We start from the raw sequence: 72,089 nt of genomic DNA on the forward strand, positions 1-72,089 counted from the left end.
TGTCAGAACCCTGCAAGGGAAGAGATGGATTTTATAGGGATTCGATAATAGTATTTGAAGGGAACCTGAGCCGGTTTGAGATCAGAGGATGCATTGTGGGAGTATCACCCGGAATTGTGTACTGCAGCAGGCTTCGAGGACAAAGCCTAATTTAAGTAGAGGATAAATGTAACATTCCAAGTTCAGAAGCAAGAGTTCAAGGGTGTAATGTGTATTTAAGGGGTGGACTCAGCGATTGGGTGAATTTACTCGCCGAGTCGGAGCGGGATTCTGGTCGCGAGTTAAGTGACCAACTCGCCGAGTTGGAAGCTGGACTCGATGAGTTGGTGCTGAGTAGAGTAAAACCCAATCTTCGGGTTTGCACCCTATTTAAAGGACCTTATGTCCTCCCCTCATCCTCCTTAGCACCCTTTGAGATCCAAAAAACCCTAAACTAGTGTGTGTGACGCCTTGGAGGGAGATTGAAGCTTTGGAAGTTAATTCTAGTGGAAGAAACATGAAGATCAAAAGGCTTGCCTCAAGAGATTGGTGTGGATCTAGAATCTACTTCAGTTTGGGCACATTTTGGAGGTAATAAGCTATTACCTTCACTCTTTTGCATATAGATCTATTCATGGATAAGATTTCAGGCCATTTTGGTATGTTTAAGATCTATTTCAGGTTTGGAGATTAGATCTGAGGTTGCTACTCCAGATCTAGACTTGTGTTGGTCAAGAATGTCATAAAGCATCAGTCAATGTATTGTTGGTAAAACCTCTTGTCTTAAACCTTATCCCTAGAGTGATTTGGACCTTTAACTCCTTGGTTTCACGTAAAGTTTGCAACTATATCTAAGGGTTAGACAGTAGAAGAGTGGATCTATGGATTGGAGCCCCTACATGGCTCGAAAAGCCATTGTATGGATTAAGAACTGGAGAGACTCGACGAGTCACATGGGTGTACTCGACGAGTTGTATGAACATGTGCATGGACTCGACGAGTTGGAAGAACAAATCGATGACTTTGTTAAAGATTGCCTTGGACTCGGTGAGTCTATTCTTGGACTCCACGAGTCTGGTCATGGAACCATAGGCTCTTCTTGTTAAGCCTCGAATCGGCGATTCAAGGGACGACTCTGTGAGTTGAGCAGGATGAGACTCGGAGATCTTTGGACTTTACGAGTCTTGGGGTGACTCGGTGAGTTGAGTCGTGTTATCGGATTTTCTGAGTATGGGAACTCGACGACTCGACGGGTTGACTCGACGAGTAGAATCAACCAGGAAGGTTGACTTTGACTGAGGACTTTGAATTTGACCAAGAGTTGCCTAGTTGACTTCCAAGGTTATTTTGGTAATTTTGGAATTGGTTCTTTGGTAGTGTTCTGTGGTGAAGTTCGTGTCAGTGGTCGGAGCAGCTTGGTCTTATCTCTTTAGTCAGCAATTTCAGGTGAGTTCTCCTCACTATATCAACAGGGTCTACGGCACCAAGGCCGACCCTTTATGATTTACGTCCTGGCTTAGGATGGTTGCTATGTTAAATTACATCCTGACTTAGGATGGTTGCTATGTTAGTGCTATGTTAGATTACATCCTGGCTTAGGATGGTTGCTATGTTATTGCTATGTTAGATTACATCCTGGCTTAGAATGGGTGCTATGTTATTGCTATGTTAGATTACATCATGGCTTAGGATGGTTGCTATGTTCTTGCTATGTTAGATTACATCCTGGCTTAGGATGGTTGTTATGTTATTGATTGGTTAGATCGGTATCCTGGTTATAGGATGGTTGCCATGTTAGTGATCTGTTTGATCTGCATGTTTACTTGTTATATGTATGTTCACATGCTTATTGGTTTGGGGAAGGGTTGAGGCAGGTCCTGCTGTGTGCTGTAGTGCCAAGACACCCCGACCAGACTGGGTAGACTGTAGGCTCGGGCCGGGAAAATCTAGTCAGGCCTAAGGCCCAACGAGCGGTTCGGATAGGCTGAAGGCCCCGAGTAGGGCGGTCCAGACGTGCCGATGGCTCGGAGAGCGGTCCAGATAGGCGGAGGACCGAGAGTCGGTCCAGTCAGACTGATGGCTCATTATACATGCTATTTGTTGTTTTCTTATATGTTTATATGATATGGTTATATCTGTATGGCGTTGGTATTTTGGGGGTAACTCACTAAGCCTACGAGCTTACATTTATTGATTATTGTTTCAGGTATTCTGATGATCGCGGGAAGGCAAAGGCGTGATCGTGCACCTCCTTACATTTTCATGATTGATTCTGGGATGCTCTGATGTTTAAATTATTTTGAAAGTAAACTGTAATAACTTAATGAGTTTAATTGTTTTAAAAAGTTTTAAATTGGCTTGAATTCTATGGATGTTACAAGTTTAACCAAAACAAAAAGCATCACATGACATAAGAGTTTAACCAAAATAAAAGCATCACATGACATAAGAGTTTATAGCAAAGCCTTCTCTTTTCCTTTCTTCTTCTCTTTTTCCTTTCTCCTTTTCTTTTCCTTTCTCCTTACTCTTTTTTTCCCAGATGCACCACTAATAGTTGGTAACTGCCATTTGCAAGTCCTGGCATTGTGTCATTTGTTATTACATTTGGCACATGTAATAGTTTTTTGTGCTCTAGAAACTGTATTCCCTTTGATCATATCCTCTATTTTTGAAGCTGACTTCCTTCTTTTCTTTTTGGCCTCCGAATTGGGACACGGTGTTTTGGAGGCAACAAAGTAGTTGGACAAGGTGACTTCATCCACATTCTCCTACCATTTATTGGATCCACTTTGAATGAGTACATATTCCTCCAGGTTGATAGCAATAACATTCATGAACAAAGGTTTATGGAATACCAATTGCAACATTATTTCTCCTCATGTCCCAACTTGTAGATACAACATGTTTGCATGGCATTCCAGTTATTTCCCACTTCTTGCATGAACAAGTTTGCTGATTCACATTCACTACACACTGGTCTTGCCAAGGTCCATTTACTTGGTACTTCCGATTTCCACAAAATGATGTTATATACTCATCTGCCTCATCTTTGATCTTTTGCAATATCTTTATAGCTATTGGAGTCAAAGTGCATGTTGCTTTGTCAATTTATTTGTCAACATTCACAATCCTCTTCATGATGTACTCCCTGATGAACTCTAAAGCAATTGATAATCGGTGCATCACATCCTTCTAGTATTTTGCTATTAAAGCACTAGCATATGTTGTTTATCACAACATTAGAATGTGCTCTCCCTATTAATGAATAGAATATATGTAAAAATGGTTAGCAAACATTAGAATATATAGTAGTGGTTATCAAACATTAGAATATATAACATGCTCAAACCTGTAAAGTGAAAACGTGCCTAATGATGTGGTGATATTTGTTTAAGCCACTCATAACATTCTTGGTTAAGTTTTCCGACTTCTACCAAGGCACACGTACACACGTCTGAAGGTGGAAGCACCAATTGAGAAAAAGAAGGAAGGAGAAATAGTTTTAAGTCTGTTAAATTATGAAAGGACAAAAATGCCCCCAACATGCCACCCATGTGAGGTGTTCCTAACCCCAAAATCAGACGAAAAGTTAAGTAAAGGACAAGGCGGATAACAAATTAAGGTTATGGGGATGGTCCAAGTTAAAAATTCTTTCCAGTATCGAGTTATCAATTATTAAATAATATTTATTAATCACTTTGTGAAAACAACTAAAATGATTGGTCCACAATCAACATTAAATTCACATAATAGATACTTAGAATACAATAACCTAGCATATATATATATATATATATATATATATATATATATATATATATATATATACACTTTAACAATAAATAAAAAGTTTTTTTTCTTGTTGCATCACATATCAAGAGAAGAAAAAAGATTATTTTTCTTTACTAAGAAAATATGAAGGGACATTTTGATTTTTTATATGGATAATGACTTAAAATGGTAATATATTTGTTGATTTGTACACATTGAGTCACTGAGTTTTTTTTCGTCCACATTTACCCTTTGAACTTGTTAAACTGTACAAACTCAGTCCTTATGACCGGTTAGTCTAGGTTAGCCGGAAAAAAATTACTTAATAGGGTAATATATTTATCATTTTGTACACATTTAGTCCTTATTATTTTGTACACATTTAGTCACTGATATTTTTTGTTTCAAAATAAGTCCCCTTTTGTTTTTGTATTCATTCAGTACTTATGAATATTTTTTTTAGGTTTTTCTCATGACATCTTATGTGAGACAATCATTGATGAAGTGTTTCGAGTTGTTGATATCCATCGCGATGTGGATGTTTATATCCATCGCGATGTGGATTGATTTGTTGCGTAGATATTGTGTCTTAGGTCTTGCGTTCTGAACGTCAGAACTTCCTTACACGATATCATATTTTGGTGAGACTGAAAGGCATGACTACGAATTTGAAGTGTCCATAACGGGTTCAGAAAGAAGTCTTTGGGATATCCTCCTCTCAGAGTCTTAGTTGGTGGTATTCAGATCTCAGATCTATCTTGGAAAAGTAGCTGGCTCCTTGGAGTTGGTCAAATAGATCATCGATTCAGGGAAGTGGGTATCGATTCTTGATGGTGAGTTTATTTAATTCTCGATAATCTATGCACATTCTGAAAGATATGTCTTTCTTCTTGACAAATAGAACCGGAGTTCCCCAAGGTGAAAAGCTTGGCTTGATGAATCCTTTGTGAAGAAGTTCACTTAGTTGACTGGATAACTCTTGCATTTCGGCAGGAGCTAACCTGTAAGGTGATTTGATGAGAAGGGTGGCTCCAGGTACAAGATTGATTTGGAAATCGACCTGGTGCTTTGGAGGTATTCCAGGCAAATCCTCAGGAAATACGTCGGGAAAGTCACGTACTTCAGGAATTCCGTTGATGTCTTTCTCCTCTTTCGTCTTATCCACGACATGAGCAAGAAAGGTGTGGTTCTTTTTATGCAGGCACTTCTGTGCTTGGATGCAAGAAATGAGTCGGAGGTTTGAGCCAAGTTTATCGCCATAAACTATTAAGGTTTAATTATTGGTTAGGTGAAGGTGAACGGCCTTCTCGTGACACATAATTTCGGCATGGTGGGGGCTTAACCAATCCATGCCAACAATCACATAAAAGCTCCTAATATTAACAGGCATCAAACTGATTGGGAAAGAGTGATTATTTAACATTAGTGTGCACCCTATGTAGACGTCGTTGGTTGATTCTGTTTTATCATTGGCCATCTCGACCGTATAAGTTTCGTTCAATTTGTGAGGGTTTTGATTTCATAAGTGCTTGAATTTATCACTTATGAAGCTTCGTTCGACACCACTATCAAATAAAATGCACACATAAGAGTTGTTGAGGGGAAACGTACCAGTCACCACTGTTGGATCTTGGACCGCTTCTCCTTGCCCCATGGTTAAGACCCTTCTTGCATTCTGATTGTTGTTCTTAGGGCAATTGCGTTTAAAATGGACGGTTTCCCCGCATCCATAGCATGCTCGGCTTGCTCCGACGTTGTTGTCGTTGGATTGTTTGTTTTGTTGCGGGGGCATCTTGCAATACCGGTCAGTGTGTCATTATGACAACTCTAAATTTATTCCGTCACTGTATCCCCATTTTCGTTAATAAAATTTATTTTTATTAAAATTTTCCGTTAAATTTTGGATTAAGTTAACTATATTGGGACTTTTATTTTGATTTCATAAGTGTCGGAACACATTAGAAACACGTTGAAACACCCTCAATATTCATTTGGAAAAGTTTTAGTTACAACTAAGTCGGGTTACGACAATTTAATCGGGTAAAATTGTAGACCCCCGTTTAACGTTGGTATTGGGTGGATTCCCACTTGGCTACAAACTCAAGCCTTATATAAAGGATGAGTGACTTCATTTGAGCTTTTTCCCACCTCCTCATAACTTTCTCTCTCTACTCTCTCTCTAAAACTCGAGTTTTGATCCAAAAACGCCCCTTTCAAGCTCCAAAATCGTTAGTGATATATCCTAACTGGTTGTTTAACTTGTAAAACAGGCAAATCTATGTTTTAATCATTCAAAACACTCAAAAAGTCGTGTTTATGGTTTGGGAACACCTCCTAAATCCGTAAACTCCCATAAAAGGGTTTTGAAGCCCCAAAACCCTTCCAAATCCCTTCTAGTGTTTAGCAAAGACTTAAGGACTTGCATGTATGAGCTTACAACATCAAAATCATTTCATTTGGGTGGTAAACATGATTTTACGGCCCAAGAACATTCTTGGACCGTAAACACACCTTTATAGACCATAAACACCTTTTAAGGTGTTAAATTGCCCCTTAAACACCTCCAAAAGCATCCATAAGTGCCTAGAACCTTATATTCCTTCCTGTGATGCACCAAACCATACACAAATGAGCCACACTTGTGTTTACGGTTTGGGAAGGTCTCCCAAAACCATAAACTCCTCCAAAGGGTGTTTAAGTGCCCTTAACACCTTGTATGACTTAGATTTGGGTCTAGAACTTTGTATGCTTAACCTACAACCACCAAAACACATGAATCATGGAAAAACATGAGTTTACGGCTATAAACTCATGTGTTTACGACTGTAAACTCCCCAAGGGTCCTTCAAGAACCGTAAACCCCTTTTCCAAGGTCAATTCAAGTCCCGATCACTTCCTAAGCCTTAAATCAACCTTAAAACCTTCCCTTGTGCATTGTAAGACCTTTAAACATCCAAGAACACACCACCCATGAGTTTACGGCCGTAAACTCATGGGTATATGGTCTTTTGGCCGTAAACACCCCTAAGGGTTTACTCATGAAGAGTAAACTCCTTATCTAGGCCCTACACACCCTTAGATGCAACCCAGATCATTCCTAACACTTGAGATAAAGTGTTTTCGCACCTTGGAGTGTATTTTATTACTTAATTAGTATTCCAAAGTCTAATTAGATGCAATTATGTATCTCTTTATGTTACATAGGAACCTCACGCGTGTTCAAGCCTTAAAATGATACTTAACATCCTACCCGACAGATTTCTTGTTTGGTGAGGTCATACCCCTACACCATTTTCCGTGTTTTTCATGTTTTCAGGGGGAGAATACAAGAAAAAGTACAAGGAAACTTGTACCCAAAACTTATTATTTCGTATGAAATGTTACACGTTTAGTATGCTTTTTACACTGAAATCCGTATTAACCAACCGTTTAACTTGCAGAGCTAGTTTTCAAACTAATTGTGAAACTTATTATAAAATGATATATTTTATATTTCACGAAGGATTTCATGCCATTCATAAAACTGGATTTTTCCGTATTATTACTTGTAGATTCGTTATTCTTAAGATTGGAGACACGTCCTCTGAAACACTCCACAGAGATATGCGAGTGAAGGACCGCCCCTATAACCAGAATCTCTTAGAAGGAGAGCGTGAATTGAGTGTATAGATCTATACGGGGCTGACTACCTCGTACCTTGCTGCTAGCTATAGTGGGACCGACAAGTCTACGTGCGAAAAAAGTCATAAATGATACTGGCCCCGTTACACGCCATATCTAGTTTATCGTATGGTTATGGAACTCGCAACTTAGATAATGGAGATTTACTCTTAAGTAATAATAAACCTAGTGAACTAACCTCAAAGTAATAACTGTTTTGATTACTAGAGGGTATTAGTAATACCCTTAGGTATTAGTTCATAACCTACTTGTTAGTTTTATATACATGTTAAAACTAATGCACTTTCGAAGGATAACCAAACTTTCAGGGAAAATTTACTTAACATTGCAAGTATGGTAGATACTTGTACCTTTCATTCCGAATCGATAACCAACCACCTACTTTTAAGGAAACTAATGGTTTTTCCTGGGATAACTTAACTTTTCATAAACAGGTTGTTTAACAAATGGATAACCAAACTTCTTTTATAAGAAAATATGGGATTTTCTTGGGATACAGCTTTTCGTAAACTTAAAGGAACATTTTCTTTCATAGAAACAAACTGCTTATGAACTCACCAGCTTTATGCTTGTATTTCTAAAACTGCTTGTATTCTCAGGTTCACATTAGACAGGTAACCCGCTTTCTTTTGGAGAAGATGGACCGTATATAAGTCTCGTCTTTACTTTTTATATACTGATGTATATATAACACATGTATTACTTTTCTTTCAAACAAATGTAAATATTCCTATGTAATGTAATGGTTGTGTTTACTATGCTTACTATGTACATTGGTTGTGATACTTTACATGATGTCCTCCGCCCTAGAACGTTTCCGCTATCGGTTTCAGGGTGTGACAGATTGGTATCAGAGCCCTTGTTTATAGTGAACTAAGTATACCGAACCTTACATGGTTTATAACTATAAACACTAAGGGGCCAAAGTGCTCTGAACTAAAAGTATACTTTAAAAATATAAGTATTTTTACTCCAAGTATACAAGAATATCTAAATGGCAGAAACTGTAACCTCGAGTAGAACAAAACATAAGTAATTGGGGGTTGTGCACCGTGGTTAAACGTGGGCAGTTATGTAGTCATGTCTAGGGTCAATATAGCCTGATCAACTAAGGGGCCGAAGTGCTCTGAACTAAAATTTATGGTCTAACTCCCTAGAACCATCTAAGTCCAAAAATCTCCTCAAGAAGTTGCTAGGGCCGAAAACAACATCAAATTTCTTCCATTCTCCTCCAAAACCGAAACTACAACTCAAGGTGAGCTTCATACCCCTTATTTTTCGGTTTTTATAAGTTTTGTGGGGGGCGGGGGGTGGGGGGGAATACAAGCAAAATGTATACATCTATGAGTATATGTATGCTTTGTATGATTTCTATGTTTATTTACATGTTCTGATGTGATTGTGGTGTTGAAAGTAGTCAAAAAGTCCTCAAAATCGAGATTTGCATTAGATGTATGAATCAAGTATTAAACATATTATTACACACAAATCATTTCTAGAAAAATAACCAAGTTGGTTAAAATGAACTCCTTGGGCTAAAAATCCCATTTTTGGACTTAAAATGTTGAAAATATAAGGTTAAAGGGCCCAAAATGACAAAATACAAATTCTGATGGATGAAATGAGTCAAAACAGTTTCAATAATGTATTTTTCTGGAAATATTCTCTTTGAAGGATTAAATGTGAAAATTTTAAGCATAATGGGCCAAAAAATGAATTTTTCGGCCCAATAAAGCCCAATATGCGAGATTTTCAAATTAGAGGGGCTGGAACTGTATTTTTATGTAAAACAGGGGACTACTAGTGCTCTAAGTCCATTTCAAGGGTTAAAAATGCTTTTCATATTTAAAAGGGACCAAAGATGCAAAAATTTTCTACATTGGGCCAAAAGTGTAAAAATTGCGAAAACAAGGGTTTCAGCCGAGAAAAATTTCATTTGATGGACTAAAACTGTTTTTCAAATAACTTTGAGCTGGAAAATAAGTTTTCTACAAGTTTTGATACTAAAGTGTCAAGAAAAATGGTTTGAGGACTAAAATAGAAATTTTTTTTATACAAAGGGTTAAAAGTGTAAATTATCCAAAAGAAAGGGGCTGCAATAATGAAATATCCTAATGTTTTAAACAATAAATCCGACATGATGAAATACTAGCACCTCGACTATCGGCGAATTATAATACACCTTCAACACCAAAAATCGTTATCAAACGAATTGATTCGGTCTCGAATCAACAATGAATCCGAAATAACTAACACGACGAAACTTCAATACGCACGCGGAAATTTCGGGAAGTCAATACACACGTGGGAATACACCAGATGTAAATACACCGTCTTTGGGCCCGAAAGTTTCAAATCGTGTTTGTTGGGCCTAGCTAGCCCAATGACATGATCTTTAGGCCCGAAGGAAACTCGCTTACATGTAGTTGGGTCTTATATGACCCAATTTCGTGTAAAAGGACTTTTACAGGCTTTGTGCTGTTGGACCCCTAGGGCCCTCTGGTGCTGCTAGTAAAGTCGAGAATTCACCAAATGCGAGTCGGGCTAAGGGCCCTTCGCATTCACGATAGCCTTGAACGACTTACGGAAAATATCGGGGCTTCGCACCCTCTTTTCCTCCTCGGTTGTGGGGCTACAAGAAGTCCGGGTGTTTGGATTAAGTGAATAGTGCGAGCGACGCCTAAGGGATTGTTTGTATGGTTGTAAACTAGTCATTTTCATTAATGTGTGTTTATAACAATTCACAATCCATAATTAATCCAACGTCACCGGGACTCAACGAATACACCCGTCGTAATGAAATAACAAGACATAAATCATTTGATGCAAAGTATTAGGAAAACATTGGGTTTTCCTAGGGTTTTCAATAAATACACCTACGAGATTACATACCGAGTTTTACAAATCATACTTCTACATTTATAGAAACAAACAAGCATACTTACGGATCTTCATACTTTTTATACTATGCTCTTTTCAGTAAATATCGGATTTTCTGGCGATTTTCAAAACAATACAAACCACTATATTTCAAACATTAGTTATGAACTCACCAATGTACTGAATGTAAACGCTACCAGTTGTAACATTTCAATGCTTGGTAATGTATGATGTTATGGTTCACGTATATTCATTGTGATGGTATTCAATTGAGTCACAATAGCCCTCGGACGTTTCAGCCGTCTGGTTCGGGGGTGTGACAGGTTGGTATCAGAGCTCTGTTTATAGTGAACTAGCATATCTAACCATACATTGATATGAAACTATAAACCAAAAGAGGGACTAACATAACTCTGAACAAAACAAGTAAAATACAACAATAAAACACCTTTGCTTGCATTAGGAATAAGGAACATAACGCCGAACCTAACAAAATAATGCTAGTATGTCGGTTAATTCAGGACTGTTCTTAGTGGTACCAAGGAGTGGATGTAGCCTGATCAACTACATTCTCTCCAAAGTATAACTAACACACGTTCTGATGAGATCGTGATAGCTAGGGAACCTAAAAACTATACCCCTTTATCACCAAAAAGAGAACGTCTGTTTACTATATATCATAGTCGTGGGAGTGACGATAGTTTATACTTTCCCACAGTCGTCATGGAGGGAGATCAGCTGGGTATCCAGTTCCATCAAGTCCTAGTGGCTCACGGGATGCTTGAAGATGAACCGGAAGGGAATCCAGAGGAAGCACACGACGTCCGACCTGACGAATACATAGACACCAACTACGAATTTGTAGAGACCGACGATGACGCCGAGGAAGGGCAAGACCGGGACAAGGATCACATCTCGTCGTGTGAGAACGAGGCGCAACCAGACCACGCCTCCCCACCAATAAACCCCCCAAGGGAGAACCGTTCCCCCGAAGCTGAGATCGCCGCACTGCGACAACAGTTGTATGCTATGGAGGCTCGGGCAGTGCGAGCTGAGCATGAGAGGGATGAGGTTATTGGAGACATGACGGAGATGGCTCAGTTACTGGCGCAACATTTCGGCATATGACCCCGCCACTACGTAGGACGCAGATCATCACGATTAGGGATAGACTTATCTTAGTAGGTCATTAGGAACTATGCTATGTACCCCGACTCCATGTTTAAGTGACCACTAGTCATAGAGCCGTTATGCTGTCAAACTAGTGTCACTCATGTATGCTCTTACGAGCAAAATTTTCATGTATCAAATGCGGATAATATTAGAAAACATTTACGTGCTTTGTTATGATATTACAAATTGCTATGTGTTGCGAATCTATGATTGTATGCTAAATGGTAGGAGTGTTTAAGTTCGTACCATGCACCTAGTCAGTAGGGTCACAACCTCCCAGAAACCTCAAACACTCAACATGTTTCCGTTTCATGACAAAAAGATGCCTCGCCGACCTACTCGCGGAAACCCTAGACCAACCCCACCCGAAGTTGACTCCACTGCATTCCAGGCGACCGTGTTTGTTGCGGTCACCGCATCTATGGCACAACTTCACCAAGGGAATAACGGAGGAGGCAACGGGCAAGGGGCTGGGAGTTCGAACAACGGGATGAATTAAGGACCCACCAAAACATGTACTTACAAGGACTTCACAAACGCCAAACCACGAACTTTTAACGGCACTGGAGGGGTGATCACTCTGAAGTGATGGATCGAGAAGGTGGAATCGGTATTCGAGATATGCGATTGTCCTGAGGAGAGGAAAGTGAAGTTCGCAGCCTGCACTTTTGTCGATCAAGCGCTCACTTGGTGGAACGGACATGTGGAAGCCATGACACTCCCTGTAGCCAACTCCATGCCATGGTCGGAAATGAAAGAAATGTTGATGGCTGAATACTGCCCACGAGGTGAGATTCAGAAAATGGAGCAAGAACTGTGGAACCTCACTGTGCAGAATGCGAATATCGATGCCTACATATCTAGATTTAGTGAACTATCTCTGTTGTGCCTGGGTATGATCACCTCGGAAGGAAAGGAGATTGAGCGATTCATCTGGGGACTAACATCACCAGTCCAAGGAAACGTGATAGCTGCAAACCCCGAAACCTTTGACAGTGCAAAAAGATTGGCGAAGAAGCTGTATGACCATAAAAACAAAAAGGGTGAGAAGCCAGCGGAGGCTGAAAGCAAGAAGGAAGGTGATGGCAAGAAAGGGAAGAACAACAAGAAGAAGGGGCGTCAGGGCCCCGAGACCTCTAAAAAGCAGCATATAGTGGCAGTTAATGCTGTCATCGCACCGGTTCCAGCCACACCACATGCTCCAGCCTCAGCTGCTTCAAATGCCCCCATACCTTATTCCGGTAATCTTCCCAAGTGCAACAAGTGCGGTTTCCATCACAATGGAGAATGAAAGGAGTTGCAGTGCACCGGTTCTATGAAGGGGACACACGGCGAGGTACTGCAGGACTTACCATCCCCAGAACCAACAACAGGGAGACAGCAACAACAACAACAATCGCAACAACAACAACATCACCACCGGAGGCCACAATATAGGGCCTAGCCACACCTGCTATGGGTGTGGGAGGACTGGGCATTTCCGCCGAGATTGCCCTAACAACAACAATCCTGGAAACAGAGGAACAAGAAGGATGTTGACCATGGGTCAGGGAGAGGCGATTCAGGACCTCATTGTTGTTACCGGTACATTTCCCCTAAACCACACTTATGCATGCATCCTATTTGACACCGGAGCGAAGCGAAGTTTCGTAAGCAATAAGTTTAAGCATTTATTAAAACAACAGGCCCAGAAGCTAAATGAAACCTTTACGGTGGAAATGGCCAATGGGAAAACCGAATCCACCGGGGAAATCTACATCGGATGTACCCTAACCCTAAATGAACACGTCTTTCGAATAGACTTAATGTCTGTATCAGTTAGGAGTTTCGATATAATTATCGGCATGGACTGGTTAAGCCCTCACCATGCTGAAATTATATGTCACGAGAAGGCCGTTCGCCTTCGCCTTCCTAATCACGAAACCCTAGTAATTTACGGAGACAAACCTAGCATGAACCTTCGCCTCATCTCGTGCATCAAGGCACAAAAACATCTACGAAAGAACAATTTGGCGTTCCTGGCTCACATAGTGGATAAAATCAAGGAAGAGGTTAACGTTCAAGACATTCCCATAGCATGTGAGTTCCCAGATGTGTTTCCTGAAGATCTTCCAGGAGTACCCCCAGAGAGACAAGTGGAGTTCCGAATTGACCTCGTTCCAGGAGCAACTCCTCTCGCTAAATCACCCTATCGGCTAGCTCCTGCTGAAATGCAGGAATTGTCCAGCCAACTCAGTGAACTCTTGGATAAGGGATTCATCTGCCATAGTTACTCGCCATGGGGAGCTCCAGTCCTCTTTGTCAAAAAGAAGGACTGATCTTTTAGAATGTGCATCGATTACAGAGAGTTAAATAAACTCACTGTTAAAAATCGCTACCCGCTCCCACGAATCGACGATCTATTTGACCAGCTCCAAGGAGCCAGTTATTTTTCTAAGATAGATCTACGATCCGGGTACCACCAACTTAAAGTCCGGGAAGAGGATGTTCCAAAAACCGCTTTCCGAACTCGTTACGGACATTATGAATTTGTCGTAATGCCCTTCGGTCTAACAAATGCCCCTGCCGCATTTATGGATCTGATGAACCGGATCTGTCGACGATTCCTCGACAACTTTGTTATTGTCTTCATCGACGACATTCTCGTCTAATCCCGAAGTAAAGAAGAGCATGGCCAACATCTCCGACAAATCCTAGAAAATCTGCGATCAGAAAAGCTATACGCGAAACTCTCCAAGTGTGAGTTCTGGCTCCGGAGTGTGAACTTCCTAGGTCATGTAGCTAGCCAAGATGGAATTCATGTGGATCCCTCTAAGGTCAAAGCTGTTGAAGGATGGGCAATCCCGACAACACCCGCGGAAATCCATCAATTCTTGGGCCTAGCAGGCTACTATAGGAGATTCATTCAAAACTTCTCTAAGATCACCAAGCCACTTACCTCACTTACACAAAAGGGCGTACCATTCAAATGGACGGACAAACAAGAAGTCGCATTTCTAACCCTAAAACAAGCTCTCTGTAGTGCCCTGATACTATCACTACCGGAAGGAACGGAAGATTTCGTGGTCTACTGTGACGCGTCAAATCAGGGCTTAGGTTGCGTTCTCATGCAGCGTGGAAGGGTGATAGCTTACGCATCCCGCCAACTAAAGATGCACGAAGTAAATTATACGACCCATGACTTAGAATTGGGAGCCGTGGTCTTGGCCCTAAAAATTTGGAGGCATTACCTTTACGGTACGAAGTGCACCATATTCACGGACCACAAGAGTCTCAATCACATCTTGAACCAGAAAGAGTTGAACATGAGGCAACGAAGATGGGTGGAATTATTAAACGATTACGAGTGTGAGATCAAGTACCACCTAGGCAAGGCCAACGTGGTAGCCGACGCATTAAGTCGGAAGGAGTACTCTAATCGTCGTACGGAAACTCTCTCAATAACCATTCAATCTCACCTAGCCACTCAAATTGCAGTAGCCTAGTCAGAGGCCATGAAGACAGAAAATAGAGCAAGCGAAGCATTGCGCGGAATGGAGAAGAACTTAGAGGCAAAGGAGAATGGAGTATACTATTTCACGAACCGTATTTGGGTCCCTAAACTCGGAGGATTTAGGGAGGTAGTCGTGAAGGAAGCCCACAAGATGCGATACTCCATTCATCCCGGCTCAGACAAGATGTATTTGGATATTAAACAACACTATTGGTGGCCTAACATGAAGGCGGAAATCGCCACCTATGTTAGTAAGTGCCTTACGTGTGCCAAGGTAAAGGTGGAATACCATAAGCCCTCAGGATTATTGCAGCAACCGGTAATCCCTGAGTGGAAATGGGAGGGGATTTCTATGGATTTCGTGACCAAACTACCTAAAACGCCGGATGGACTAGACACCATATGGGTAATAGTCAACCGACTGACGAAATCTGCCCATTTCCTGCCAATAAAGGAATCCTACAAGATGGAAAGATTGATATGTTTATACATTCGAGAAATCGTGAGACTCTACGGAGTACCAGTGTCTGTTATCTCAGATAGGGACAGTAGGTTCACTTCATGTTTTTGGCAATCTCTCCAGAAGGCACTGGGAACTCATCTCGACATGAGCACCGCTTATCATCCATAAACGGACGGTCAAAGTGAACAAACCATTCAAACACTCGAAGACATGCTTCGCGCATGTGTGATAGACTTTGGGAAGCCTTGGGATACCCACTTACCCTTAGTCGAATTCTCATATAACAACAGTTACCATTCGAGCATCAAGATCGCTCCTTTCGAACCACTATACGGGCGTAAGTGTAGATCACCGTTATGTTGGGTTGAGGTGGGTGATACCCAACTAGCAAAAACACACACATCGGACAAGGCACTAACGGGACCGAAGATCATTCATGAAACCACAGAAAAGATTGTTCAAATCAGAGCTCGATTACAAGCATCGTGCGACCGACAAAAGAGCTACGCCGATAAACGGCGAAAGCCCTTAGAATTTCAGGTCGGGGATCGAGTACTGTTGAAAGTCTCACCCTGGAAAGGAGTTATTAGTTTCGGAAAACGGGGAAAACTAAACCCACGATACATTGGACCTTTCGAGATCGTCGCCCGAATAGGTCCAGTGGCGTATAAACTGCAGCTACCCGCAGAGCTAAACAGTGTACACCCCGTGTTCCATGTCTCTAATCTAAAGAAGTGTCTATCGGATGAAACACTCGTCATTCCCCTTGACGAGATCGAAATCAACGAGAATCTCCTGTTCGTTGAAGAACCGGTTGAAATCATGGACAAGGAGGTGAAGCGTACTAAGCAAAGTCGTATCCCGATCGTGAAAGTATGGTGGAACGCGAAGCGTGGGCCAGAATTCACGTAGGAACGCGAAGACCAAATGAAGCAAAAGTACCCTCACCTATTCTAGCATTCTCAAATCTAGCTTTCAAACAGAATTTCGGGACAAAATTCCCTCTAACGGGGGGATGATGTCACAACTAGAAATTTTGTGTCTTGTAATCACTACACTCAAGTAAAATGTAGAATCAAAAACTTAAGAGCATGTATGATGCTTACTCTATGACAACAAAAATTTCAATCCAATACACCATGCAAGCACTTCAAATAGTCAACAAGTAATTGGAAACCCTAGAAGTTCTTGTGTAGGTCCACTTTGGACTAGGACTTCCTTATTGGGCCCAATGGGCCAATAAGCTTCCAATTTGACTATATTGGGTTTAGAACCTTTAAGTAGGCTCTAATTGGACCCACTTTCATTTATTTCAACATTTTGGGCCATATTGGGCCTAGAGTAGAATAAATTAAATATTATGAACCAAAATTAACCAAAACTAGCCTAACAAAGTATAAAAATCACACTTGTATTTTATAGGGCCAACAATCATCAAACCTAACTCTAACATGGGCTTAGGGGCATTAAAGCCCAATACTCTCTTTTTCTTTCAAAATCTCGGCCTAAAGCCCAAATCCAAGAGTGAAGAGTTGACTTATGGATTGCCACCTCATTATTATCTCTTGGTTCTCCATGCAACATATCTCATTCTTCCATGCATCTTATCCCATATATCCATGCATACATCACTTCAAGATCTCTCTTCTTCTCCCTCTCTCTCATTCTCGGCCGAACACACATACATACACTCACAAAAATTCATTTCATCCGCTCTAAGTTTTGAAGAACATCTCCTCCCTCCTTCTTCTAAATTTTCGAGATTTAAGGTCATTCCAAGGAGATTTTTCACAAGGACTACCATCCAAGGTAAGTTTATACTTAAATCTATGATCTAGGTTCCTTGATTTATCAAACATCTCACCTTAACTCATAAAAATTTATGGTCTAACTCCCTAGAACCATCTAAGTCCGAAAATCTCCTCAAGAAGTTGCTAGGGCCGAAAACAACATCAAACTTCTTCCATTCTCCTCCAAAACCGAAACTACAACTCAAGGTGAGCTTCATACCCCTTATTTTTTGGTTTTTATAAGTTTTGTGGGGGGGGGGGAGGAATACAAGCAAAATGTGTAGATCTATGAGTATATGTATGCTTTGTATGATTTCTATGTTTATTTACAAGTTCTTATGTGATTGTGGTGTTGAAAGTAGTCAAAAAGTCCTCAAAATCGAGATTTGCATTGGGATGTATGAATCATGTATTAAACATATTATTACACACAAATCATTTCTAGAAAAATAACCAAGTTGGTTAAGATGAACTCCTTGGGCTAAAAATCCCATTTTTGCACTTAAAATGTTAAAAATATAAGGTTAAAGGGCCCAAAATGACAAAATAAAAATTCTGATGGATGAAATGAGTCAAAACAGTTTCAATAATGTATTTTTCTGGAAATATTCTCTTTGAAGGATTAAATGTGAAATTTTTAAGCATAATGGGCCAAAAAATGATTTTTTCGGCCCAATAAAGCCCAATATGCGAGATTTTCAAATTAGAGGAGCTGGAACTGTATTTTTCTGTAAAACAGGGGACTACTAGTGCTCCAAGTCCATTTCAAGGGTTAAAAATGCTTTTCATATTTAAAAGGGACCAAAGATGCAAAAAATTTCTACTTTGGGCCAAAAGTGTAAAAATTGCGAAAACAAGGGTTTCAGCCGAGAAAATTTTCATTTGATGGACTAAAACTGTTTTTCAAATAACTTTGAGCTGGAAAATAACTTTTCTACAAGTTTTGATACTAAAGTGTCAAGAAAAATGGTTTGAGGACTAAAATAGAAATTTTTTTTATACAAAGGGTTAAAAGTGTATATTATCCAAAAGAAAGGGGCTGCAATAATGAAATATCCTAATGTTTTAAACAATAAATCCGACATGATGAAATACTAGCACCTCGACTATCGGCAAATTATAATACACCTTCAACACCAAAAATCGTTATCAAACGAATTGATTCGGTCTCGAATCAATAATGAATCCGAAATTACTAACCCGACGAAACTTCATTACGCACGCGGAAATTTCGGGAAGTCAATACACACGTGGGAATACACCAGACGTCGATACACCGTCTTTGGGCCCGAAAGTTTCACATCGTGTTTGTTGGGCCTAGCTAGCCCAATGACATGATCTTTAGGCCCGAAGGAAACTCGCTTACATGTAGTTGGGTCTTATATGACCCAATTTCGTGTAAAAGGACTTTTACAGGCTTTGTGCTGTTGGACCCCAAGGGCCCTCTAGTGCTGCTAGTAAAGTCGAGAATTCACCAAATGCGAGTCGGGCTAAGGGCCCTTCGCATTCACGATAGCCTGGAACGACTTACGGAAAATATCGGGGCTTCACACCCTCTTTTCCTCCTCGGTTGTGGGGCTACAAGAAGTCCGGGTGTTTGGATTTAGTGAATAGTGCGAGCAACGCCTAAGGGATCGTTTGTATTGTTGTAAACTAGTCATTTTCATTAATGTGTGTTTATAACAATTCACAATCCATAATTAATCCAACGTCACCGGGACTCAACGAATACACCCGTCGTAATGAAATAACAAGACATAAATCATTTGATGCAAAGTATTAGGAAAACATCGGGTTTTCCTAGGGTTTTCAATAAATACACCTACGAGATTACATACCGAGTTTTACAAATCATACTTCTACATTTATAGAAACAAACAAGCATACTTACGGATCTTCATACTTTTTATACTATGCTCTTTTCAGATAATATCGGATTTTCTGGCGATTTTCAAAACAATACAAACCACTATATTTCAAGCATTACTTATGAACTCACCAACATTTTATATGTTGACCGTTTTCAAAATACTTGTATTCTCAGGTAACAGGTAAGTCGAAAAGGAAAATATGTATTTAGTAACGTCTTGCTGTGGTTTTAAATAGTATCGAACAATTTACTTTTGGGCATGTAATATTATGGATCAATGTACTGAATGTAAATGCTACCAGTTGTAACATTTCAATGCTTGGTAATGTATGATGTTATGTTTCATGTATATTCATTGTGATGGTATTGAATTAAGTCACAATAGCCCTCGGACGTTTCGGCCGTCTGTTTCAGGGGTGTGACATCCAAGTAGCCGTTACTGCTGCTGTGGCTGCTGCTATGTCACAAATGAACGCTGGTGGTTTAAGCGGGCCAGGAGGTGGTACTCATCCTCAAAACCAAGAAGGTAGTCAGGAACACCGGAATGAGTGTTCCTTAAAAGATTTCATGAACACAAAACCCACATCCTTCGTCGGCACCGGAGGTGTTATTGCCCTGACTCAATGGATTGAGAAAATTGAGTCCATTTTCTAATTCCGAAGCCAACAAAGCAAAATTCGCCGCTTTCACTTTCGCCAACAGGGCATTGACCTTGTGGAATGGTCGTGTCAAATCCTTAACCCTACTTGTAGCCAATGCAATGGGTTGGGAGAGTATGAAAGAGCTTCTACTTGTTGAATACTGCCCACGGGGCGAAATGCAGAAGCTGGAACATGAACTCTGGAACCTTAAGATGAAGGGTTCCGATGTCGCTGCTTACACCTCCAGATTTGAAGACCTGGCGCTTCTTTGTCCGGGAATGGTTACCCCGGAAAGTAAAAAGATCGAAAGATTCATCTGGGGATTGACCCAGCCAACCAAGGGTAATGTTTTGGCTCCAAAACCAAACACATTCGATAGCGCTAAATGCCTGGCGCAAACCTGATCGACCATGGAGATGATATTGATAAAGTGGCCACCGCTCCTGAACCGGCAAAAAGGAGTGGTGAGAAAAGAAAATTTTGGAAGCAGACAAAGGTTCAATCATCCCAAGAGCCCACAAAGAAGCAGCAAACTGTGGCAGTCCACGCTGCTACTATTCCTGCTGCTGTTTCTGCCGTCGCTTCTACAGCTCAAACACTTACCCGTAGGTATGCTGGTACCCTTCCTTAATGTAACAATTGTAACTTCCACCATAACCCCGGTCCATGTCGTGAACTGTCGTGCTGCAATTGTGGTAAAAAGGGGCATACAATCCAATTCTGCAAAACACCAACCCAATCAACCAATCAAACTTCTGGAGCGTGTGTCGGTCATGCCTTCTACGGTTGTGGTGAAGTCGGGAATTTCAAGAGAAACTGCCCCAAGACAGCAACAGCTGGCAACGCCGGGAGAGTCCTAACGATGGGGCGAGATGAGGCAGTCGCCGATCCCACTGTTGTCACGGGTACGTTTCTTCTCGACAACTCTTATGCTATTATCCTTTTTGATTATGGTGTTGAGCGAAGTTTTGTTAGCCATTCATTCAAGCTTCTTCTTAAACATAATCCCGAACCATTAACCAAAACGTAAATCGTCGAGATGGCTAATGGTGAGAAAGAGAACGCTAACTGTATATTCATAGGCTGTGCCCTTACCCTTAACGATCATTCTTTTCCCATCGACCTTATGCCAGTTTCCATAAAGAGCTTTGATGTTATCATCGGCATGGATTGGTTTAGTCCCAATCATGCTGATATCCTTTGTTACAAGAAAGCCATCCGTCTCAATCTTCCCTCTGGCCAGACTCTCATGATCTACGACGATAAACTTAGTTCCAATCTTCGCATCATTTCATGCATCAAAGCCCAAAAACTTCTGCGAAAGGAGTGTTATGAATTTCTAACTCATGTAATCAACGAGAAACAGGATGTTAAAGACCTCGAGAGCATCCCTAAAGTCTGCAACTTTCCTGATGTCTTTCCCGAAGAGCTCCTAGGAATTCCTCCTGAACGCCAAGTTGAGTTTCGCATCGACCTAATTCCCAGAGCAAATCCTGTGGCCAAATCTCCCTATCTCTTAGCTCCAGAAAAATGCAGGAGTTGTCCAGTCAGCTTAATGAGCTACGTAGTAAAGGGTTCATCAGACTGAGTTCCTCACCCTGGGGAGCCTCGGTTTTATTTGTGAAGAAGAAAGATGGATCCTTTCGGATGTGCATAGACTTCCGCGAGTTGAACAAATTGACCGTCAAAAACCGTTACGCTCTTCCTCGAATAGATGACCTCTTCGATCAACTTCAGGGAGCTAGTTACTTCTCAAAGATAGACCTTAGATCAGGGTACCATCAGCTACGAGTTCATGAGAATGATGTTTCCAAGACAACATTCAGGACTCGATATGGTCACTACGAGTTCGTAGTGATGCCCTTCGGTCTAACCAACACACTAGCAGTGTTCATGGACCCAATGAACCGGGTGTGTCGTCCCTTTCTAGACAAGTTCGTCATAGTGTTCATTGACGACATACTTGTCTATTCCAGAAGCGAAGAAGATCACAAACAACACTTTAGGATAGTGTTGGAAACTCTTAGATCGGAAAAGCTGTACGCGAAATTCTCCAAGTGTGAATTTTGGATTCGGAAGCTAGCTTTCCTTGGTCACGTGGTAAGCGAGGAGGGTATACACGTGGACCCGTCTAAAATCAAGGTGATAGAGAATTGGTCGGCACCGAAGCCACCCATAAAAATCCGTCAATTCTTGGGTCTCGCCGGCTACTATCGCAGATTCATTCAGAATTTTTCTAGAATCGCCAAACCCCTAACCACTCTGACACAGAAAGGCGTGCCCTTTTGTTGGAGTGAAAAGCAAGACACTACATTCCAAACGTTGAAGCGAGCCTTGTGCAGCGCACCTATCCTGTCCCTACCCGAAGGGACATAGGATTTTGTTGTCTATTGCGATGCGTCCAATCAGGGCTTAGGTTGTGTGCTTATGCAGACAGGAAAGGTTATCGCTTATGCCTCAAGACAGCTGAAGGCACACAAAGTTAACTATACAACTCATGACCTGGAGTTAGGAGCAGTGGTCTTCGCACTGAAGATTTGGAGACGTTATCTCTACGGAACCAAGTGCACGATCTTCACTGACCATAAAAGCCTGCAACATATCTTCGATCAGAAGGACTTAAACATGAGACAACGATGATGGGTAGAGTTGCTCAGTGATTATGAGTGCGAAATCCGCTACCATCCCAGCAAGGCCAATGTGGTAGCAGATGCCCTTAGCTGAAAAGAGAGCTCAAGCAACAAGGCAAAGACATTGACAATGACCATCCATTCCCACTTATCCGCACAAATCCGAGAAGCCCAGTTAGAAGCCTTAAAACCAGAGAACGCATCAAATGAAGCCTTGAGTGGAATGGATAAGAAACTTGAGATCAGAGGTGATAGAGTCTATTGTTTCATGGACCGAATCTGGACCCACAGTTCGGATGTTTCAGGGAAGTTGTAATGAACGAACCTCACAAGACCATATATTCTGTGCACCCAAGTTCGGACAAGATGTACCTGGATCTCAAGAAGCTATACTGGTGGCAAAATATGAAGGCTGAAATCGCTACCTTCGTGGGCAAGTGTCTAACTTGCGCCAATGTGATGGTTGAATACAAGAAACCCTCGGGTCTGCTCCAGCAGCCCGAGATACCTGAGTGGAAATGAGATATGATCACTATGGACTTCATCACCAAGTTACCCAAATCTTCGAGTGTGTACGATACCATTTAGGTAGTTGTCGACCGATTGACAAAATCCGCACACTTCCTTCCGATTAAAGAATCGTTCAAGATGGACAAACTCACGCGAATCTACATCCAAGATATAGTCCGACTACACGGTGTACCTGTATCCATTATCTCCGATCGAGATAGCAAGTTTACCTCAAGGTTTTGGCAGTCCCTTCAGAAAGCTCTTGGAACTAAGCTAGATATGTATGTCCCTAATCTGCTTGTGTATCAATCAGATCCGTTTGATGGTGCGGAATCCTAATCAAACGGATGATGTCAGATTAAATAGAAGAGAAGTAGAAGAAGAATAATATGAATCTCTGTATGAATTGATTAGAATTAAAGTTCCAGATACAAAAGATTCACACACACAAAAAGCTCTCTGGCTGTAAACTCTCTTCTCTCATTCATCAATCTCTACTCACACCTTAGCACCTATATTTATACAAGGGAAACATGGGCTTGGTGGACATGGGCCGTAAATGGGTTTATGGTACAAGACAAAAAAATACATTTTTCTAGAAAAGTAAAGTATAAACCATATTTTTGACCCAACAATCTCCCCCTTGGTTTATAACTTTCTTTTCTTAATTGATCCAACAAGCTCCCCCTAAAAAGTAGCTGGCTTTTCTTGTTAATCTTCAATGGGAGCTTTGGCTTCAGCTTTAATCTTCGATGACTTCACAGCTTCAAGATGAACTTGATGAATCTTCAATAAATGACTTCATCTTGAACTGTTGGGCTTTTCTTCAGAATTTGACATTGAACGCGCATTGGGTGAGGAGGCTTGACGTACTGATTCTTGAAAATTGGTGCTTTCAGCTTGAGAATCTTCCGAGAGAACATCTTCTGGATCACTTCAGCAGTTACATAGATAGCAGCAGATTGATTGAGGAGGCTTCAATGCAATCCGTCACATAATCTTCAATTTCAGCTTCACCTTGCTTCTGGGGTTGAAGGATTGAATGTCGAAAGAATAATCTTTATTTCTTGCTCCTTCGAATGTGAATTCTTCGATGCTCACGGACGAGGCTTTGGCTCAGAAATCTTCAACACAAACTCAATGAGTCTTATCTACACCTGAAATCACTTTTCATGACAAAACAAAACTAAAAGAAAAATTTAGCACACAATATTTTTGGATTTTTCATATTTTCTGAAAAAGAAATAAAACAAAAATAACACTATTTTTGGATTTTTAATTTTTTGATTATTGTTTGTTTGTTTGTTTTTTTTTTTTTTTTTTAATTTTTAGTTCTCCCCTAATATTTAATAGAAGAAACTATGAACAAATTTAACAAAAACAAAAATAATAGCTAACTTTAAGAGTGATTTGGGATCAAAGTTGTTGGACAACCTTATTCCACTTGTTGGTACCCTTATCTTCACATCTTCGTCTGATCGATCACCAGTATTGTGGTCCACTTAAACACGAAAAATTTGTGACAATAGGACAATTTACCAATGACATGACACATACTTATATAGATGATTATAATTCTTTATTATCATGATTGGCTCTAATTCTTAAATACGATTTTCTTATGACCTTTTAACTGACTACGACTAGGGATATTGTTGTCCACCTAAATCGAGCAGCGAGATCTACAGACAATCTATATGTGTTCAATTTTAAGTGTACTAGAACGTGTTTCCCGCTTCCTGATATGCCCCAGCCATCAAGAACTTCCAGAGTACTCCTTACACCGGGTGAGCAGACAACCATTCAGAAAGAGGATAGATTCTGAATTCTATTACATATAGTTTCAGAGGAGTTGAGAAGTAGAAGGTTGCATATGCTGTGTACCAGGTCGGATTAGAGGTCATGCAAAGAAGACAACATATGGATAACAGATGAGAGGAATCTCATATATATAGCCTGCAGAGAAATAGAGTTGCATATATTGTGTACCAGGTCGGATTGGAAGTCACACAAAGGAGACAACATATGGCTAACAGACGGAAAGAAAGAAAATGATATTCTACAGACCTAATTTATTGGAATTTACCAGTCGCCCCATCCAACCGGAATTAAGGACAAAATCCGCACATCGAGGAAAAGTGAAACCACAGTTCTAGATATGGGTTATTTAATGTGATCGGTAGATTCCCATGTATATCTTCTTGCTCAACCTATCCGAGCTTCGTGACATCAGGTTAAACATATCTAACTCGGTCAAAGTTTGTCAAGTCCTTAAATTCATTAGGTTCAACTCTCCATAGTCAAGTCCATTTAAAATCTTTCGTGCCTACCAACGCATCAAACACAGAGCATAGACGATTCAACTTAGGTACGTTATGCCAATTCAGATTGCCCGTTATCACTTGCTAATTTCATTTCCCAAAACATCTCCTGCAAGCACATTCCATTAACACCATATTTTTGATTTTTTGATTTTCTAATGTTTTTGGATTTTTAAAATTAAAATTTTATAATTTTTGTTTTTTTTATTTCGCCCCCTAATGTGCATAGGAGAGAAACGAAAGTAAATGCGCAAATTTAAACTATCCTAAAACAAAAAATTAGTCTTTAAAGCGAATCAGCTTAAGAAAAACTCAGGAGTATAGATAAGAAAATTCAAACCGTAAGTCACCGATTGAATTTGCATCCAGAAGGTCTGAGAACAGCACGCGTAATCTCAGAAAAGATCCAAAAATTCTTCACATCGTTAAACACTAACCCCATGAGTAATCCCTTCCTTTCTTCCCTTCCCGCAACGGACACATACTCTCAAATAATGTTCTGAGTGTTGTACAGTTGAGAGATTTCCCCTATCTTGTGCCTAGAACAACCACTACCAACAAATCGAATTCTGATGATATGCCTCCATAGCTGCTCCGACACAGAGCGGGATCAGTTGGTCTTTGGAACCCATTCCATTTTGAAACTAGGTCGACCTTTGTCATCAACGCACGATACTCTCTCCCATGACATATCCTGCTTATCCTAAACAGAAGATGTACAAATATTAGAATCGTCAATTGATTTGGGAGTTTTCACCTTTGGTACCCATCTATATTCGGGTTTAACCCATTTCTTGTTCGATCTGATGGGTGCCTCGACACCTGCTTTGGAACTTGAAGCCGATCTTCGAGAGGACTTTGACTTAGCCGGTCTTTGTTTCACTGGAGCATCTCTTGGATTGGGCTTCTTGGCCGACACTCCCTTCTTGCCCTTGGCATTTGGATTCTTGGCCTTATGTGCGTTCCAGTCAACAATGTCTGATCATGATCTCGAGGGGTATCTTTTAGAGTGTCTCCCTCTTGGCGCGTTCTGCCAACCTTGTGCATAGTAGGGAACATATGCGCGATTAGGTCAGTTTCGGGCAATGTGTCCAGGTGTTCCACAGTGAAAACATGTCTTTTTCTTCACTGTGAAGTTATTTATTCCTGCCCCTGGTGGCGTATCCTTGCCTCGTTTCTTGTTGTTCCCACATGCACACTTGCAATAGGCACTCTGTTGCGCTGGAATTGGAGGCATGTATTTCTCAACGGCGGGCTTATCAGAAGCAGCTGAGTTCGAAGAAACAGACTCAGAGTTCAAAGAGACATTGGTTTGTTCAGTAGTACTCTCCTTGTTCTCATCTTCTGCTACTTTACATGTACATGAAGTAGAAACATTCGTATTTTCAACATTAATAACTCCTCCTGACACAAATTCGGCTGGTTTTCCATATTTAAGATGTGCCTACCTGTCAATTTCTTCCTGTGTCATAGGAATGGATGTGTAGTTATGATTGAAAGGTGGAGGAACACTATCATATCCTAGACCCTTGTTTTGATTTTCTTTTAATTTTAATTGAGTTTCATATAAGGACTTGACTGTCTGACTTGACGCAATATAATTTTTGAAACTAACGTCTGTTTTTCCACACTTAATTTTCAAAGTGTCAAGTTCTTCAGTCACAACACCAAGTTGTCTCTTAATATAGTCATAATTTTCACACTTGTTGCTATACTCTTCCTGAAGTTTCCTTAAGTCCTTGGTTTTTGCTTCTAATTCAGCCTTTAGGGGTTTCTGTCCTTTTCTGAGTTGATATCCTTCATATCTCAGGTCCTCAACTTCTCTTTTAAATAAATCAATTTGTTCCCGATGAAATTTAACCGTAGCTTCACAAGCTGGAGTACATGTAACTTCAGTGACCGAAATGTTTTCAGAACTCATTGTTTTTCTACACTTCAAAACATCAAGTTCTACAATTACATCAGCAAGACTAAGATGATTAAGATCTTTTGTCTTCTTGATGATAGCCACTTTCATATCCGACGATTTTGGTAGTGAATTCAATAGCTTTTTGTTTATCTCATATTTGGACAAGAAGATCCCAGCTATATTCATCTCAGTAGTGAGTGTGGTAAATCGTTGCAACTGAGTTTCGAGGGTTTCTTAGGGATATAGTAAAAAATGTTGAAATTTTGTCTTAACATATCCTGACGACTCTCTTTCATGTTTTCAACTCCCTCATAGACCTTAAAATCAATTAAAAACACAACTAGAAGCTAAAATAAAACTTAAAAGTCAAACCCTTTGATTATAAACCTCAAAAGTCAACCTTAAAAGTCAAATTTAAAAAAGTTAAACTCAAAAGTCAAACTTGAAAAAGTCAAACCGAAAAGCTAAATTTGAAAATCTAAAAGTCAAACGAGAAAGTCAAAGTTTAAAGTCAAAGGTGAAACTTGGAAATCAAAGTCAAAATTTAAAGTCAAAAGTTAAAAAAATAAAAGTAAAAAAAATTAAAATATAATTTTATTTATTAATTTTAATTTAATTTACTATTTATTTATTTATTATTATTATTTTTATTATTATCGTTTTTTATTATTTTTTTATTTTGGATGAAAAAAGAATATAGAATTAAAAGGAATTGAATTTTGGGATGAAAGTGTAAAAAATGCGAAACTTGAAGCGAAAAAGACGGGTTATGAATTAAATGGGGAAGGAGTGTATCAACTTGTGGCCTAGAGGATTTGGAAAGGCGCTGAAGGAATGTGAGCTTGAGGTCGCGGGTTCGATCCCCAGTCCCTCCAAAGTCCCGTCCTATTTTTTTAAATGCGAAGCGAGGGTGGTTCTTGCGAGGCTGCGCTTGCAAGGCTGAGGTGCGAGGCCGAGAACTCAGAAGCCGGAAACGTGCGAGACCGAGCCGCAAACTGCTGAGCCGTATACTCCGAGACGAGGCCGCAAACTCCAAGCCGTGAACTCCTCAGAAACCCTAGCTGCTGGCCGCCACCCCCTCGCAGGTTACGACAAAAAACAGTGATTTTTGCCCTTTTTTGCTCCAAAACTCAATCAAAAACCTTTTTTTATGAAAAACATGAAGAACAACCCCCCTTAATTTTCAGAGATCTATCCAAAAACGCAAGAATATTTCGAAAATAAGATCAAATAATTCCCCATATCTGACAAAATTGACTGATACAACCAAGCTCTGATACCAATTGTAAGGTCGAAAAACGGATCTTACCAGAGATCAAAAGCAAACACAATCACACAAAGCAAATAGAAAACGCAGAGAAAAAACAAACCAAGTTTGCACACGTTTTATAGCTATAAACGTCTAGTACAACTCGGTGGAAACCGTGAACACAAAAGGCATCAACCAAAATCATCTGACAAACCCACTATATATAGACCTCAAAACCGTGAAGAGTTTACGGCCGTAAGGTGTTTACGACCGTAAACTCTTTTACAACCGTAAACTATAGTTAAGGCTAATTACCAACACGTCCCTATCATTAAATTGCAAAACCTAGACCAAACCACAAAACTAATCCCTTCAGGATATGCGTATAGCTTATCATCCTCAGACAAACGGACAAAGTGAGAGAACTATCCAAACCTTAGAAGACATGTTGAGAGCATGTGTCATTGATTTTGAAAAGTCATGGGACACCCATTTACCCTTGATCGAGTTGTCATATAACAACAGCTACCATACCAGTATCAAGGCTGCTCCGTTTGAAGCCCTCTACGGTCGCAAGTGCAGATCCCCTCTGTGCTGGTCCGAGGTAGGGGACACGCAGCTAGCCAAGAGTTGAGTCCCTGACAGTGCTCTCACTGGTCCTGAAATCATCCGCGAAACCACCGAGAAGATCATTCAAATCCGAGAACGACTGAAAGCTTCACGAGACAAACAAAAGAGTTATGCCGATAAACGACGGAAACCCTTTGAATTCCAGGTTGGAGATCGTGTCCTGTTGAAAGTCTCGCCTTGGAAAGGCATGATACGTTTTGGAAAGCACGGAAAACTTAACCCAAAGTACATAGGACCTTTCGAGATCCTCGCTAGGATCGGTCCTGTAGCTTATAAACTCCAATTACCTCAAGAGCATAGCAACATCCGCCCTGTATTCCACGTCTCAAACCTTAAAAAGTGTCTATCTGATGAAACCCTAGTAATCCCTCTTGATGATATCGAGATCAACGAAAGTCTGAACTTCGTAGAAGAACCAATCGAAATCATGGATCGAGAGATCAAACGTACGAAACATAGTCGCATCCCGATAGTGAAGGTTCGCTGGAATGCGAAGCGGGGACCCGAGTTCACTTGGGAGCGCGACGACTCAATGTAACAGAAATATCCGCATCTCTTTCCAAATCCATGATTTGTAACTTAATTTTGAATTTCGGGACGAAATTCCCTCTAACGGGGGGATAATGTGACAACTCTAAATTTATTTCGTCGCTGTATCCCATTTCCGTTAATAAAATTTATTTTTATTAAAATTTTCCGTTAACTTTTGGATTAAGTTAACTAAATTGGGACTTTTATTTTGACTTCATAACTGTCGGAACACATTAGAAACACGTTAAAACACCCTCAATATTCATTTGGAAAAGTTTTAGTTACAACTAAGTCGGGTTACGACAATTTAATTGGGTAAAATTGTAAACCCCTGTTTAACGTCGGTATTGAGTGGATTCCCACTTGGCCACAAACTCAAGCCTTATATAAAGGATGAGTGACTACATTTGATCTTTTCCCACCTCCTCATAACTTTCTCTCTATACTCACTTTCTAAAACTCGAGTTTTGATCCAAAAACGCCCCTTTCAAGCTGCAAAATCGTAAGTGATCTATCCTAACTTGTTGTTTAACTTGTTAAACATGCAAATCTATGTTTAATTCATTCAAAACACTAAACAACTTATGTTTTCGGTTTGGGAACACCTCCCAAAACCATAAACTCCCATAAAGGGCTTTTGAAGCCCCAAAACCCTTCCAAATCCCTTCTAGTGTTTAGCAAAGACTTAAGGACCAGCATGTAAGAGCTTAGAACATCAAAATTATGTCATTTGGGTGGTAAACATGAGTTTACGGCCCAAGATCATTCTTGGACAGTAAACACATCTTTATAGACCATAAACACCTTTTAAGGTGTTAAATTGCCCCTTAAACACCTCCAAAAGCTTCCATGAGTGCCTAGAACCTTATATTCCTTCATGTGATGCACCAAGCCATACACAAATGAGCCACACTTGTGTTTATGGTTTGGGAAGGTCTCCCAAAACCGTAAACTCCTCCAAAGGGTGTTTAAGTGCCCTTAACAGCTTGTGTGACTTAGATTTGGGTCTAGAACTTTGTATGCTTAACCTACAACCACCAAAACACATGAATCATGGACAAACATGAGTTTACGGCTGTAAAATCATGTGTTTACAACCGTATACTCCCCAAGAGTCCTTCAAGAACCGTAAACCCCTTTTCCAAGGCCAATTTAAGTCCCGATCACTTCCTAAGCCTTGATTCAACCATAGAATCTTCCCTTGTGCATTGTAAGACCTTTAAACATCCAAGAACACACCACCCATGAGTTTACGGTGGTAAATTCATGGGGATATGGTCTCTTGGCCATAAACACCCCTAAGGGTTTACTCTTGAAGAGTAAACTCCTTATTTAGGCCCTACACACCCTTAGATGCAATCCGGATCATTCCTAACACTTGAGATAAAGTGTTTTCGCGCCTCGGAGTGTATTTTCTTACTTAATTAGTAGTTCAAATTCTAATTAGATACAATTATGTATCTCCTTATGTTACATAGGAACCTCGCGCATGTTTAAGCCTTAAACTGATACTTAACATCCTACCTGGCACATTTCTCGTCTGGTGAGTTCATACCCCTACACCATTTTCCGTGTTTTTCATGTTTTCAGGGGGAGAATACAAGAAAAAGTACAAGGAAACTTGTAGCCAAAACTTATTATTTCGTATGAAATGTTACATGTTTAGTATGCTTTTTACACTGAAATCCGTATTAACCAACCGTTTAACTTGCAGAGCTAGTTTTCAAACTAATTGTGAAACTTATTATAAAATGTTATATTTTATATTTCACGAAGGATTTCATGCCATTCATAAAACTGGATATTCCGTATTATTACTTGTAAATTCATTATTCTTAAGATTGGAGACACGTCCTCTGAAACACTCCATAGAGATATGCGAGTGGAGGACCACCCCTGTAACCAGAATCTCTTAGAAGGAGAGCGTGAATTGAGTGTATAGATCTATACGGGGCTAACTATCCCGTACCTTGCTGCTAGCTACAGTGGGACCGACAGGTCTACGTGCGACAAAAGTCATAAATGATATTGGCCCCGTTACGCGCCATATCTACTTTATCGTATGGTTATGGAACTCGCAACTTAGATAATGGAGATTTACTCTTAAGTAATAATGAACCTAGTGAACTAACCTCAAAGTAATAACTATTTTGATTACTAGAGGGTATTAGTAATACCCTTAGGTATTAGTTCATAACCTAATTGTTAGTTTTATATATGTGTTAAAACTAATGCACTTTCCAAGGATAACCAAACTTTCAGGGAAACTTAACTTAACACTGCAAGTATGGTAGATACTTGTACTTTTCATTCCGGATCGATAACCAACCACCTACTTTTAAGGACAATAAGGGTTTTTCCTGGGATAATTTAACTTTTCATAAACAGGTTGTTTAACAAATGGATAACCAAACTTCTTTTATAAGAAAATATGGGATTTTCTTGGGATACAGCTTTTTGTAAACTTAAAGGAACATTTTCTGTCACAGAAACAAACTGCTTATGAACTCACCAGCTTTATGCTAATATTTCTAAAACTGCTTGTATTCTCAGGTTCACATTAGACAGGTAACCCGCTTTCTTTTAGAGAAGATGGAGCGTATAGAAGTCTCATCTTTACTTTTGATATACTGATGTACATATAAAACATGTATTACTTCGCTTTCAAAAAAATGTAAATATTCCTATGTAATGTAATGGTTGTGTTTACTATGCTTACTATGTACGCTGGTTGTGATACTTCACATGACGTCCTTCGCCCTGGAACGTTTCCGCCGTCGGTTTTGGGGTGTGACAGCCACTTTCGATTGCGGTTGGTGCATTGGAAACCCTTGCATGCCCCATAGTGATGATAATTGCACCTGTCACATTTGGGTTTGGATCCCGCGTATGACTTGGTTGGCGTAGTTGTAGTTGAGGTTGGGGCGGATGGAGCTGGTGTGGCTAGAGCAGTAGAAGAATGGACTGCTACGGTCTGTGGTTTCTTGGATGCCCCTACATCCTACCGTCCCTTTCACTTGTTACTCCAATTCTTCTTGTTTCCTCCTTTTTTCTTGCTTTCTCCCCCGATTGTTTTCGTGTTTTTCTTGTCACTGTGATCGTAAAGCTTTTTGGCCAGGCGCTTTGCACTGTTATAGGTCTCGAGTTTTGAGGCAATTATGTTGCCCTGAATGGGAGGCGTCAACCCCCAGATAAATAGCTTAACCTTCTTTCCTTCTGATGTAATCATGTCTGGACACAGGAGGGATAGCTTGTTGAACCTTGAAATGTATGCGTCAATATCCGAGTTCTACACCGTAAGGTTCCACAATTCTTGCTCAAGCTTTCGCACCTCCCCTCGGGGGCAGTATTCCGCAATCATCATTTCTTTGAGTTCCTCCCAGGGCATGGCGTTAGCAACGGGGAGTGTCATGGCTTCAATGTAACCATTCCACTATGACAGTGCTTGATCAATGAAGGTGCAGGCAACGAATTTGAACTTACTTTCTTCCATACAATCACATATTTCGAACAATGATTCGGTCTTCTCGATCCATAGTTTTAAAGCTATGACTTCTCTAGTCCCGTTGAAAGTACGGGGTCTTGCATTGGAAAAATATTTGTAAGTGCAGGCCCTTACAGGTCCTTGATTCATCCCTTGGTGGGAGCTCCCTGTCCCTTGACCATTTCCACCATTATTTCCGCTTTAGATGTGGGCTAACACTGCTGTTGAAACTACCACTTGAAAGGCTGCAAAGTTTATTTCCAGCAGGGGCGTCGGGGGTGGTGCTGTGGTGGTGTTGCTACTGTTTGGTCTCTTCGGCATATTTCTGTCATGGATCAGAAGGACAATGGGTATCCAATGCATTTCACCTCATGATTTCTTGATTATAGAATAGTATCGGTGCCTTGGGTACATATGAACAAGTGTGTGTATAAATTCAACATTAAATAGTAGAGTATAAATGGGAAATCATATCATAAGGAAATATATATCAGCATTTCATTGATAATAATTTCTCAAGTACATGAAATTTTTTCCCTAAGGCATACAATATATGCATTGAAATAAAAGCTAACACGAAAATACATAGAGTAGTGCACGGATGAAAGTCAATGTGATAGCTAGTGATCAGACACTAGTTGTGACGAGTCGGTTCCGATGGTGCTGATGATGAGGTAGACGCGCCCTAGAGCTTAGCTAACCTTCGCTCGGTGACTCGTACACGCTCCTCCAAAGCGGCGTGGTGCTCCTGGCACTCTATGACCTCTACTCGCGCAGTGGCAAGATCCTAACCGAGTCGCTTTACTGGATAGAGGTCTCGTTCTAGGTCCTACGTGTGAGTATCTATGATCTGCATAACCGCCCGTATCTGTATTACTCGGTCGGTGGTCATTTGAGCCTGGGCACCGATGTCCCTAATACGTCTGAGGACAACAGGGAGTGTGCGATCTGTTGGTCCTCCATGTCGAAGATCGTAGTAACCTCGGTTCATTCAAAATGGTGGTTGCAGACCCTGGCGTAGGCCCCATCTCTTGATATCATCAGCCCAAGGAGGTATAGGGCCATTGTAGCCCATCATATACGGTGGTACTCTTGCCATGTATGGAGGATTGATAACCTCGGACTCTTCATTCGATTCTTCATCCTCCTCAAACTCTTCCTCGCCATCTCCCTCGACTTCTTCTTCAACATCCTCTGCTTCAGACTCTGCTAGTTCTTCTGGATCCTCCACAGGTTCCTCGGGGTCTTCTTCTTGGTCTTCTTTTGGGTCTTCATCAATCCAACGTCCATTTCCTCGGTTGGGAAAGTAGGGGTCTCCAGGGTGGTGAAAGCCTGCCATGTCGTCTGTGCAAGAGTAAGCAAGTTTCGAAACTCTAGACTTGTTGCAACACCACTACCACTCCCGGAAACATGTTGGTCATATATCAAATTAATATAGTTGATCAGGCTATATTTATCCCAAATATGATTACATAGCTGTCCAGGTTTGACTGTAGTGTTCAACCTTTGAGTTATTTTGTTTTACTTCTTTTTATGATACATTCTTAGCAAGTATGTGTTCTTTTTGTCAGAGTGTTTTAGTCCCATTGTATCTATAGATGTATATACTGTATGGCTGGATATACTAGTTTACTATAAACAATGCTCTGATACCAATCTATCACAACCCCAGACCAGAACAACGAACAACGGAAACGTCTAGAGGCGGGTGACGTCATTGTTTAGTATCATAAAAATTCCATATAAATGAAACATAGCAACTCCAAACATCATACATTAATATATCCAGCTTACATTGTTTTACATCGTGTTTATGTTCTCAAATATTACACAAAAGAGACATCAGTAAGCAAATCCCAAAAATACATCAAAATAATCTCGAGTCTGCGATCCATAACCTGCTTATTGGTTTCCTGAGAATAAAAGTCGTTTGAAAAGCATCAACATCAAATATGTTGGTGAGTTCATAAGCATTTACGTATAAAAGCTTTGATGATAATTTAGAAATCCAGAAAATCCAATGTTTTCTTATCAAATAGTTGTAGCTCATGTTTTAAATCGAGTATAGTTGCATGTGTGTCTTAAATTATCGTTTTCGAAATCATACAAATCGTTTCCCCAGAAAATCCTATATTTTTTGATGTGTAAAATAGTAGTTTTGGCAAAAACATAACACTTGTGTGGAAAAGTCTCATTGAGATAGTCAAAAATAGTTGATTTTTAACCAAAGATGAAATCTGTATAAATATGTTTCTGATGTATTCTAGTGAGTCGTTATAACCACACTAATATGACAGAGTGTCTGTTATGACGTTCTTCTGGTGTCAGTTTTGTTCAAGACATTTGTCACCCTAGACTGGCCGGTCTAGTTGTAGCAAACAACGAAGGTGCGGGGTGTCAACCCCATATAGATCTATACAAAAATTCACGCTCTCGCTCCAGGAGACTCTAATTATAACTCTTACAGGACTTAAAGTGTAAAATATTGCGTTAATATAAGTACTGTGAAGATTTTGTCTGACTAGAATACTAACTGATTCTTGAGCAAATCGTGAAAATCATTATTTACTAAATAATCGTAATAGCTGTAGTTGTAACTGGATAATTCGTTTCGTTCATTGGAATCAATCCGCTTTGAAATATTTATCAAAATGACCCCTTTTTCTTTATAAAAGACTATGTGCGACTCAACTTATCGGAGGATACCAAGTTGTGATACATACATATATATATATATATATATATATATATATATATATATATATATATATATATATATATATATATATATATATATATATATATATATATATATATATAACTTTGACTTGGGTGAGTTTATGACATACAAAATTTTCTATCAGGAGGCGGTTCTGTGGTCCGGACCGACCAGATGTTCCCGAACCAAAGCGAAGCGTGACTAGCACTTCCGGAGTTGAGAGGGTGCTGAGATGCAAAATTGTCCCGATTCCTGATGCTTCCTATGTGCGTGGTCCGAAGCAAGGATTCACCCTTCTGGAGCAGGTAAGATCCGAAGCATGGAGGAGTGTTCCAAAAATATGCTTCCTCTTGGCTCCTAAGAGGCATTCCGGACAAGAGGTTTAGGACCAAGGGGAGTCTGGACGAGAGGTTCAGGACCAAGAGGGTTCCGGACCAGAAGGGTCCTTTTGGGTGTTCCTCTTCCGGTTTTTGGTTGTTTTTGACTGAGGAGGATACATAGAGAGATTTGGGAGGGATTTCACATACTTGGAGAGATTTGGGAGAGATTTCACATACATGGAGAGATTTGGGAGATATTTCACATTCTTGGGGAGATTTGGGAGAGGTTTCATATACTTGGAGAGATTAGGGAGAGAGAGAGATAGTGGGAGAGATTGAGGGAGACTTTGCTGGGAGTCGTTATTAATGCTTTTCTTCATGGAGTAAGGACTTTAGACTTAGTTACATCCCATTTTGAGTGCTATACACCCTCGAAGGGTACTTAATAGTACTTTATAGAGTTATTACTGCCCTAAATCGAATTAGGGTGTTAAATTTTGAACGTTTGGGACTTTCAAGTGTTACTTTGCATTAAGATTTATAGTTGTACTTTAGTAAACATAAAGAAATCCCTAACACATTACACTAGGTGAGTTGACTTGTTGACCTTGAATTGGCATTGACTTGACTAGAAGTTTGTTGGTTGTCACACATCCTTTTTTGCAATCAAGTATCTGATTGCTGCATGATCCGTGTAAACGATCACTTTTACACCAATAAGATATGATCTGAATGTTTCAAGTGACAATACTATAGGTAAAAAATCTTTTTCAGTGGTTGTGTAGTTTAATCGGGTGCCATTCAGGGTGGTGCTAGCATAGTAAATCGTGTGCAAAAACTTTCCTCTTCGCTGCACAAGTACTGCACCAATGGTTGTATTACTTGCATCACACATGATCTCAAATGGCTCAGCCCAATCAGGCGCAACAATGATAGGTGCACTAGTAATTCTTCTTTTCAACTCCTCAAACGCTCTTTTGCATGAACCATCAAAGATAAACTCTCGATCCTGCTCCAAAAGTTGGGTAAGTGGCTTTGCTATTTTTGAGAAATCTTTTATGAAACGCCTATAGAATCTAGCATGCCCTAGAAAGCTGCGAATGCCCTTGACATTGACAGGTGCTTCAAGTCTTTCAATAATCTTAATCTTTGCCCGGTCAACCTCGATTCCTTTTTTAGAAACCTTGTGTCCCAACACAATACCCTCTTTTACCATAAAATGACATTTTTCCCAATTTAGAACAAGATTATGTTGAGCATACTAAAAAAATCATCCACAAAGACTTCGATAAAATTTTCAACCATGTCTGAAAAAATAGACATCATGCACCTTTGGAATGTAGTTGGGGCATTACATTAACCAAAATGCATGCGTCTAAAAGCAAATGTACGAAATGGACATGTGAAAGTAGTTTTGTGTTGATCTTCTGTTGCAATACAAATCTGATTATATCCAGAGTATCCATCCAAAAAGTAGTAAAATAACTTACCAGCAAGACGATCCAACATCTGATGAATGAACAGTAATGGGAAATGATCCTTCCTAGTGGCAGATTCAATTTTCTATAATCTATACAGATCCTCTAGCCTGTTACTGTTCTCTTTGTGATCATTTCCGCATTCTCATTTTGGACGACTGTTGCTCCATCCTTCTTTGGAAGACAATGCACTGGACTAATCCACTCACTATCGGCAATCGGGTAGATAATCCTAGCATCTAACCATTTGATAATTTCCTTTTTCACAGCATCCTCCATCAATGGATTCAGTCTCCTTTGGTGCTCAACAGATTTTTTTTCCCCCTCCTTCAAGTTTATCTTATACATACACATTGTCGTACTGATTCCTTTTATAACTGCTAACGTCCATGCAATTACTTTCTCATTTTCCTTGAGAACATCAACCAATTCTTCTTCCTGCACACTAGACAATTGAGATGAGATAATTACAGGCAATGTATCATCATCTCTTAAATATGCATATTTAAAGTGTGCTGGAAGCTGCTTCAGCTCCAAAACCACTCCTTTTTCAATAGAGGGTAATGTTGGTGCAGTTACTCTATCCTTTAGGTCCAACTCCTCCTTGACCCATCTCAAATCTTCTTTTATTTTCCATTCTTCAATTTCCTCAATATCATGAGTCACTTTACTTAATTGAGCCACTTGTGCATGTACCAAGTTATCTATGACTCGTACAAATGAGCACTCTTCCATATTAAAAGGTTGTTTCATAGCCTTAAACATATTGAATGTCCTTTGCTCATCATTCACTCTCAATGTGACTTCTCCCTTTTCACATCAATCAAATCTCTAACGGTAGCTAAAAATGTCCTTCCCAAAATTATTCCACAATCGTCATCGGCTTCATAATCCAAAATGATAAAATCAGCAGCAACAAAGAAATTGTCAATTTTGATAAAAATATCCTCAATTTTACCTTCTGAATATACCACTGATCGATCTACTAGCTGGAGTGAGATAGTGGTTGGCCTAGCTTCTCTAATTCCTAATCTTCGGAAGATAGACAAAGGCATCAAATTTATTCTTGCTCCCAAATTACATAAGCCTATCTTGTCTAACTTTCCAATTCTCCAAGTTAGAACGAAACTGCCCGAATCATCCTTTTTCATAGGCAATTTGTTTTGGATTATTGATGTGTAACTTTTTGTCATTGCAACCGTCTCAATTCTCCAAAAACTCTTTTCTTTGTAAGAACATCCTTCATAAACTTTGCATATGTGGGCATTTGTTTTAAGGCTTCAACAAAAGGGATGTTGATATGAAGCTGAGAAAGGATCTCTAGAAACTTCTTAAATTGCCCATCATTAACTTTGGACGTACTTTGCCTAGGTGGGAAAGGCAAAGTTGTTGGTGCAATTGTCGTACTCGATCGAGCGTCTTTTTCTTGGGCATTCTTTTGATTTCCAGCGCTTGGACTTGAACTTGTTGGACCTTCCTTGTTCAGTTTCTTCTGCCCGTACTCCTCGTCGGTTATGTCCTCAATCTCGACATACACTTTTCATCATCCTTCAATTCATTCATCTTCTTCTTATTTGTATCAACATTTGTCGGGTGCTGCTCATCATTGGTGGCCGGTAAGTCATGATTCTTTGGAGTTAACTCCTATCTCGATCTAAGCGTGACGGCATTGCATTGCTTCTTATCATTGCCATTACCTGGATTTTGGGTGTTACCTGGAAATGTTCCAGGTTCTCGAGAGTTTAGTGCTCGTGCTAATTGCCCTAATTGATTTTACAAATTTCTCATAGCAATTGCTTGAATCTTCTCACGTGCCTCAGTCTTTTCTTCTTGTTTGATCATAAACTCCATCATGGCTTTCTCGAAAGGTGACATCTCTTAATTTGATGAAGGCACTGCAGGTTTTGAACTACTTCCAGATGCCTGGTGGAATGTACCTCCTTGTGGTCTTACTTGTTGATTTGGCATTAAATAATTCCCTAGTGGGTTTTGAGGCCTTTGTTGAAGTTGCTGTTGCTGAGGTTTCATTTGTTGTTGTTTCTCTCAGCCCTATGAGAAATTAGGACGATTTCTCCATCTTGGATTGTATGTTTCAGAGTATGGGTTGTTTTGTCGTGGGAAATTTTGACTTCCCATGAAAAATACAGATTTAGGATTCTATGGGCACTCACTATAATCATTCCCCGCTTGACAAACATCACAAAAGTCAACCTTCATTTCTTTCATCCCACTGCTTGACATTATTCTTCATCATACTTTTGATCAAAGCCAACTCAGCTGCTAATGCATCGTTTTGAGCTGCAAGACAAACTTCAGTTGATGTACTTCCTTTTGAACCACTTGCATGTTCCCTATATGCGGGCCACTAGAAATTATTGGTTGTTATTCTATCCAATATATCCACACTCTCCTCATAGCTCTTTTTGAGCAAAACTCCTCCAACTGATGTATTTACTAGCATACGTGTTTAAGCATCCAAACCACCAACTGACAATTGGCGGGTTTGTTCCTTCGAAACCTCAGTTTCCATTATTTTTTTTGTTTACGTTATCTCCCATATCTTCTTGAATCTGAAGTCTCCTCTACCCTCTCAAAGTTCTTTCAATCTCCCAATCAAGCATAAATTCAGGTGGTCTGAATCTTGAATCGGCTTGAGTAAAATATCTTCAAGATGTTTAAGAGTCTAACAACTACCTAATTTTCTAACATAAAAATAAAAATAGTCCCCGACAACGGCGCCAAAAACTTGTCGATGAAAACGCGTACTCGCAAGTATACGAGGTCGTGCAAGTAATATAGTCATAAGACCAAATATTGAACCCAAAGGGACAATCCTAATCCAAGGAAGAGAGAATTAGGAAATTGATTGCAAAACTGATTGATTTTATTAAACTAAGATAACTATTAAAATAAAATTAAACTAAATTTAACAAGGTAAAAATGAAAACTAAAATAATCGAACAAACACGAAAAACAATTAAACGATTTAACAATTATGAAAAAAACGGGATTCAATTGACTTATATTGGTTTAATGGTTCTTCTAATGTAACTAATTTGTCAAACCGATTATGTAAAAAGGAATAAATTAACACCAACAAAAGTTATCAACTACCTCTTGGTCTCATGATTCGATTTAAAAACAGTCACTCATATCTCTATATAGTTCATGATTTTTTAAGAAGCATTAAGTCCAATGGTTTTGTTAAAAATGTCATACCACACGTCTATGTTAAGTTTAAGCGAAATAACGAAATTACACATTTATCTTCAAATGATATCACAAATAAAGATTCTCTCGAAGTCAATATTGCATGTAATTATGAAATTCAAACCAAGGAAGATAGCCCTAAGTGATGTTGATCAAGTGCTAGCTAAAATCAAAATTACCAGACAAAATTCATATTTTTAAAATAAACACACAATTGAATATGTCATTCAATTTCAACAAAATTGGGTTAAACAAAATCAACTACATTAAAATTACCATCTCAGCCTAGTCAACCAAACCCCACTAAATTACTACTCCAATAAACAAAAATTAATAACATTGATGAAATAAAGCATAAACATCATTTTTAAATCAAACTTTTTTAAATCAAACTGATATCGACAAAATTAACATACAAAACAATTCAACGTAAATTACTATAGAGAAAATAAAATAAACAAAAGAAAGGAAAATCAAACCATCAAAAGCAAAGTCAAGGAATCTAGCAACTCGCTCGTTTAGCTTCTCTTTTTGTGTGTCACTCTATCTCATCGCTTCTGTGTGTGTTTTGTGGGTATGTATCTGTTGTATTAAGGGAGGAAAAGTGGACGATGGTGGATGAGATGTAAAGGATGGCGGTTGTAGTCTCTAGGTTTTTTTTTCCGTCGCCTGTATCTTATTTCTTTTTATCACGTAAACAATTATATATATATATATATATATATATATATATATATATATATATATATATATATATATATATATATATATATATAAAGCATAAGTGCATGAATGATACTCCAAATTTCAAGAATTGAGTAGCATTACCCCCTTATCTTTCAAGTTTCAGCATGTTACAACTTTAGCCGTTGATTTTTCGACTTTAATTTTTTTTTTATTTTAGCTTTTGATTTTCGTCCAGCAAATAGATCCCAATTTCCAAGTCGATTTTGAACTGGAAAACAACCAAATTAGAGAAAACTCAAAACACAAAACTTGTAGATAAATGTGTCTAGTTTCCGGAACATCTTGAATCGCCTGAATTGGAGTCCCGAGGAGCCAGATATGACGAAAACACTGAGACATGGTCAATCTGCCAAACATCTGTTATTCGTCTTTGTTTGTGATGGTTTTTTTTTCTTTCGAATCCGTCAATTCCCTGCCGAAACCATTTAGATTTTATAATATGAGTCCAACTCCCACCAAGACTCGTAGAATAAGTGGTGGGGGCCTAAGAAGCTTAGGCAATCTTGTATACACAATATAAAATCCGTCAATTCCTTATAGATTTTTAAACTTTGTAAAAAGAAGTCCAACTCCCACCAAGACCTATAGACTAGGTGGTGGGGAACTCATGAAACACAGGTTGCACTTGCATTAACAAGTAAAATGAATAGCGTCGATTCCGATGCAAAGCACGATGTGCTATATTATGAATTTCGTGCAAGAAAACCATCTCCCACCAACCTGTAGAATAGGAGGAGGGGAACTCAAGAAACTCGAGTTAAACTTGTGATGACAAGTAGTGATGAAAGCTGCCAATTCAGATGAGAAGCACGTGGTGCTATATGATGAATTTCGTGCAAGAAAACCATCTCCCACCAACCTGTAGAAAAGGAGGATGGGACCCAAGAAGCTTAGGTGAACTTGTAAAAATAAGTTAATGAGCCGTCAATTTCTTTAAGAACTTTGGACTTCATAAGAAGAACCCCAACTCCCATCTTCCTATTGAATAAGAGATCAGGAACTCATGCAAGACAATTCGAAAACCTAATTGAATGGGAACAAAAATACCAACCGGGAAATATTAAGTCCATTACAGTTATTAACGTAAATTTATCTTTTTAAGCTCAAAAATGATGTAAATTGTAAAATTTGGGGACAAAAAAATAAGCTTTTTAGTTCATTTACTGATCGAAAAACGAGCATTAAACAATAATGCATTCCCAGTAAGATGTTGAAACCATTCAATTTAATGGGTAACAACTCCTCGTGGAATTTGTTTCCGTTCAAGTCGATGATGATATTCTTAATGCAATCGCGAACATGTATGTAGTTATCACTGCAAACTTCTACAACTAGGGAATTATTAGGTTTTTCTATAGGTAATGCTAGTCTTACACCAAATTTATGTGATATAAAGGAGTAATTTGCTCCGGAATCAAACAATGTATTGGCAGGCAATCCATTTATAAGAAAGTTACTTGAAGCGACGTCCGCTATATCTTTCACGGCTTCCAGGGTCGTCTGGAAAGTCCTCGCCTTCAGCTTCGGTGGGATATCGGGCCTTTCTGCCTCCTTCTTCTTCGGGAAGTACCTCAAGATGTACCCTTCCACATTACACCCATAATAAACTTTCTTGTTGAAGGTGCACTCATTGGCATAGTGCCCAGGCTTTCCACACTTAAAACAAGTGACTTCCCCGTCACATTTCCCATGGTGCTTCTTTTTTTACTTTTCATACCATTTTGCTTCGCCTCCTCCTCCTCTCGAACAAGACATTGAGAATTTACTTTTCTTGTTGGATCTTGAAGATCCATCTAATTTTCTTTTCTCACCAACGTCACTTCTCTCCAAACCTATTTCCTTTAGTTGGGTCTCAACATTCTTGGCTGCTCTAACGGCTGCCTTCAATGTGCTTTCCATTTTGACTGTTGGCCCAAAGTCTGATGGCAATCCATTAGCAAATTTCTCTATCTTTAGTGAGTTCCGTCAGCACTAGGTAAGGAAATAACTTTATCTTCTCGGTGAACGCAATAGCATAGTCATTATTCTTCATCATACTTTTGATCAAAGCCAACTCAGCTGCTAATGCATCGTTTTGAGCTGCAAGACAAACTTCAGTTGATGTACTTCCTTTTGAACCAATTGCATGTTCCCTATATGCGGGCCACTAGAAATTATTGGTTGTTATTCTATCCAATATATCCGCACTCTCCTCATAGCTCTTTTTGAGCAAAGCTCCTCCAACTGATGTATTTACTAGCATACGTGTTTAAGCATCCAAACCACCAACTGACAATTGGGGGGTTTGTTCCTTCGAAACCTCAGTTTCCATTATTTTTTTCGTTTACGTTATCTCCCATATCTTCTTGAATCTGAAGTCTCCTCTACCCTCTCAAAGTTCTTTCAATCTCCCAATCAAGCATAAATTCAGGTGGTCTGAATCTTGAATCAGCTTGAGTAAAATATCTTCAAGATGTTTAAGAGTCTAACAACTACCTAATTTTCTAACATAAAAATAAAAATAGTCCCCGACAACGGCGCCAAAAACTTGTTGATGAAAACGCGTACTCGCAAGTATACGAGGTCGTGCAAGTAATATAGTCATAAGACCAAATATTGAACCCAAAGGGACTATCCTAATCCAAGGAAGAGAGAATTAGAAAATTGATTGCAAAACTGATTGATTTTATTAAACTAAGATAACTATTAAAATAAAATTAAACTAAATTTAACAAGGTAAAAATGAAAACTAAAATAATCGAACAAACACGGAAAAGAATTAAACGATTTAACAATTATGAAAAAAACGGGATTCAGTTGACTTATATTGGTTTAATGGTTCTTCTAATGCAACTAATTTGTCAAACCGATTATGTAAAAAGGAATAAATTAACACCAACAAAAGTTATCAACTACCTCTTGGTCTCATGATTCGATTTAAAAACAGTCACTCATATCTCTATATAGTTCATGATTTTTTAAGAAGCATTAAGTCCAATGGTTTTGTTAAAAATGTCATACCACACGTCTATGTTAAGTTTAAGCGAAATAACGAAATTACACATTTATCTTCAAATGATATCACAAATAAAGATTCTCTCGAAGTCAATATTGCATGTAATTATGAAATTCAAACCAAGGAAGATAGCCCTAAGTGATTTTGATCAAGTGCTAGCTAAAATCAAAATTACCAGACAAAATTCATATTTTTAAAATAAACACACAATTGAATATGTCATTCAATTTCAACAAAATTGGGTTAAACAAAATCAACTACATTAAAATTACCATCTCAGCCTAGTCAACCAAACCCCACTAAATTACTACTCCAATAAACAAAAATTAATAACATTGATGAAATAAACCATAAACATCATTTTTAAATCAAACTTTTTTAAATCAAACTGATATCGACAAAATTAACATACAAAACAATTCAACGTAAATTACTATAGAGAAAATAAAATAAACAAAAGAAAGGAAAATCAAACCATCAAAAGCAAAGTCAAGGAATCTAGCAACTCGCTCGTTTAGCTTCTCTTTTTGTGTGTCACTCTATCTCATCGCTTCTGTGTGTGTTTTGTGGGTATGTATCTGTTGTATTAAGGGAGGAAAAGTGGACGATGGTGGATGAGATGTAAAGGATGGCGGTTGTAGTCTCTAGGTTTTTTTTTCCGTCGCCTGTATCTTATTTCTTTTTATCACGTAAACAATTATATATATATATATATATATATATATATATATATATATATATATATATATATATATATATATATATATATATATAAAGCATAAGTGCATGAATGATACTCCAAATTTCAAGAATTGAGCAGCATTACCCCCTTATCTTTCAACTTTCAGCATGTTACAACTTTAGCCGTTGATTTTTCGACTTTAATTCATTTTTTTATTTTAGCTTTTGATTTTCGTCCAACAGATAGATCCCAATTTCCAAGTCGATTTTGAACTGGAAAACAACCAAATAAGTGAAAACTCAAAACACAAAACTTGTAGATAAATGTGTCTAGTTTCCGGAACATCTTGAATTGCCTGAATTGGAGTCCCGAGGAGCCAGATATGACGAAAACACTGAGACATGGTCAATCTGCCAAACATCTGTTATTCGTCTTTGTTCGTGATGATTTTTTTTCTTTCGAATCCGTCAATTCCCTGCCGAAACCATTTAGATTTTATAATATGAGTCCTACTCCCACCAAGACTCGTAGAATAAGTGGTGGGGGCCTAAGAAGCTTAGGTAATCTTGTATACACAATATAAAATCCGTCATATCCTTATAGATTTTTAAACTTTGTAAAAGGAAGTCCAACTCCCACCAAGACCCGTAGAATAGGTGGTGGGGAACTCATGAAACACAGGTTGCACTTGCATTAACAAGTAAAATGAATAGCGTCGATTCCGATGCAAAGCACAATGTGCTATATTATGAATTTCGTGCAAGAAAGCCATCTCCCACCAACCTGTCGAATAGGAGGAGGGGAGCTCAAGAAAATTGAGTTAAACTTGTGATGACAAGTGGTGATGAAAGCTGCCAATTCAGATGAGAAGCACGTGGTGCTATATGATGAATTTCGTGCAAGAAAACCATCTCCCACCAACCTGTAGAATAGGAGGATGGGACCCAAGAAGCTTAGGTGAACTTGTAAATATAAGTTAATGAGCCGTCAATTTCTTTAAGAACTTTGGACTTCATAAGAAGAACCCCAACTCCCATCTTCCTATTGAATAAGAGATCAGGAACTCATGCAAGACAAATCGAAAACCTAATTGAATGGGAACAAAAATACCAACCGGGAAATATTAAGTCCATTACAGTTATTAACGTAAATTTATCTTTTTAAGCTCAAAAATGATGTAAATTGTAAAATTTGGGGACAAAAAAATAAGCTTTTTAGTTCATTTACTGATCGAAAAACGAGCATTAAACAGTAATGCATTCCCAGTAAGATGTTGAAACCATTCAATTTAATGGGTAACAACCCCTCGTGGAATTTGTTTCCGTTCAAGTCGATGATGATATTCTTAATGCAATCGCGAACATGTATGTAGTTATCACTGCAAACTTCTACAACTAGGGAATTATTAGGTTTTTCTATAGGTAATGCTAGTCTTACACCAAATTTATGTGATATAAAGGAGTAATTTGCTCCGGAATCAAACAATGTATTGGCAGCCAATCCATTTATAAGAAAGTTACTTGAAGCGACGTCCGCTACATCTTTCACGGCTTCCAGGGTCGTCTGGAAAGTCCTCGCCTTCAGCTTCGGTGGGATATTGGGCCTTTCTGCCTCCTTCTTCTTCGGGAAGTACCTCAAGATGTACCCTTCCACATTACACCAATAACAAACTTTCTTGTTGAAGGTGCACTCATTGGCATAGTGCCCAGGCTTTCCACACTTAAAACAAGTGACTTCCCCGTCACATTTCCCATGGTGCTTCTTTTTTCACTTTTCATACCATTTTGCTTCGCCTCCTCCTCCTCTCGAACAAGACATTGAGAATTTACTTTTCTTGTTGGATCTTGAAGATCCATCTAATTTTCTTTTCTCACCAACGTCACTTCTCTCCAAACCTATTTCCTTTAGTTGGGTCTCAACATTCTTGGCTGCTCTAACGGCTGCCTTCAATGTGCTTTCCATTTTGACTGTTGGCCCAAAGTCTGATGGCAATCCATTAGCAAATTTCTCTATCTATGGTGAGTTCAGTCAGCACTAGGTAAGGAAATAACTTTATCTTCTCGGTGAACGCAATAGCATAGTCATTAATGCTCATTTTCCCTTTCTTCAAGTTCTGGAACTCATTGTTTAGATCTATCAGATCTATTTCGGAGCAGTAAATCATTTTCAACTGCTCTATGAAGGCTTCCCAAGACATCTTCAGAGCTTCTCCTCGTGGCATCGTATCCGCTAATAACTTCCACCAGCTTAAAACTCTGGTCTTTAGTTGTCTAACTGCAAAGATGGTTTCTACTTGTTGCTACAATTACAAATTTGAAATACCATCTGCATTTCAGAGATCCAATCCATAATCTCTATAGCCTTTGGGCTTCCAGAAAGGCTTGGCGGTTTCTCGCCTAAGAAATTCTTATACATACGTCCATCTATGTTGATTCCCCTCTTCTGATCCTTCCTTTCTACCACTGGGGATTCTGCTTGACTAACAGTGCGACTGTAATTTCCTTCCTCTGAATGTCCGTCATATAGTTCAGGTTGTTCAACAGGCGTCGAAGGTTCATCCCTATTATCCAGCAATAGTTGTCTCATCTCTTCCTTTTGTTCAACCATCATTGCCCGAATCATGGCTTGTACTTTGGCTATAGTGACTGAGTCTAGTGTAGCTTCTACTATCAGCTCCTGCTCAATCACTTGGGGACGAGGTTGTTGATTCCTGTTTCCAATTGCATTTCCAGCTCCGCTTTAGGTTCTTGCCATTTTTATCTATACACCAAATTAGGCGAATTTAGATCTTTATTCACGATAGACATCTAAATTCTCCTTTTTTCACTCTGAAACATTACATGCTAGTTCTAATATCATAGTCATACGCTTAGAATACTGAAAACATAAGGTTTCCAGATCTGCTCGGCAACACCCCATATGTCCGAACAAATAATAGCATATACAACAATCATATAACATTTAGCACATAAAAGTACTTTAGGCATCTTTACTAAAATAAACTAGTGCTCATCTCTAAAATATGGTAGACATTCATCTCACGATCATCACTTAGCATTCTAAGTTTAAGTCTCGAAACCTACAAGTTCCTAGTTCGCTTAAACTAATGCTCTGATACCAATTGTGACATCCCCAATTTCACAGCCAGAAAATACCGATTTTGTTTATGCTTTTACAATAAAATCAGAGTAACTTTTTATGAAAAGTGTTGCAGAATTTGTTCCCAGAACAAAATATGATAAAAACTCATCAAAGCATTTCTTAAAGAAATGTATTTTCATTATATTACAAAACTTAGGATGTCATCGTCATCACAGATCAAAAGGATAAACAAGACATCATAAGCCATAAGACGAAGTTTTCCTTAAATACAATATAGGCCTTTACAACATTCTATATATTTTCTACTGGCCTATATATCCATAATCTCTCCTCGGATCATCCAACTATGCTTTTACCACTACCTTTAATACAAGAAACTGAGTGGGTCAGCCTGGGAAGCCTAGTGATCATATATGGGTTTCAACCCACAATAGCTAAGTTTATTAATTTCATAAAACCAAACAAACGCTGATTACCCGTTCCTGTTATCCTCACTTTAAGTCCCTAAAGCATCTAACAAAAGGGACCTAGCCTAAGGATCATCATCGGGTGGACACTACTGCTGAGGGGATTCCTCGACCATAAATATCCATAAGGAAACCATGAGGGGGATGGAGTACACCGGTGAACACATCGTTCACAAACACCTATTGGGTGCGAGCCTACTAGCGTTCCATTAGACTGTCTAGAAAAGTCTGTGGTCATCATCTATACTCCTCTAGATGACTGGAACATCATCAACATCGAGGCCACTCATTGTTTTATTTCATTTCACATAAAATATTTCATCTACCCATGTTTTACCCAACATATTTGTAGATATAAAATACATATACAGTTCAGATCTGAAAAATGAAACTTAAATCTTTCATCCAATATACATCTCAGGTAAACTTATAATATATATACACATAGCATGGAAATTATATAAACTACTTCATATCTATGTGTAATATGAAAGTGCCCATACACTCAACTGATAAGATGGTGATTCGGACAATGTCACACCCCAAAACCATGAACTGCGGAAACGTTCTGGGGCGGAGGACGTCATGTACAGTATCACAACAATGAATAGTAGTAAACAAGCAACAACATCATCCATTTCATTAATAATATAATTTTAAGACAAGTATGTTCTGATATGTCTAATAGACACTAAAGTATAAATCAAAATGAAAGATGAGTCTTGAATGAGCTCCATCTTCTCTAAACCTTGCATTGGTACCTGTCTACTGTTGACCTGAGGATACAAGTTATTTTGAAAGAGAGTATCAGCTTTAAAGCTGGTGAGATCATAAGTATTCTAGTGTCTTAATTTGTATGTAAGTATTTGTATGTATATGAAATGTAAGTATGTAAAAGTTTTGAACCTCCTAGAAAACTCTATGTTTCCTACTAAAAGTATCCTTCTACCAAGGCATCTAGTATCTGTGTGTGTCTCTTGTAAGAGTGTGTATTTTCCCAAATCTAGCTAATATTAACCAAAAATATAGCTTCTACATTACCGTGCATCGTGGGAGTGTTCACGAAGTGAATGTAATGGAAAAATGAAATAGTACTATGGTGTAGTATCAAATAACTACAACCGTACTAACTACTTTAAGTCTATTGTAATTTAAAGTAACAAGTGATCGACCTGTATCCTGCTACCGACTTTACTAAAACGACAATGTAAGACGCCATAAAAAATGACATTTGGCACCCGTAGACTTGCAAGTCCCACTGTAGTGAGCAGCAAGGTGTAGGATAGTCAATCCAGTATAGATCTATACGCAAACTCATACGCACCACAATTAAGGAGATTCGGGATACAAAAACGGTCATGGCAGGAAGTGCCATGACCCGTTTAATGGTTCACATAACTGCATGAAAGTACATGTAATGAATGTGCTAACTATAAAGTGTACTCTTTCTCTGTCTACCCTGTATGTACTGTAATGTTCTGCGTGTGCTAGCTGTAATGTATGTTCTCTCTCTATCTAGCATGTATAGTAATGTACTGTGTGTACTAGCTATAATGTGTGTTCTCTCTCTATCTAGCATGTATTGACTCATGAATGAACTGAGTCATTGTATGATTTCGCGTTCTAGTAATAGTTTTAGTATCTTCCTAAAATACCCCTATGGTAGCTTACTAGTAATGTAACTGGTACGTATGAACATGAAAGTATACCCTTGCTACCTAAGGCTATTGAACTGACTGATAGAAATTTTATGACTATGTATGTACACATGATATATAACTAATAATTAAACGAATGTCGGACGGATGTCTGAAAACCTACCAGACCACATCCCAACGGGGAAAAGGAAATAAAGCGGGCTAGCCTTCCTAAGTCCTTTAAACATTACTTGTATAACTATACATACATAGGCATGCAATTGACAATATAAAAGTATAAAAGAAGTTTTGTAAAAACAATTGAAAAGTTTGGTAAATAAGAAAGGACGACTTGATGTAAGTTTGCAAAACGATTTGAAAACAGTTTGTTTGATAAGAATAGTGTAAAGTATAAGGAAAGCATTTGTTTTGAATCACAACTGTAACCGAGTTTGAAAAGATACACTTAGTATGTAAGACAGTCTAACAAAGAGTTTTAAACGAGTAAAAATGTTTTGGAAACCATTTTAAGTAATCTATCTGGTAAATCAGCTAAAAGAGTAGTAAATCCTTTTGTATGCTACTTATTAATCACATATGATTGATATAATAACTAGCATGATTCAACTTGTATCCCTCCATAAAATCATTTAAAAACATTTAAACCGTTGATTAAGGGGTATGAACTCACCTATAGCAAGTGGTTGTGATGAACGGACTGTATAGGATGCTAGGTGTCAAGTGAAGACTTGTACACACTCTATGATCCTAGATAACATATAATATCACATATATGTAACCAATTAGCCTTTAAACAACTAATAAACAAAGAAAAGAAACTCTAGGACATGCTAAACACCTTATATAAGTGTTATAGGTCCCAAGGAGTGCATCTAAGTGTTGTAGGACAAAGCTATTGATCTTAGGTTTCAAGGGAACCCTCTTGTGAGTTTACGGTTTGGAGACCATAATTCATTGGGTTTATGGTTGTAAACTCTTGCGTTTATGGCCGTAAACTCATACTTCTTTGACCATTTTGTGATTTGAAGTCTTCTAAGTCATTCCAAGCATTCCTACTTCATGTTTAAGCCTTAGGAAATGTTTTGTGGAATCAATACACTCCTAAATAGAGTTTACAGTCCATGGACCATTTCTCCATGAGTTTGCTACCATAAACTCTTATGGACTAAGGTATTTTGATGTTTTCAAGCCCCAAACACTTCAAGGTAAAAGTCTAGGCTTGATTCAAGGCATAAGGAAGGAATATGGGTCATTTATACTCACTTTGGGGTGTTTATGGTTTTGGGGGATCCCTAAACCATAAACACATATAAATGAGGTATTTTGGTACTTTTTATATGCTAAACACATCAAGGAAGGATTCTAAGTTAATACCCAAGGCCTAGGAAAGGATAAAGCACACATTGGCACCTTTATTTGGGGTTCATGGTCCAAGTACTTCTTGGACCGTAAACACCATGATCTTAGTATTCTTGGGACTATTTCATGAGGTGTAGCAGTGTAAAAAAGCTTGTAAGACTCTAGGATAGAAGCACTTACAAGTTAGAAGCTCGAAAAGGTCTAAAAGGACAAGAACACAAGTGTGTGTTCTTGGTGTAAATTGAAGATTGACCCTTTTGGAATGATTTCACGGTTAGAAGTGTGATAAAACACTAGATTAAGTCATACAACAACTTAAGAAAGCTAGAAACACTTACTAGATCGAAGATCTCAAAAAACGTTTGGATGATACTTAAGAGAGAAATGGGACTTGGATCTTGAGATTTGGAAAAAGTGTAAATAATGACCAGTTCTCATATATATACTCTCAGATTTAGGGTTTTTGGCTGAAAATATTATTCTGGCAATAAACTCTAATTTCTTAGAGTTTTGGAATAACAGTGTTGCACAATAAATATTACGGCATCCTCTCTCCTGATATCACCCGAAGTGTAAATCCTAATATGCTCAAACTTGTTCCAAAAGTTTGAAACTTAGCAGCAACTTTTATGGCTCCTATTGTATTGAAGGGTTGTACAAAATAGAAATTTCGGGTTGTCACAGACAACACTTCGCTTCTTAAAAAAATATTCTTTGATGAAATCGGCAGGTTTGCTTGAAAATCGCGCTTTGTGGGGCAGAGTTTCTCAACCGAAAAACTATTTTTCTCGGAGCCTTTGGGTGCTCCAGGGCTTTCTTCTAGTGCTAGGGACGTTCCTTAGGCTTCGGGGTGGTTTACGTTGGCTAGAGAGAGTAGAGAGAGAAAAAGGGTGTAAAATGTACAAAGGAAGAAGGTTGCTTCGAACCCCCTTTTATAGGGCCGAAGCCTCGCTATACACTGGGCATACTTCGGATCTACGCGGGGCGTAGTGGACACACGTCCGATCTTCAGTGGTGCATCATGGCTAGTTCGTGACCGCAGAAGGATAGGAGACCACAGGGTGTACCAACTTCGTACACAGGGCGTACCCTCACACGTGAGGCGTTCCCCTTCGGATAACCTTGAAATGCGTACCTCTTAATTCAAAAATTCATAACATTCACATACGAGCTCCATTTTCGATGTTATTTATATCCACACATAGGTGAGTCCGTACTCTGCAACTTTTGTTTATATTTCGTCAAGTAATTTTGACTTTATTTTTAAAGTTTTATTTTTAATAGGTCGGGATACGAAAAGTTCGTTAAAAAATCAGAACTTCTTCATCTGACGTCCGTTTTTGTCTGTCTTTTTACCGTTAAACTACTATTGATGATATTTTCGATTCTAATTTAGATTGTGTCGACTAAAAAATGCTCGATCCAAAATTCGAACTCCAGGCTACACACTGCTCTACCAAATCTTAGAAAAATCATAACTTCCTCATACGAAGTCAGATTTGAATTTTCTTTTCATGCACGCTCTTGGTTTAACGTATACTATGACTTTCATTTAGGTCTCTAACACTAAAAATCATTTTATCGGAAACTCACTTTTTGCTTCATGTAATAACGTACCGGTTCTGTCGTGAAACTTTGAGAGATAATAACTTCTTCGTTATAACTTGGATTTCGGCATTCTTTATATCTCTGGAATCCTTTTCACGCCCACTAAAACTTTCTTCTCAGATCCAAAAATCACACTTGGAAAACTTTGCATACAGTTTCTCTTTCTTCAAGACTTCCAACACTTCTCGTAGATGGTGGCCATGCTCCTCCTGGGTTTTCGAGTAGATGAGAATGTCATCTATGAACACTATCACAGACTTATCGAGGAATGGTTTACAAACCCTGTTCATCAAATCCATGAATGCTGCTGGAGCATTGGTTAGTCCAAACGACATAACCAAGAACTTGTAGTGTCCATATCTTGTTCGGAACGCAGTCTTCTCGATATCCTGTTCTCTAACCTTCAGTTGATGATATCCTGACCTACGATCGATCTTTGACAAATAGCTCGAACCTTGCAGCTGATCGAATAGGTCATCAATCCTTGGCAATGGATACTTGTTCTTCATCGTTGCCTTATTCAGCTCGCGGTTGTATATACACATTCTCATGCTTCCGTCTTTCTTCTTCACGAATAGCATCGGAGCTCCCCAGGGTGATGAACTAGGTCTGATAAAACTGTTGTCCAAAACTCCTGGAGTTGTGTCATGAGCTCCTTCATCTCCGTCGATGCTAATCGGTATGGTGCTTTTGCTATCGGTGTTGTTCCTGGCAATAAGCCTATTCTGAACTCTACTTGTCTATCAGGTGGTAATCCGGGAAGATCTTCGGGAAAGACTTCCGGATAATCACATACAACCGGTATGTTCTGTACCTTCTTCTTTTCCTTCTTAGCATTGATAACAAATGCCAAATATGATGCGCATCCGTTGGACAAACATTTTCTGGCTTTCATCAGGGAGATGATTCCAGAATTCACTCTGCGTTTGTCCCCATACATCATAAATGAATCTTTTCCGGGTGGGTTCACCGTTACTATCTTCTTCCTGCAAAGAATATCAGCGTCGTTGGCGCTAAGCCAATCCATTCCCAAAACGATATCGAAACCGTTTAAACTCTATGGGTAATAGCTCCTCGTGGAATTCGTTTTCGTTTAAGTCGATGACGATGTTCCTAATACGATTACTAACAGGTACGAACTTGCCATTGGAAACTTCCACAATTAGGACATTATCAACTTTTTCTACAGGCAATGCTAATTTTCCTCCAAATCTATGCGATACAAAGGAATAGTTTGCTCCCGAATAAAATAGTATATTGGCAGGTAACCCATTTACAAGAAAGGTACCTGAAGCGACGTTTGTTTCTTCCTTTGCAGCCTCGGGTGTCATCTGGAAGGCTCTTGCCTTCGGCTTCGATGGAATATTGGGTCTTCCTGCCTCCTTCTTCTTTGGAAAGTCCCTTGAAATGTGCCCTTCCTCGTTGCACTCATAACAGACCTTCTTAGTAACCTTGCACTCGTTGGCATAGTGCCCAGGCTTCCCACATTTGGAACAAGTGACTCCTCCGTCACATTTCCCCTGGTGCTTCTTCTTGCACTTGTCGCACCATTTTGTTTCGGCTCCTCCTCCTCTCGAACCAGACTTCGAGAATTTACTCTTCTTATTGAACCTTGAGGATCCGTCAAATTTCCCTTTCTCACCAACCTCGGCCCTTTCCAGACCCCTTTCCTTCTGCTGGGTTTCCACATTCTTAGCTGCTCGACCATCTGATTTTAGAGTGGTTGCCATCTTGACTGTTGGTCCAAAGTCGATTGGGAGTCCATTTGCGAACCTCTCAATTTTGGAGAGTTCGGTTGGCACTAGGTATGGAAACAACTTCATCTTCTCCATGAATGCAGTAGCGTAGTGGTCGTCGCTCATCCTTCCCTTCTTCAAGTTTTGGAACACATTGTTCAGATCAATTAGATCTATTTCTGACCATTACTCGCCTTCAGTTGTTCCAAGAACTCATCCCATGATAATTTTAGGGCTTCTCCTCGCGGCATTGTATCCGCCAATAGCTTCCACCAGCTCAAGACCCCAGTTTTTAGTTGCCTAACTACAAAGACAGTCTTCTATTTCTCACTACAGTTGCAGCTCTCAAACACCATCTCCATTTCGGAGACCCAATCCCTAAGCACAACAGGCTTTGGGCTTCCTGAGAGACTTGGTGGCTTGGCACCCAAGAAATTCTTATACATCCGCCCATCCTTATCGTTTCCCCTCTTCGGTTCATTACTTCGTTCTCCTTGAGTCCCAACTTGACTCACATGGCGGCTATAGTTACCTTTCTCCGATTGCTCGGGAATCGCCTCTTGTTGCACAATGGGCACGGTGGCTTCATCGCTATTCTCTTGCATCATTTGCCTCATTTCTTCCCTTTGTTCTACAAACATAGCCCGCATCATGGCTTGTACTCCAGCCATAGTGATTGGCTCAGGTGCAACTTCTAGTACGACTGGTATTTGCTGTATCACTGGGGGTGGATCTCGGTTCCTATTTGCATTCACGTTTCCGCTACGGGTCCTTGCCATGTTGATCTATACACCGAATATGGTGAATTTAGATCTTTATTTAGTATAGTCGTTTAAACCGTACTTATCACTTCGAAACGTTTATATGTTAGTTCTAATATTGTAGTCGTACATTTAGAATCCTAAACATATAAGGTTTCCATATCTGGTCGACAACAAACTATAGATCCGAACAATTAACAGCATATCAGGCACAAAGCATTTAGCACATTAAAGCATTTTAGGCATAATTCCTAAAATAAGCTAGTGCTCACACCTCACAATCATCGCTTAGCATTCTAAGTTTAAGTCTAGAAATCCTACAAATTCCTAGTTCGCTTAAACTAATGCTCTGATACCAACTGTGACATCCCCACTTTCACGGCCAGAAAAAACCGATTTTTTTATGCTTGTTTGAAAATCAGAGTAATGTTTTAAATAAAACTGTTGCGGAATTTTTCCTAAAACAAGATATGATAAAGATTTATCAAAAGCATTTCCAGGGAAATGTAATTCATTAAAAGACTCGGGATGTCATGTTTGATACAAATCAAAAGCATAAACAGTACAATATAAGCCCTACTACATTATTTCATATCTATAGGCCTATATCCGTAATCCCTCATCCAAAATATCACATCTCTGCTCGAGCGCCACTACATGTAATACATTAAAGTGAGTGGTTCAGGCTTGGGAGCCTGGTGAGCACATAGGGTTTTCAACCCAAAATAAATAATTTTATTAATTTCATCAACCAACAATAACCCGATTACCCGTTCCCTTTTTCCTCACTTTACGTCCCTAAAAACCTATCATAAGGGACCTAGCCTAAGGATCATCATCGAGATGGACACTACTGCTAAGGGGGTTCCTCAGCAATAAATATCCCAAAGGCAACCATGAGGGGGATGGAGTACACCGGTAAACACATCGTTTACAAAAACCTATAGGTTGTGAGCCTGCTAGCGTTCCACTGGAATGTCTAGAAGAGTCCGTGGTCATCATCTGTACTCTTCTAGGTGACTGGATCACCAACAATATCGAGGCATCTCATCATTTTATCACACATCGTCTTATTACATCGATCTATGTTTTACCCCAACATTTTTGTAGATATAAAATACATATACAGTTTAAATCATGAAAAACGTGTATAAAATCATTCATCTAACATTGACAGCAACTATTTAGATAATATGCAAACATAGCATGTAATTTATATAAAATACTTCATATCTATGTGTAAGATGAAAGTAAGTATGCACTCACCTTAATGTTCGATAGGCGATTAGCGTTCTGGAATGGATGTGAGATGGTCGAGTAGTATTTCAGTGAATACGAATCTCCGAGAAAATTTAGTTTCCTAAGGATATATTAATATAATTAATATTTGGAGGGTAGTTTGGTAATTAACCAAGGTATAGGGTCCGTTATGTTAATTAAATAATTTAGTTGGACTAAATTATAAATATAATTTCCAAATAAGGGACCAATATGGAACATATACATCATAGTTTAGAGTTTAGGATCTGATTTGTAAGAGGTTTCCAAGGAAGGACCATTTGTGAATAAATAAATGAAGGTTTAAATGAATTAGGACCAAAAATGTTAAGAATTTCGAAATGGGGTATGGGGAATTAATTTGGAAACAAAGTTTGGCCAATATATCTGCATTAAATTTGATCAAGAGGCATCAACCCCTAGTTACGTCAAAATTGGACGCAAAAACACACACATGCACAAATGGATTCGTGGAGCCCAAACTGTTCGTCGAAATGGAAAACATAAAGAATGAAAAATGTTAAGCACCGACTTGGGAGTACCTAGGAACAAACGGGGTGGCTGGAGGTGGTGTATCGCGGGGGCAACAACTATTTTTCTGTTGAGGCAGCAAGGTGGCCAACGTTGGCTACCTTGGTTTTATTCTTCATTTCTCTTGCTGATGAGGGAAAGGTAGGGAGAAGAACTGAGATTTTGTTGGTGTGTCAATTAAGGATGAGAAGCTCCTTGTTTATAGTAAGCATGCATACTCACAAGCTTAGAATCGCCATGCTTCACCTCCATACTTTGTACCTTTGGGTAAGAGTGCACACAACTAGGAAGGGGGAGAAGAAAGAAATAATAAAGAAAAACGTGGGCAAAAGATGGAAATGAGCTGGACATGTTGTTCTATTAGCCTAGTGTGTCCCACAAAGTAGTTTAATTACTTAAGTTGCCCAAAATGCTCATAGATTGATGAATCGAGATCCCGACATCGGATTGCGTTTTTGAAAATTTCTTATGAAAGAGGGTAATTCAAGGATTCTAGAAACCTGAACGGATTAATTTTTGAAGTTACGGAACTCCCGTAAATCGCACTTAAAGTTTTGCGTCTAAATGGCACGCGGTGTCCGTTTTCGCAACTTTTGTAAATGTTTTCGTTAAAAATATCTCGAGTATAAAATCAAATACTATACCATCTCCTGCATCCAAAAACGCTCTCGGAAATCTCGTCGGCAAAGCATAAGTACCTCAAAGGATCGATTCGGGTTTATGCGATTAAAGAAAAGCAGTGTTTTATTGTCTGATTTTTTTTAAAACTGTCGTATCTTTTACATACAAACTCCGTTTTCGACGTTCTTTATATCCACGCATAGGTGGGAACGTACTCTACAACTTTATGTAAATATATCAGGCTTATCTCACACTTTAATTTTGACGCTTATTTTTATTCTTTATTAATTATATCTTTATAATTAAATAATAAGCATATAAATTCACATAATTCACAAAATACTCAAATATTTCAAATTTATTACATCAAAAGAGTTACAATAGTTGACCTAGACTATTACATCGACTAAAAAATGCTTAGCCCCGAAACCCAGACATTACAATTCTCTCCCCCTTAGGATGATTCCGTCCCGGAATCATGCGTCAGCAAACAAATGTGGATAGCGACTCATCGGGTCATCCTCTATTTCCCAAGTGAGATTCGACCCATTCGAATGTTTCCATTGGACTAGCACAAAGTCGACCATTTTGCATCGTAACTTCTTAGTCTTATGGTCAACAATTGCCCCAGGCTCTTCAATCAACCTCTTGTTTTCATCCATTCTTAACTCTAAGATTGGAATTATGTCAGGAACTTCTCTCGTGAACTTCCTCAAATAACACACATGGAAGGTGTTATGAATACCATCCAGTTCTTCGGGTAATTTGAGCTTGTAAGCTTGGTTCCCAATCTTCTGAAGAACTTTAAGCGGTCCAATAAACCTTGGACTCAACTTTCCGTGTTGTCCGAATCTTATAAGTCCCTTCCACGATGAGTCGAGTACATGATTTTGTGAGCTTCTTCCATCAAAACACAACTTTGTACCCAATTCCTCTTGTAGACTTCTCCAAAACCTTGACGTGAAAAGAGTATCACGATCCGATACAATCGTTAGAGGAACACCATGAAGTCTCACAATTTCCTTCACGTAAGCATTTGCAAGCTTATCCATAGACCACCTTTTGTTGGCTGCTATGAAGCATGCACTCTTAGTGAGACGATCCACGACCACCAAAATCTTGTCGTGACCGTTCTTCGTCTTGGGTAGTTTAGTCACAAAATCCATGGTGATGTCTTCCCATTTACCCATGGGTACAGGTAAAGGTTCTAAATTCCTGTACAGTTTCTGATGTTGTGCCTTAACTTTTGAACACGTTACACACTCGACCACATACTTCGCAAGATCGAGATTCATCGTCGGCCACTAGTAGTAGGGTTTTAGGTCCGTATACATTTTAGTGCTATCGGGATGAATCGAGTACATGATTTTGTGAGCTTCTTCCATCAAAAGATCTCTTATTCCTCCCGTCTTAGGTACCCAAATCCGATCTTGGAATACCTTCAGTCCTTGACGGTTTGTACCGAATACCAACGTCTTTGCCAAACGCTCTTCCTTTCGGTCATTCTTTTCTGAAGCTTCTTCTTTAGCTTTCCTGATACTTTCCATAATCGTCGAGACAACTTCTATTCTCAACGATCTTGGTCTTTTCCTTTCAAGATTGACTTTTCGACTTAGAGCATCAGCAAAAACATTTGCTTTACTGGGGTGGTAAAGTATCTCTGATGAGTTTATAAAACTCTTTGATCGATTAGATCTTACAACAGGTAAATCAAGAAAGCAAAAAACAGTAAGATAAAGCACAAGAATGAATCTGAATGTGTCAAATGATTCAATCGATTCAATCCTCAGCAGAGCTCGACGAAGAACTTCCGCTGTAGAGGATATTAGGGTTACAAAAGATAAGAACGATGAACGCTACAAAAATCTCTATCAAAATCTTATGTTCTAGGATGCATGCAAGCATCTATAAACATTAAACCCAACAAAATAACTCACGGATGGACAGGCCCATACCAGAGATTAAATGGACTAAATTTCGAGCCCAAGAGCAACACTATCTGGACCTAACAATCTCCCCCTCTGCGTCAATTGGAGCAAGACTATCACTTCTTCTTGCTGGGTCCAGCTGTAGGAACCTTCTTAGTGGTTTCAAACAGACGAGGGATAAGAGCGAGGATTGTCTGTCTGAAGCGAATGTACCACTGGATCATGTCATCGAAGTACTTCTTGTCGTCTGCCGAATTCTTCTTGCAACAATGAATGATTCCCAAAACATGTTCCAGGCATGCAGTGGTGTATAGATGTTTGTGTGCCAAAGAGAACAGACATTTTTGGCATTTGTTTCTGGTAAACATGATAAAATTGCGTTTCGGGTCAATCTTTCCCATCTGCATCATGTTCAGGTCACTGGCAGAGCCAACAGGTGAGATAGTGGGCTTTTTCTTGAAGATGCTAGCGATTTCCTGATCCATCTTGGCAACTTCCATTATGTAGCATACAAGCATCCTTTTGAAGTGATCAATAATCGGACCATATTCTGCTTCATTTTTGAGGAGGATGTTGTGCAAAATTATCCAATCATGTGGATTCAAATTGGGAAGATCAGCAAGCGATATGGCATGTTCGGTCTTAGCAGAACCCCTCAGCACCTTGAACCGAACGTTCGTGAAGTTTCCTTCTCGAAACGGCTTGAGGACCCGAACGTTGATTATCTTCTGAGCGCTCCAAGTTTGATACTGTGGTTGAGCAGCCTTCAGGTAGAATTCGACGAGATCCCTATCAACCGTTGGATGAGGATGAGGGATACCAGCAACGTTATCAAAGGCATGGAAGATGAAGGCCTTTCGGGTTAGTGGCATGTCAAACTGTGAATCGATAGAATTGATGCGATCCAGTGAAATCACCGGTTCAAGCCACAAAATGTTGGGAGTTTCAATCGCTTCCTTCAAAAGCTTCTCAAGAGTCCATGGAGGAAAAAGAGTTTTCCTGCTCTCAAGAAGGTCATGAGACTCTTTCATTTTTCTTTCAGATTCCTCAGCCTCTCTAGCAACGCGAGTGCTCATATCAGCATCCTTATCGCGACCTTGCTTTTTTAAGAGATCTGCAATTGTCTCTTTGTCGTCATCACTCTCTTCAGCAATTTTCTTCCCTTTATCTTTGACACCCGAACCTGAGGCTTGGCCTGTTGAAGGAAGTTTGGTTGTTTTTTTTGCTGTAGAACTGGGAGGCGGTTGAGATACATCCTCTCCCCCTTGTTTCGGAATGGACACGAACTCAAGGAGCCCTTCAATTTTGCTTAGGAGAGAAGGGGCAGGAGCAAGCTTTTCTGCGAGATTGGATCATGTGCTTCAAGGATGTTGGAAAGGGCGGCATGGACATCCGAAACACATGAAGAAACAATCTCTCGTTCAGATCGAAGAGATTCAATCTCCTTTTGAGAATTGGAGTGTTGAAGATTCTTGACCTTGAGAGTAGTGGTCTTTCGAGCGAGAGCGTCCATGAGTGAGTTCTTGGCAGCTAGATCTTCTTGTAGCTTAGTTAGGCGCTCCTCAATAGTCGCCGTAAACACTGAGTTGTCATCAATGAGAGTTTGACGAAGAGTGGCGAAGGACTACAGTTCTGAGGCAACTGAGGTAGCCAGCTTGTTGACAATAGGGTCAAGCTTCGTTTTATTGGCATCGGCAGTTTCCTGTAAAGACTGCAAAAGAGAAGAAGCATCAGCAAATAGTTTTTTGACTTTTCGGTCGCAGCAGCACAGGCCTTGGTGGAGGTGTCAATAGCGGCAGTGGCTAAGCTGATGGAGGCTTCATGAGCCTTAGTGAAAGCATCAACAATCCTCTAAATAGCAGCCTCGGAGATGGTAGACTGTGATGAAGAAGAGGGGGAAGCAATAAGAGAATAAATCTTCTTGTGAAGCTCCTTGAGATGCTACTTGGTGACAGGAGCATCATCGTGATCATCACTTTGCACCTGATACGGAATGTAATAGACCGAATCAAATGTCATATTCTCCCCACCAAGAAAAGGTTCTTCATTGTCTGTGGAGTGAGCAAGAGATGAGGTTGGAGGTGATGGTGGAGGCTTGGTTGTGTAAGTAGGTTCGGGTTTTGATATATGTTCGGTAGTGGGAGTGGGTTCGGGTGCTTTAGTAGGAACCTCTGTATCAGATACGTTGGTTCTTACTTCAGCGGTTGTTGTGGTAGCTTCAGTGAAAATGGGAGAGGGTGCTGGGATAAAAGTGGGTGGAATTTGAGTGGTGGAGGTTATGGGGGGAATGGATATAGAAATGGAGATTGGTGGAGAAGAGACAAGTGGACTGGAAACATGTACCTCTGGGGTAGGCGATCGTGGAGGAGTGTTACCACGGGGGGACTCTTCGGAGTCTGAATTTTCTTCCTCAGATTCGCTTGAGGAGGAAGCAAGTATCAGCTTTCGTCTAGGTTGGGTTTTCCTCTTCTTCAGTGGAGGAGATTGAGCCGCCTTGGTAGGTTTGCGTTTCTTCGGAGAAGGGCCTTTCGCTCCCTTGCCAACCTGCTTGTCTTTTCCCTTTTCATTTTTCTTTCTCCTTGGAGCTGTCGCTAGGAACGTCTCCAAACATCGACGCAGGGATGGAGCCAATGAACTGAAACTTAGATGCATCGGAGACAATAATCTTCGTAGTATGGAAAGTACCTATCGAAGAGAGTGGAGAATCAGCAACAATTGGGACATGATACTTGTCCATCACCCATTTTGTGATCAGCGTCCAAAAGCGAGCGTAGGAGATCTCGGAATGGCGAGATGTAGAGGCAAGACTCTGAATCCGCTGCTGGCATAAAACCGACCCATAGTCAAGGTTGATGCCGTCGTATAACCCATAAAGAATCGTTATGAACGAACGACTCGCTCCGTCTGAGCCGGCACTGCGTTCCGATAACCCCTTGAATAACACTGTAAATAACCCGTTCCATTGAGGAGGCAAGCATGATTTCTTGAACTTAGTGACCGTCGTCAGAACCTCAGTGTATCCCATGTTATAAAACATGGAAAACAATTGACCCACTGGAATGGATTCAGGGTTAACCCTAGATGAATCGGGTTCAAACCCTAAAAGCGAACATAATCGCTGCTTGGAGATGGATGCCTTGTGATCAAGAATGTCGAAGAAAATTCTATCGACAGACTTATCATAATGAGCTGTGGCGAAGATTTGCGATAAACACTCCATTGGAACAACTTCAACTTTGGTGAGAGCGGGAGCTAGTGGCGAATATTTGAGACATTCGATGATCGGGAACATAAAGGCATCGTAAACGTTTGGAGTGAGATTGATGATCAGACTTTGTTGAGGATGAATCGGCAGAATGTGGGAAGTGGCATGAACAGAAGATGAGTCCGCCATTGAAGTGAGGAAGATGGAGGAGATGATGAACAGTAGAAGGAAGAATGTTTTCCTTGCTCTCTGAATTTTGGGTGTAGTAAAGAGGTAATTAATGGGTGAAGTTACCTTTTATACCGGGGTGAGAAGAGAGAGAAGAATCTGTTTCTAAATCTTCGAGGGAAATACGAAGGGTTTCCTTAGAAAGATTCATGCATGACAGTTGGGAGCCCCGATGATTACGCAGGAAAGAGAAAAAACTGTCCCGATTCACACGCCTTCCCATCAGGCGCCGTTTGAAAAAAATAACGGTACCACTTTGCACGCCTGTCCTTCAAGCGCCGTTTAAAAATCAAAGCGATTTGACTCCCGGCTGAGTCAGCAACTTATCCCTTTAAAATGAGCTGTCATCATAAAGCAGAATGACCACGTGTAACATTTTGAGCCACAACTCTTTTATAACTTTAAAAAAATGGCTTGTAAGTAATGAACCAAGAATTATGGAAAATCAAAAAGATTTTCGTGCTTAGTGTGTAAAAGAAAAAGAAATAAAGCAACACATATGTGGGAAATTGTGATGTCAATAAAGACACTAAACAATGGATCCTGGGCATGAATCTCTTCCTTCAAAGTCAAGAGAGACCTTAAAGGGTTTGTTTGGTTTCCTGTTGAAATACGATCAAACACTTATTGAGAAGTGTTAAAAGGCATCTTTTAATCAGGCTAATTTGGGTGGCTTTCGCTTCAGTTCAGAATTCCTGATCTTGACATAAGACAGAAATCGACTGAAGTACTTGTGAGACCAATGTAGTCTGTTGAACAAGTAGGTTTGAAAAGAATATAAGTGACATGGTGAAAAAAATTTGTAGGTGAAATCTCAAAAGAAAAATTAAAACTAGATTCCATGGGAAGAAATGTTATGGGATTTAACAACTTCATAGGAATCAGACAAAGATAAAATTCATATATTTCAAGGTACAGTGTTAAGGCTGAATTCGTCAATTCTTTAGTGAAAACTAGAGCAAAGTTAATTGTTCACCATCAATGCATAGAAGGTAGTGAATTGTGGGTTTCACTTAGCACGTAGTGGCACGAAGCTAAGATCATGAACACATAAATTGTGTAACCATAAACCTTAGTGGTAATTTCTGAGAGTCTCAAGGGGTACGTGTATGAGATCAAAATATGATGGAGAAAAATATTGAAGATGGTGTAAAGAAACCAAAGTACCTCAGCTATTAAAATAAGGACCAAGCAGAAAACTCTTATCTCATGTGAGAAGAGAGTAACGTAGCTCATGATTAGAATAAATATAAAAGCCTAATTGGGAAGACATGGTTTGTATATACCAAGTCAGTAAGGCTGTTATTCAGAATCAGGTGAGGCTTTGGACACATACAGCATCATGTTTTTTTTTTTTGGAGTTTTTGATGTAAATTTTTTTTTGGAATTTTTGATTTAAAAATAATAAAAATAAAAATAAAAAAATAAAACAGACACACAAATTTTTTTTTTGGAACCGAACCCGAGCGCTCGGTCTATTTCGGTTGCAAAAAAATGAAGTTGAAAAAGAAAAGGACTTTGAAAATAAGAGAGATGAAATTGAGAAAAGGATACAAAAGGTTTACAACCAAAGAAACTGCCTTTGAGTGATAAGCGAAGATAAGAGAATAGGACCGAACCCGAGCGTTCGGTGCATTTCGGCACACATATGAACCGAACCCGAACGTTCAGTTCATTTCGCTTCTTACTTTTAGATTTGAGAGGTAATTTTTGGTACTGACTCCGATTCCATCATACCTAGCCCTTGTAGAATTTTATTGAAACTCGCTTCAGGAAGAGCTTTGGTGAAGATATCGGCCAGTTGATCAGTGGTGCGAACAAAGTGAATTTCGACGTTTCCATCTTCCACGTGATCCTTAATAAAGTGATACCTCAGTGCTATATGCTTTGTCTTGGAGTGTTGCACTGGATTATGATAGATCCTAATTGCACTTTCTGAATCGCAATATAGTGGGATCTTTTTCATATTGAGTCCATAATCATGGAGCTGGCTTTGGATCCAAATCACTTGAGATGTACAGGAGGCAGCTGCAATGTACTCTGCTTCGACTGTAGACAGAGAAACACATGTCTGTTTCTTTGATTGCCAGCTAACCAACTTCCCATCTAGGACTTGGCAGCCTCCTGTGGTGCTTTTCCTGTCTAAACCACATCCTCCAAGGTCTGCATCTGAGTAGGCTTGAACAAAGAAACCTGAGTTTGATGGATACCATAGACCGAGGGAGGTGGTTCGTTTCAGATACCGGAGTATGTTTTTCACTGCAAGCATATGTGGTTCACGAGGATTCGCCTGAAACCTAGCACAATAACACACAGAAAACATTATATCAGGCCTGCTAGCTGTGAGGTACATCAAGGAACCAATCATCTGGCGGTATAACGTTATATCGACTGCCGGTTTTTCCAAGGATGGTGTGAGCTTGGTGCTGAACGCCATTGGAACTTTGACCTTTGAGTCTCCCATCATGTCGAATTTAGCAAGAAGAGTCTTGGTGTATGCTTCCTGGTTGATAAAGATGCCTTCGAGTCCCTGTTTAATATTTAAACCAAGGAAAAAGTTAATCAAACCCATTAAGCTCATTTCAAATTTAGTCTCCATCAGCTTTCTGAATTCAGCTGTTAAAATAGGATTCGTTGAGGCAAAGATGATATCATCGACGTAGATTTGAACTATCATAAGGTGGTTACCTTCCTTCTTACGAAAGAAGGTTGGGTCAACCGAACCTTGTTTGAATTTTGACATCTTTAAGAACTTAGTTAGTGTTTCATACCATGGTCTAGGCGCTTGTTTCAGACCGTAAACTACCTTGTCCAGAATATAACAGTGATTTGGATGCTTTTCATTCACAAAACCAGGAGGTTGCTCCACGTAAATTGTTTCTTCAAGTTCGTCGTTCAGAAAGGCGCATTTTACATCCATTTGGTAGACCTCGAAGTTCTTGTGTGCAGCGTAGGCCAAAAATATTCGAACAGATTCCAGCCTTGCTACCGAAGCAAAGGTTTCTTCGTAATCAATTCCTTTTTCCTGGCAGTATCCTTTCACCATGAGACGAGCTTTATTTTGAATCACATTACCTTCTTTGTCCATTTTGTTTCTGAATACCCATTTGAGACCAACGACTGAGGCATCTTTAGGCGTTGGAATGAGGCGCCATACCTTGTTTCTTTCAAACTCATTGAGTTCATCTTGCATAGCTTGAACCCAATCGGAATGATCAAGAGTCGTGTTAACTGTCTTCGACTCAACTTTGGATACGAAAGAATTATACATGCATAACTCTACTTTGGAGAATAGAGATGATTGCTTTGCCTTCAGTTGGGATCGGGTCAGGACCTTTTCAGAGACATTACCCACTATCTGAGATACAGGATGATCTCTGGTCCATTTGATAAGAGGAGGATAATTTGGATCATAAGATGGATCCAATTCGGCGTTGACCATTTCTTCCATTTCAGATTGACTATCGTCATCGTAGAATATATCATAATTCTCCCCCTCGACAGATGAATCTCTTTGGTTTTCAGGTTGATTCGTACCTTCGGGTGCAACAGAACTCTCAGGTATAGCTGGACTTTCTGGTGCTACAGGACTTTCGGGTGTAGCAGAGCTTTCGGGTGCAACAGGACTTTCAGGTGTAGCAGAGCTTTCGGGTGCTAAAGGAATAGAATTCTCCCCCTGAAAGTGTGAGTTCGGTTGATTTGAAGAAAATGGATTCTCCCCCTCAACTAAAGTGCCGTGCTGAGGAGGTTCATTTGGAACTTGTTCTCCTCCACCCATTTGTTTGGCTGCATCTTCGACAATTTGCTTCAGATGATCGATTTTTTTGTCTGCTGCCTTGGCTTCCGATAGAATAGCTTTCTCGGGTTCATCGAACAAGTCCACAAACTGATCGAACAAATTAGCAATCGTGGCCGTGACTTGACCTGTTTGAGAGAAAATCTCTCCAATTTATTCTTCAGTAGTCTTTAGCTTCTTGACGTAGCTATCATCGAAAGTCACATAATATGTTTCTTCAATCTTTCTAAAATGCTTATTTAAAACCCGGTATGCTTTTGAAGTAAGAGAATATCCTAGAAAAATTCCTTCATCAGCTTTAACGTCAAACTTGTTACGATGTTCTTTGGAGTTGAAGATGAAACATCGTGAGCCGAACACATGGAAGAACTTTACGTTCGGCTTCCTGTTATTGATGATCTCATACAGAGTAAGAGAGAAACGCTTGTTGAGACAAGACCTATTCTGCGTAAAACATGCTACAGCAATAGCATCAGCCCAGAAATATAAGGGAAGAGAAGTGAAACTTAGCATAGTTCGGGCCGCCTCACACAAGGATCGGTTTCGCCTTTCGACAATTCCGTTCTGTTGAGGTGTGTAGGGGGCAGAGAAGTTGTGACTGGTTCCTTTTTCTTCCAAAAAGTCTTCAAATTCTTTGTTCTTGAACTCCATTCCATTGTCGCTCCTAATGTTGCGAACGACTTTTCTTAGTTGCACTTCAACTTGCTTGATAAACATCTTTCGCTTAGGTGTAGCCTCAGATTTGTGTTTCAGAAAGAATACCCATGTAAAACGTGAGAAATCATCAACAATAACAAAAATATACTTGCTACCGCCACTGCTTTCGATTGATGATGGACCACACAAGTCGATGTGAAGCAACTCAAGTTGTTCAACAACTTTTGTATTTATAATTGATGGGTGACTTTGACGAATTTGTTTCCCCATTTCACATGCAACACACAAGTGTTCTCGATCAAAATTGAGAAAGGGAAGACCCCGAACATGACCTCCGGTGACAAGCTTGTTGATGTCTTTGATGTTGAGATGTGAGAGCCTTCGGTGCCACAACCAAATTTCGTCAGAATGAACTTTGGACAAAAGACATATAGCTGGATTTCCTTTGATTGGTTTGAGATTTAGAGGAAACATTTCGCCTTTTCGGTCTGATTTGAGGATAACCTTGTTGGATTTCTTCTCTATGATTTCTGAACCTTCGTCATCAAATGAAACTTTGAGACCGGTACCTCCCACCAGTTGAGATACACTGATGAGATTATGTTGCAATCCTTCAACGTACGCCACCTTTCTTATTGTGAAGTCTCCATTAGTTATCATCCCATAACCCTTTATCGTTCTATAAGAGTTGTTACCGAACTTGACATTGCCACCATTTTGAAGAGATCGAAACTCCCTTAGCTCTTCCTTCCTTCCTGTCATGTGACGTGAGCAACCACTGTCAATGTACCATTCTTCGTCGAACTGCTCGTTACTGATAACCTGCAAAAATTAAGCAGATTTAGGAACCCAAAGTTTCTTGGGTCCACGTGAGCCTTTCACAGGAACAGGAATAGTAATAGAAACATCAACAAGATATGTTCGTTTTACTAAGGTTGTTTCATCTTTCCTTTTAATAGTAAACACTTTGATTTTGTTAGGGTTAGCTACAGGTGTTTTGGATTCAGATTCTGGTGTTTGAGCACTAGACTGCTTTCGGTTCTCCTTGACTGAGGAAATCTTCGTTTTTTTAAGTTCAAGTTCATTGATGATCTTGAATTTTGTGTGGAGAATGAATTGGGTTTAGAAGAGGGTTTAGAATGAGAAGAATTAGAAAAAGAGAATTTAGAATGAGAGTTTTTCCTGACTTGAGGTTCGAAATGACTCTTTTGTTTATGATCATTAGAGGTACCGAACCTGGACCTTCGGTAGCTGCTCGATGATGAGCTGAAGTTGAATTTTTGGTTGTTGCTGGCCGGTGGTCTGAAACTTGATCTTTTATTATAAAAGCTTGAAGGACTGAAACTAGGTCTTTGCTTGTTATTACTTGGCGGACCGAAACTCGCTTTTCGGTTGCTGTTGCTTTCGGGACCGAACCTATCCTTTCGGTTCTGTGCTTCATGTGGCCCGAAAGTCTTTTTCTCTGACTTAGAATCTTTATCATGGTTTCGGTCCTGAGTTTCAGCTTATCGTTTTCATCCAAAAGATTTTTAAGCATGTCCTTATGGTCTTTGGACTTTATAAAAGATTCTATTTTGTCCAGACCGAACATATAAGTAGGATTCACATCATCAGAAGATACAACACTTTCACAGTTGTATGATTCAGCATCGATTTCATCCTCCTTAAACTCAAGGAAGGGTAAAATCATGCGATGTATCTTCTGCCCTATTTCACAATTCAGATGCAGTTGAGTAATGTTAGCATAAAGTCTTCTAGCAATCAAACAAAAAACATTCCTTTATTTTAACAATTTCAAATTGTCTCTTTGAAAATAAATGTTTTCATCCTTAGACTTAATCATCTCCGACTCCTTCTGCTCAATCCACATCCTTCTCTCCTCACTCTTGGATGACAACCTGCTTATTTGGTCAGTTAGGTTAGAATTTGTGACCCGTTTTGAGTTAATCAACTATCCAGATTTGAGATTCTTGAATTTAAGTTATTTAATTCTTTTTCATATGATTTCTATGGAATTTTGAACGAAATAAAAAGAAATTGTACCTTCTTGATCAGTTCATCAAGTTCATTGATCTGCACACTGAGAGGTTTTGCTGTGAAGCATAAGTCCTCTCGCTCCTTGGCGTCTTCATTTCCACCATCAGTATTATATCTCCTCATGTGAGATATGTCAGTCACCATCAAACACTTTCCACTGCTTTCACCACCTCTTGCGACATAAGACTTTCCATGAGAAGGCTTTCTCCCCTCATCATCTTCTAAGTTGGTCGACCAAACCTGTACGCCACCGAACTCACCATCCTCTGCCGAACCCTGTACAATAAGAGCACTCATAGAAGGATTAGAAACAGCTTTCTTTTATTTGATCTCTTCTAGCTTTTTCATCAGGATTGCCTCTTCATCTTTCTCCTCATCATTCTCTGTCACTTTCTTCAAAACACAATCTTTGGCGTAATGATTCTTTCATCCACAGTAATAACAGCTGACACCAGAATCCGCTTCAACCTTCATCTCTTTCTTTGGTTCTTCAGTCTTCGGCTCCTCCCTTACTTTTTCTGAACTGTAGCTTCCCTGCCAATTTCGGTTATTATTGGTAGGAAATCTCTTCTTGATGAACCTTATGGGATTGGACACCATCATAGCGTAATCTTCTGAAGTTAGATCGTAGACCTCCAGGTTTAGATCTTCGTCTTCTACTGCATTCTTACTTTTAGACAGGACGGCCAAGGACCCCAAGTTTGAGACCACACTCTTCTCTTGCATCACTATCTTTTCTTTGGATTTTAGAATTCCCACCAGTTTCGCCAGCGAATATGATTTGAACTGTTCGTGAGCTTTAACTGTAGACACAACAGCTCTCCATTCGGATCTTAAGCCATTCAAAAAGGTAACCTTCTATTCAATAAGCTTCTTTCGATATCATGTTTGATCATTTTGCTGAGAAGATGATTGAAGCAATCAAACGTCTGAGTAACGGACTCATCGGAATTTTGCTTGAACTCTCCAAACTCAGATAAAAGCAAGGTCTGAATAGAGTGCTCCAAATCTTCATCTGTGGAATACAGATCTCGCAGCCGATCCCAGATTTCTTTAGCGGTACTGCAGGAACTCACCAACCTAAACGTGTCAGATTGAAGAGCAAATCAAATCAGTCTCAATGCTTTGATGTTGCACTGAAACTTCTCCTTTTCGTCCTAAGCGATGTCTTTTACATCCTTTAACAAATCATTATACTCCTTCTGAATTTTAATAATTCTGGATGTTCCTGAATGAGAAAATGGTCCAGACACAATGGCTTCCCATATTAGATACCCATTATCTTCAGATCCGACGACGTAGTCTTTGAAATGATGCGCCCAAACCTCGTAATCTTGAGTGTAAAGAATTGGAATCTTTGTTGTAGATCCAATACTGTTTGAGATGTTGATAGGATTAGATTGAGAGTCGTCCATGCTTGATCGTTTACCCTGTTGCAAGATCAGACTTGTAATATGTAATATTAGGGCAAAACGAATAAATAATGAGATACGTCAATAATGGAGTGACGGCTCAATAAATATCAGTTAATGCGGAATAAACCCTAATCACTTCTTTCACAGAAGAGATGTGTATGAATTACACAGCCTCCTGCTCTGATACCAATTGATTAGTTTATAAAACTCTTTGATCGATTAGATCTTACAATAGGTAAATCAAGAAAGCGAAAAACAGTAAGATAAAGCACAAGAATGAATCTGAATGTGTCAAATGATTCAATCGATTCAATCCTCAGCAGAGCTCGATGAAGAACTTCCGCTGTAGAGGATATTAGGGTTACAAAAGATAAGAATGATGAACGCTCCAAAAATCTCTATCAAAATATTACGTTCTAGGATGTATGCAAGCATCTATAAATATTAAACCCTACAAAATAACTCACGGATGGACAGGCCCATACCGGAGATTAAATGGACTAAATGTCAAGCCCAAGACGCAGCACTATCTGGACCTAACAATCT

At 39.4% G+C, this 72,089-nt stretch overlaps 1 protein-coding gene across 1 annotated transcript; it reads right to left on the bottom strand.

Moving 5' to 3' along the window:
- Positions 1–33,996: 33,996 nt before the first annotated feature.
- On the bottom strand, positions 33,997–34,344 carry LOC111884510 (uncharacterized). The gene has a single exon (XM_023880823.1). It carries the CDS (start codon positions 34,342–34,344, stop codon positions 33,997–33,999), a length of 348 nt encoding a protein of 115 aa, XP_023736591.1.
- Between the last annotated feature and the right edge of the window lie 37,745 nt (positions 34,345–72,089).

The sequence above is a fragment of the Lactuca sativa genome, chromosome 9 (assembly GCF_002870075.4).
Source record: "Lactuca sativa cultivar Salinas chromosome 9, Lsat_Salinas_v11, whole genome shotgun sequence".
Lineage (NCBI taxonomy): Eukaryota > Viridiplantae > Streptophyta > Magnoliopsida > Asterales > Asteraceae > Lactuca > Lactuca sativa.

What these genes read in the sequence shown, in the direction of transcription:
- LOC111884510 (XM_023880823.1), bottom strand. Translation starts at nt 34,344, where the DNA reads ATGGCAGGCTTTCACCACCCTGGAGACCCCTACTTTCCCAACCGAGGA.